Raw genomic sequence first — 71,227 nt, forward strand, 5'->3', positions numbered from 1 at the left:
ATCCCGCTTTTGTTTCTAGCTCAACCCCTCAGGAATTGCCTGAGGTGTCTAATTTATTCTGCCACCGATCAACAGGAGAGTGTCCACCAACCTCCTTGGACCACTCTCTTGCGATGATGTCTAAGAAATCCTCCCTCTCAAACCAACTAAGTTCGAAGGATAAGGTATTCTTATTGCCAACATGTGTTACTTCGCCTGAATCAACCAATAAAGGCGTGTGATCTGAGATAACGTGCAACGTCCGCACAGTGACAAGAGGGAACTTTGTTTTCCAATCGACACTGGTAAGGACACGATCTAACTTCTCATAGGTCAAATTTGGTAGCATGTTCACCCACGTGAACTGTCTACCCGTAAGTTCAATATCTCTCAAATTCAGACTCACAATAATTGCATTAAACATAAATGATCATCTTCCATCGAAGTTGTCATTATTTTTTTCTTCCCTTCTCCTGATAATATTGAAATCCCCTCCCACTAGGATCGGGGGCCTCTCATCCCCGCAGACCCTTACAAGTTCTGCTAGGAAATCGGGTTTAAGTTCTGGTTGCGCCGCTTTATAAACAGTCACTAAGGCCCATCGAAACCCATCAATTTTCGATTGGACTCAAAACTTGACTGTAAAATCTCCTTAAACGACGTTCAAGACCTCTAAAGTCTCGCATTCAAGTTTGTATTCAAGTGACGCTTCCGCAAGAAATCTTCTTTTAGCCAAGTCAGCCAGACCTCTACTATTCCAAAAGATTCCTTTCATTTGTCATCATGGAATTTTTTCTTGACTTTCACACTCGCGCTTCTACGCACTGCCGAAGTAGGATAAACCTTCCTCTTCCAGAAACGTTTTGGTTTGTCCGGCCCCTAACCAATGTTCAAAAAATCTGATGCAGTTTGAGAAGAGCTATTCGGCTGCAAGGGAGCCATATACTCCTTGTGCCCCGATTCAACAATCTCATCTTCTTGTCCCGAATCGGGCACAAGATCCTCGCAGAGACTCTCCCATATTCTCGTCCCTGGAACTTGATGATAGACACTAATGACCTTGGACAAAGAAGCACACGATACGGTAAAAAGCGGCGTTGGGACCAGAAGCACAGGGCCTCTAGCATAGACAACTCTTACATAGCCGGCACAAACATGCCTAGGATTGAGCTGCAAACATTTGTCTTGTGTCGCGCTAAAAGGAATCAAGGAAAGCAAGATGAGTCCGAGGTAGCCAGAAAACAAAAGAATACCCCTCGACCAGTATATGTTTGGCCTTGCCGCCGCCAGTGGTGTTGCCGCGGCCAGTGGTGCTGCCTTCGATCGTCTAGACCAGTTGGAGCTGCCATGGACTCCATACTTGTGGAAGAACGTTGGAGCTATTGATAAATCATATCAAACAGTTGAACAGGACAAGAGAAATCATTCGAGGTAAAGCATACAAGTTTTTTATAATGCGCAAACAGGACCAGAGAAACCATTCGAGGCAATGCATACAATTTTTTTTCATGCGTCCATGTATCAAGGAAAAATGCATGCGTTTATATAGCAAGGCATCAACCCATGTCGTAGTTAGTTTTTTTAAAACGTAGTGCATGATATATATAGCAAGGCTATTCTATGCAGTACATGCATACGCGTCTGACGTAGCATTTTTCTTTCTAGGGAATCCTATGTAGTTTTTTTATTTTTACCGCACTTTTTTTGGACGTAGAGCTTCATCTTATCATTATAAGGAAGTGCCGAAACGTGTTATTATTATAAGGGCAATTCTGGGTAATTTTTGCACTTCAAAAATTATCTAATGGCTATAGTTTTTTAGTCTATTAAATCAACAGTTAGATGTTTCTATTTTTTGTGAAATTTTCTGGTCTATTTTTTTTCTGGAGAGGTCGTCAGGTACTTCTAATATGTAATAGATATATGACAATATTATTGCTGGAGCTAGGGTAAGAATGTATCGGGGGTGCTCCCTCTCCCATGACCCCTTGTAGTCTTAATTAAGCTTTATTGAGAACACGCAGGAGATCCGTGTGCCCATATATTAAGACAGAGAGAAAAAGGTCACACACTTACAAGATTTGGTCCGGGTGGCGTGCACCTGTGTTTTGATTTTCGGCCGAGAAAAACAGATTTAGGCCGAATTTCGGCCATCTCGGCCTAGGGCGAAAAGTCTCTTTCAGCCGAAATTGGTCAAATTTGACAAATTTTGATCAAATTTTAGTCAAACATCAGTCAAATATTGGTCAAATTTCAACCAAAAATTTTGAAAACGGCCGAAATTCGGCCATCTCGGCCTGGGGCGAAAAAAATCTCAAACTGAAATCCAAAACGCAGACGTGCACAGGCAGCCCCTAGACCTAGGCACCACCGAAGGAAAACTAGCTATGGATTACTCGTTTCAGACTACCATTACCCACCTTTACCTTCTCACGACATATGCTACAGTTTTTTTTCAAATACAACAGAAGGTAGGGAAGATTTATCCTGGAAAACCCTCTGTTTTTTTTTGCGGGGTAACCCTCTAGTTCCTTTCAAGCCATATGCATTGGAGAGCACAAAGGATGACTGAGTTTACCCCTTTTCGCACCTTGGGGGCACAGCATGCTGCAACCCGGTCCACCAATTGAAGATTTGAGCGTCAGGTTCCGGGGAGAGCGGTTGGAAGCCAATCCATCGAAGGGTGCGAGTCCACACCTCTCGTGCAAAAATACATTGAAGGAGGAGGTGTTCAATGGTTTCGTCCACTTAGCAGCAAAGGGGGCAAGATGCCTGGTTGTGAAAAAAATAATAGCTATTGGTTATAATAGGCTGGCTACATAGCACATTTTAATTAGGGATGAATTTGGATTTGGAATTTTATGACAATGGAAGTCACGTGTTCTGTGTCTATTTTAGACCTGGGTTGGCTCAGGTCCAGTAGATACAGTGGAGCTAGCCATTGCTGACTGTTCAAACGTTTTGAGTTGAGTAATATATTATTTCACACGCAAAAAAATGCTGGCTCTTCGTTGTCCATTTTCTATGGCGAAGTTTAGTTAATTTCCTGGATCAATAATTCCATGCGTATCATTGCCACCTGCTGACAGAAGTAAGCGGGGTATTGATATCAACAAAGTTTCTCCCGATCAGTTTCCAAAGGATGATGATAAGAGCCTAATGAAACTTTTTCTTTGGACAGCAGGATAATGAAACTTGCTGATCTCTACTTCTCCCTAAGAATTAGTTACTAGCTGCAAGAGTCAACAACTTAAGAGGTCACACACTCAATGGATTAGACCGTTTCAATTGCTTTCATAATCTATTTCCCACACATTAGAACATATTTTGTGTCGCTCTCTGATTGAGCAGCTACAGTTTGCTACATATGAGCAGTATATGTATATTACATACTAATTTGATACATGCAACTGCAAGCAAGAAGAGTTGCGTTGGGATTTTGCTTCTTGATCATGTACACTTGTTTAGTAAACTTTAGTAGTTTAAGTTTTTTTAAGAGAACTTTAGAAGTTCAAGTTAGTAACTGTAGAACTGCTCCTTGTTGGAGATGACACAACATGACGGAATCATTCATATCTTAAGAAAAAAAATCGAAAACCAGGGATGCTAATTTGCACTTGTCAACAGATCGATGTGCTCATGTTATCCCCATAAAGCTTAATATAATCTTGTGGAGCAAGTCCTTAGTGTTGCTTCATACAGGGATGCAGGACATAATTACTACTATGTACTCTTGATAGTGTAGTTCACTTGTATGACATCCCAAGTTATAAAAATACGAGTAAGATGATCGTGTTGTTTTCGCTACCCTCCTAGGTTAATATGAAGGTGTTATTTTCTAGGAGGCGGTGATTTTTTGCTGTAAATATGGAGAAAACTCGCAATTTCAAGGTAAAAAAGAAATCCACATCCCACCATGTAAAGAGAAGCATGTTATTCTAGCTCATAGTGTCATCATTGCCCGATAGTGGATAGTGGAGTTAGTCTATGCCATCAGTGAGCAACAACTGCTTCCTGAATCTCATTGCATATAAAGATTTACAAGTTGGCCACTATGATACAGTAGTACACGGTCAAATTCAGCGTCACCGCATATTAATATTTCAAAATTACTACTACTAATTAATTGGAATAATTTGACAAAATTAGCCAATCCTTGATATGTTCTGACCATGTCTCAATTCTCGTATAGAGTACCTCACCTTTATTCTATCGTTGTTGACGAACTATAATCAACGCTAAATGGCAGAAGATGTCTAGTCCCCAGACGGTTTCAAAATAGATATCCTTTTAGAGGTTGGCACACAACTAAATTGAGAGAGAGAGAGAGAGAGAGAGAGAGAATCAATCAATTAACCTTCAATTCTTTTCATGTTGGTTTCCTTTTTCTCACAAATATATTAAATTGCCTCTTTTTCCTGCAACATATTTTAAGTTCCATAGCATAACAATGTTTTGTTCTATAGTGTTTCCTATGTGTATGCAATTTGGACTATTTTTGGAGACCTCAAAATGCAAAATAGTTTTAAAAACCATGTTGTAATTCATGGAAAATGGTTTCAAGAAACTTTATTGTTTGTTGTAACTAGTATCATACTTTACGACTCAAGTTGGGCCAAACATATTTCATGGTTAGAAGTTCGATAATTCAAGATTTAAATTGTCATAGAAAATAACCATATACTAAAATAGGCAACGTAACCTAGAGAACCAATTGAAAAAAAAACTACAAACTCCATATAGTTCGTACTTTTCCTAAATAATTTAGTTTAACCACTTGACCAAAGGTTGTTTTTGTAAATAATAACCAAAACTCTAGGTCAATTAGCTATGGTTAGCCCCCCCCCCCCCCCCAAAAAAAAAAGAGAAAATTAGTTATACTTATGTGTCTTGCAACTATATTCAAATGGGTTGGAACTATTAATACTTGGTTCACCTCATTATGACATTATAGTTGTATTAATGTTTGCATGGAATTGCTTTACTTGTTTACCATCTAATTACTACTTACTGGAATGTACTTAAGTATTATATGCTAAAGGACGCTAGTCAAATATCAATGGAATGCAATATACTTTGGATGTAAATTGGAAAGATTACTTGGGTATGTTGATAATTGAAAGGGACTAGGTCATGGATTAAGTTATAGTCCTTATAATGAAATGCATGATTAGCGGAGTTTAGACATGATCAGGACATATTGCTTAGAGGTGTGTGTGTGTCCCATGGACTGCACAATTTGGATCCTTTAAATGTATCATTGTTGTATAGTTTGATCTGGACTCTGCCTAAAAACTACTCTATGAGGCTAGGATATCTTAATTGTATAAGACGAATACTCTTTAAAATGTCAGTATAAGAAAATTCTTAATGTAGTCTCTTAGTGCGCAACACCACAGAAAACGTCGAAGAATAGATGGTAGACCACAAACCATTTTTTCCCTACACCCATGTTAAGCACAATATGTATTGTCGGGTGTTCAATATGTCGGAAGCAAAAGTACATGGGCAAGCATATGCATCTTTCTGCATATGTCACATGCATGAAGAAGCACCTGGGCAAAATACTACTAGAGATGTGGTATTTGGTTGAACTCCGCCATCAAATATCATGTTGCTACGCTTGCTTTTTCTTTCGTAGGTTATTCCCTGCTTAATTTCAAAGTGTTTTGTAGGGTCATGTATCTAATTTTTAATATATAAATCTCAAGATATCACGATAGAAGACCAATCCCACCAAGGGAGCAAACAGTTTCTCTAATTTACTTTAAAAGAATGTAAGGTTCCATTTTACGTCAATTGTTCTCCCTACGACCTCTTCGTCCGTCCTCCCATCCACCACCGATTTTTTTTGGTTTTCCATCCCCTTCTAGTTTTCATCAAATCAATCTTTGGTGACCCAATAAATAAAATCAATCTATGATATACAATAAATTCACGGTCCATAAACAAATTTATTTCTTATGCAGATACCGGTCAGACATCTTTTGTAGCTAATAAATAACAATAAAATCATAGTCCCTAAACAAATGAATAGCAGATCAATCACAGGCAGATACCTATTTTATCAGTTTAAGCAGTGGCATAAAATCTGTGCTTTTATAATGAAAGCATAATTTATTTGGTCTACCTGGTTTGCATCAAGATTTGTCTTGTATGGTCCTCTTATTGCGATAAAAAATATTTAGCCCCCCTCCCACCGGGTAACACAGGACCACATACCTAGTTCTACTAAAAAATAGGATACCAGCTAGATTTGATAAATATTTTGAATTTAAATTTATTTTGAAGAGCAAGAACATTCTAAAAGAGGCAACATAGCATGGCGCGCCAAGAGAAAAAACAGAAGCTCAATATATATTCTTGAATTGTGAACTATTATAGTTTAGATGGTTAGGTTCCTTGTGATGAAACTAGACCAACTAGGTTCCTAGACTTGGCACAGGTGGTCACATATTTCCTGGATTTATTACAATTTTCTCATCTCTTGGAGGTGCTCATAAAGGTAGGGAGTGTGTGTACATTCATAAGGATGAGTGTGTAGGTAAGCATCTTCATTTGTACTGTGTTTCTTAAAGAAAAAAAAAATCTTCAGTTGATTAGATTTAGTGTGTTGTGCAGAAGGGGTTTACATTTTGGATTTACATAAGCAGACCAGGCAAAAAGCCCACAGATTTGATCGACTAGGCTGGAAGACTGAAAACTTACGTCATGCCAAAGGTTATGCCTAACTTAGAGGCTGTTTGGTTTGTGACTAACTTAGCCAAAGATTGCCACAACTAAGGTTAGGCAAGTTTGACCAACTTAGATGAGTGTTTGATTCAAGCCACACCTTAGGCAAGCCACACTTGGGCCCCACATGGCATACACATAAAAAGTGTGGCAAGATTTCCTTATACTTGCCAACTTGTGGCTCTTATTTTGATGAACTAACCTTAAGCAAGCTTGACAAAAATATGTGGCAAAGTGTGGCAATGCTAGTCCTAGAACCAAACAGCCCCTTGCTTTCTTGTATGCCCTACGTTCCGTGCATGCATGGAATGCATCATATATGCGTTACATGTATATGCTCTTTCCATGTTGACTTCCTGTATGCCCAAGTTTGAATACTTTCTTTCGTTATTAATCAATTATTCTGCGAAATCATTGGTACCTGTTTTTTTTTTTTGCAAAAATCATTGGTGCCTGCTGACGCCAGTGACAAATTGATAAGAGCAAGATACTTCTCAATCAGCTATCCATCAAAGGATAATGATAACTGATAAGTGCATAATGCTATCTACTTCCCGCATATCCGTATGTTGCGTCCCCAGTTATTTAATTTTCACCTGTGGCAATTGCTCACAAGTTTCTTCTTGCGATGAATATAGCCAACAACTTAACACGTCATATGTCCAATTGATTTGTGATATGCTGCAGCTTTTTCTTTCTTTCTTTCCAACATATTAGAATATGTTTTGTGTCGACCTCTGCAACTCTGCTTGAGCAGCTGCAGTTTGTGTCGACCTCTGCAACGTATAGGTAGTCCGTTCGTGTATATATAATACTTCCTTCGTTTACAGTTATAATATGTTTCAGAAAAAATCTGATTCGGATGCATATAGGCGCATTTTAGTGTGTATGTTCACTCATTTCAGTCTGTATATTGTTCATATTAAAATATCCAAAACGCCTTATAATTGTGAACAGAGGGAGTACTAATTATACATGCACTTGCAAGCAAGAAGAGTTGCGTTGGAATTTTGCCTCTCAGTTATCAGCACTTGTTTAGTGTAAAGATTCGATCACTTTAGAAGCAACAGCCAGTAGTACTGCTCCTTCTTGAAGGTGACACACAGGATCACGCACGCGAGTAATGGTATAGCTACACGGAATCAATCATTGAGCAATATATTCGTGTGTTATTAGAAAAACTAGGGGTGCTAGTTTGCATTTGTCAGTAGTCAGTACATCGATGTGCTCATGTTAGACTCATCAAGGTCACGTGAGAAAATACCATTTTGTGTGTATTACAAAAAATTTATTCAGTGGCCGAGTTTTCATTGCGTATATATCCAATCTTACAAAACAGTAAAACAGATATCGTCATGTCAAGGGAAGCAGTGTTTTTTCATTATGTTTTACTAGGTATTAATGGTGGATACCAATATACCATTGGCCAGCAATAGTTGATTCCTGAATCTCAAAGCACATCAAGGTTTACAAGTTGCCAAGTTGGCCATTTTGAAACAGAAGTACACCGTCAAATACATCATCGTCACACATCAATATTTCAAAACTAGGCAGACTAATTTTCAGAAACCCTATACTACCTCTAAATATCCCATCACTTTACAGCGGTGAAACATCCCCCCCCCCCCACCCCGCCCACCCCCCAACGGCATGCATAGCGTCGTGAGGTTGGGGGAGGCTGACTATTTTCTGGTTATTCTTTTAGGTGTGTTTTTGTTGTTCGTCTCGGCTCTGACAGTGATAATATCAGCTTATCAGTTGTCCTTCTTTTCCTTAGATATGGTGACCTTGCTGCTAGGCGCCGATCGAGATGTGAAATTTATGTCGTGTCAATTTGAGGTTCTAGGTCGCGTGTTCAGGTAAACCATGGTAATACTTTTCTTCAGCTTATTTAGACTTGATGATCTATGGTGTGGATCCCAGTTTCCGAGAGCGGGGAGATGATCCTCAAGCTCGGATGATGCGCCCCCTTGAACATGTGCATAGGGTAGTTTCTGGTCCCGCCAGACTATTCTCGTTGTTGATTTAAACAGACCTTCTGTCATATTCCGGCTAGAGTGTGAATTCAAGAAGGTTTGTTACGTTGATAATTAAAGATTTCAACTAGTTTGATTGGACTTAGTTTCGTGTTTTTGCATGTTTTTTGTGGGTCTCCGTGTGGAAATTATTCCGTTTGTCTTATAGATAGATGATTTAGTAGCTCTTGTAATTATATTGTCAATCGGTGTTTTTCCTGGTTTATCAGTTTAATAGAACCATAAAAGCTTTGATAAAAACCAAACCAATATTCTAACCCAATTCCATCTCCTACTTGCATAGTCTTTCTGTTTTTGTCTCAATTCTCAACACACTACACAAGATTGTGTTGTTGTGATGAGCCTTAATCTGTAAACCATTGCAAATTTCTGGTTGCATGGTCTATCTATTTCAATATATAAGGCATTTTAGGATCGTGACAAAAACTAAGAGTGTGAGCAAGAATGTATATATAATATTGTCCGTCAATTACTTGTCATTGGCATCAACACCTGGTGACTCCCTACGTACGTAGTTACAATGAGTACTTGGCACCGGCGATGCGGAGCTAGTGCCACAAACTTACAGTCATGGTGTGCCATCAGCTTGTGCTAGTCAGAGATGGTAGTGAATTCCCCTCGAACTCATTTTGTACAAAAATCGTGAGGGTGTTCTTGTAAGGTTTGAATTTGGTTAAATATGTAGCATTTGGACTTCACAAAAAAAAGTTAATGGTCATGCTTTTTTTCTCTCATTAAGGCAATAAGTTAGCTTTTTTACCTCCTGAAAGCAAAGTGTAAAACATAACACATGTTAAGTACATATTTTTACATGGTGGCCACAATGACTTAAAATGCATGCAATATTGCATGGAAAGTAGTTTTAGAAGATTTGAGGAGGAATTCATCTTGTGATACAAGCAATGAGTAAGATTCCATCACGATAGTAGAAAGCATTCAGTGGATCCGGCTCATTGAGCTCCAAAATTAAAAACACTTGAAATCACCATAAAAGTTCCAAAGAAATTAACAAAACATTATATTTGTATGTGGATGTACATGTCTATGCAGAATACCATTTAGAAATGCCTTACTTTTTGGGCTTGATCTATAATAGCAAAAATGGTAGTTATATATATTATCCATCGTATTATTTTTCTTTCTTTCGTGGCCCACAATAAAAAAATATTAGTACACCTTTATTGGTGCATAGTTTGCGTATATAGTACTTAGATGTTAATTTATTTGTCAGATATTTCTTTCAAAAGGGTTCACAAGAGACAAAAATCCATTTGGGTTTTCCAGGTAATGTGTATTTACTACATCAAATTAAACAATATATTATTAAACGAAGGAAATATTAACGTATTTTTATCATTAAAAATAGTTAGAGAACGGTGAATTTCTTATATTATCTACAATCAAAAATAGTTCTAAACATGCAACATAATTTTGAACATTTCTTCAATTCACTAGTCGAAGTAAGGAAGACATGAATAACTTTGAAGCATTTTTTCCTTTAAGAACAGAGCACCAGCTAGATTTAATATGTATTTCAAACTAATATTTTTTTGGAAGAATAAAAATGGGGCACCAGCTATATTTAATATGTATTTCAAACTAAGATTTTTGGAAGAAAAAATAACTTTGAAGCTTTTTTATTTGAAAAATGGAGCACCAGCTAGATTTAATATATATTTAAAACTAATATTTCTCAGATTATCTGTAGAAAAATATTCTAAACATGCAATCTGCTTTTGCATATTTCTTCAGTTCACTAGTGGGAGTAAAGAAGACCCAAACAACTTTGAAGCATTTTTATTTCAATGGAGCACCAACTAGATTTAATATTTATTTCAAACTAATATTTTTGGAAGAATAAAAACATTATAGATTATGCAACATTACATGCACCAGGTTAAAAACCATAAGCCATATATAAACTGCACTCTAATTAAGTAATTACATTGGGTTTGTTGTGAAAAAAATGGAAAGCGGTATAAATTTATGAAATGCTATGGGATTACTATGTGGAAGACTAGTTGTCATATTAATGGATGAGTTTTTGTAGGTACCCAATCTGTAGCATCTGATGTATTCACATTTTTACTGTTCAATTTTCTGAAAACTTTAAGGCGTGAACCCACCCTAAATAACTAGGTTATGGTTTGCAGGGTCGTTTGTCTTCCTAAATACGGGGAATCTATATTCTCTTTAATATGTAAAGCATCTATTACACAAGAAGGGCGAAAAATCAAACAAGTATGATTATTTTTGTTCCATGCAAAAGTATTAGGGATAATGAATTTTTCTTGTCATTTTTCATAATAGTATATGGTAATATTTTTTATGGTTTCTTAACCAGTTCGTAGAATTTCCTTTATAAATGAAAATTTCCACCTAATTCGAAAGACCTCAAGTGCAAAGCAGTTTTAGACAAGGGTTGAGCTCGTGTTAACTGCTATCAGAAATTTCAATGCTTAATGTCAAGAGATCACTAGCTTAATGTTCATGTTCAAAAATAAAATAATTTAGGGTTAAAATTGATCTTTTTCTAAAATTAGCTGAGTATACTGGATACTCAACTTTTAGTGTTATTCCGGTAGTGATTGATGTGAGAGAATAAGAATATACTAGTAGACAAAACCATCAGCTTGTGTTATTAGGACGGACATGGTCTACTACTGTCGGTTCAACTCGGCTTTGGCTTCCTCTCTGCTGGAAGTGGTTCGACCCCTTCCCCGGGGCTCGGGGGTAGTTGGAGGGGCTTATGGCTCTAGGAGAAAGCCTTGGTTCGATGGAGATGGAAGGATACTGGCGACGATGCTCTTGGAGCTACCGCCGAAGGGTTCCTTCTCTCCGCTAGATCATGGCTTGTTGGTTTGACAGTTGTCGTGCTGGTGGTTGGTGTGGCCGAACTTTTCCCCAGGTTTGGTGTGGGTGGCTCTGGGCGAAAGTTTCGGTCTTAGATGGGGGGTCGATGCAGGTGGTGGCGACACCTTTGGGTGTAACTATCCTTGTTGAAGGCGTCTTCGAAGAGCTCGCCCACACATCTTCGGGTTGTGGTCATGTTAGTGGTCGAGTTCGAGTTGGCCGATGTCATCATGGTTGTGGGGGTTTTGCACGGTTGTCCCTTAATCATCATACGGTGTATGATTTTCAGCCTGGCTTCCCTTATAAACTAGGCCACTTTGTTTTTGGTTTTTCTATCTTAATGAAATTGGCAGTGATCCTGGCTTGCATGTCAAAGAAAAAGAAGAGAGAAAACATAACATCCTCACTTGCACCAAATGGAAAACCCACGAGCTCCATGTGTATTTTACAATGACAAAATAATTACATTGGGCCACTTGACCAAAGGTTTTTTCATCAATAATAATAACAGCAAAACCCAAGGTAATTAGTTTTGGTGGGCCTCCAAGCCACCAAATTGAGCAGACTGTCATCTCAAAAGGAAATGATCTATGTGCGTCATGACTTTCCATTAGGCACTCAACTAGGTACTACAAAATGTGGATTAATGTCTTCATCCAAGAAGAAAAAAAGAGAAAAGAGAACCTAAAGTGGTAAGTACACACACATGATATTAACTGTACTGTCTGGCAAAAACCGGCAATAGAGGGAGAGGGGCTAGTAGCCGACGCAGTCCACCGGCATGGTGCCGGCATCCAAGAACTGGTGGAACGTGTACCCAGCGGCTGCGGCGTCATGGCCGCACTCGCCGTGATCGACGTCGCTGCCACCCACATCGTCACACGGCGGTTGGTTCAGGTCGAGCCATAGCCCGGGCTTGATGCCGCCTCCGCTGCCAACAACCACAACGGCGTTGCTGCTGTCGTCAAGGTTGTTGACCGTTTTCGCCGGCGGCCCGGCCGTGACGCCATGGCCTCCTGCAACCATGGCACGGTGACGCCTCATGTGGCCGCCGAGCGCCTGACCGACAGCGAACTCAAGGCCGCAGATGGAGCAGCCGTGCATCTTGGGCTTGAAGTCGCCGTCGCCATCAAGCCGCGGCTTCTTGTGGCTAGCGCGGTGGCCGCCCAGCGCTTGGAACGACGGGAACACGCGGTCGCACGTCTTGCACATGAACGCCCGCTCCGGGGCGCGGTCACCACGCCCGGTCACACTCGCACCTACCGACGATGGCATCGGCATGGGCATCGCCTGCTCGCGCGACACGAGCAGCAGCACGCGCGCCATCTCCCTCTCCTCGAACGCAAATCTCTTCATCATTGCTTGCTAATCACTGAAGAAGAAGCTGAGATGGACAGATGGAAGAAGAAGAAGAAGCAGCTGGGATTGGCAATGGACAGGTGGATGAAGAAGAAGCGCATCGAACTTCGTCTGTATTTATAGACGAGGAATTAGGCCGTAAAGTAACCAGCAAGTAGCAACGCAGCATGAGATAGTGACTCTAACCATCTCTGCATGAGTTTCTGATTAAACAAACAGCACAAGCTACCCCTACAACAAGACCAAGAAGCAGCTGCCGCCTTCTGCAGGAGCACGTAACGCGGCGCCATGGAACCATGCATGATGCATCTCTTCTCTTCTCTTGGGCTAGCTAATGGATAAATATGCAGCAGCTAGCAGTAGCAGATCGTGCATGATGATGATGATGCATGATGCATGATGCAGGCGGCCAATTAGATTCTGGGTCAACTGTTCCCTCTTCTAGAAACATGTCCCGTTCCAGAGAAACCGAGAAAACAAATTCACTATCCAATATGAATTTGGATAGACACCACTTGCAGATTCTTGCCAAGATTCAGTGAAGCCTGGCACAACAACAATGGAACTTCATTTCACAAAATGGAAGATGATACTACTGGAAACTCATGCATTTTAACTGGAACTTGGTGGGCCCACCAAACTACCTAAGTATACGTTGCACGGTAATTGCTATCTGAGCCCAGGCTCATCTGCTCCCCATGAATAGATCCTGCAGAGCTTACTTGTGTGAGCTCCATGAGTTTGGCCGTGACTCATGAATGACTAGACCAACATCGCAATCTGGAAAGACAATTATGCTTGATGAATAATTAGTTGCTGCTTGATGAATGATGAGCTCATGAAACGCCTCATCGCTGTCCCAAGTAGCCACATGAAACAGTATCTTGAATCTGATACGTAGCTTGTGCACTCACTCAGTCGCCAACTGTGCTGGCTGGCAGTATCAAGAAAAGGCCTCTTCCAGCTTGTGGCTTCATCCAGCCGAAAAGCCACCTTAGTTAAAACTGGCGTTAAACAACCATCGGAGTAGTAGTAATACCTAGCCGGATATATATATATATATATATATATATATATATATATATATATATATATAGGTTTGCTAAACTGAGCCTGAGCGCATACTCTTTATTCTGCGCGCTGGTCAAGCAACGGGCATAACTCCCACGAAACTAGGCCCGGTGCCATCCGCCTAATCGTCTAATCGTAACCAACTCTTGAAACCATCGTAACAGACGCAAAAAATTACTACATGTGCCTTTGCTCTAGTAATTACCAGCCCAGGATCCTATGCTCGACTAAAAAGTCTTTGACTACGTAGTAATTAATGATGGTAACAAAAACACCACTCGTATGATCCTATCCACATGTCTCCTGGATTAGTAAAATCTACCAGTTGTAGTAAAAGCTACAAATAGGTTACTACATGCTGACTAGGAATTTACTACCGTCTCTAAGTTAGACAGACAGACAGTAAAAACACTCACATTGTGGTGATATCCATCTATACATGGCCATAGTAGTTCTAATTACCATATAGTAATACAATCATCACAAACTACCTACTTGCAATTGGCTCGTAACACCATTACCATTACTAGAAGCGGACACTCTTCATACAAGCAAAAAGTGGATTGGTTTGGTGGATCAGGAACTGCGACCATGCATATAGTAATTAATTTAATTCTGTTACTATATTCACCAAAGGTTTTACTATCAAGGTGGGAAAAAAGTGGCACGATTTGGCGGAGCGGGGACCGTGTCTGCACATAGTAACCGTTTTAATTCTATTACCATATATACCAAAAGAGTTTACGATCAGGTGGAATAAAAAATCGTTGATTAGGCCGAGTGACCCATGCGATCTGGCCGGAGCGTATAATTAGCATTCTGCGCTCAGGCTCACTTTAGCGCCACCGTGTGTGTGTGTGTCTATATATATATATATATATATATATATATATATATATATATATATATATATATATATAGGGTGGGTCTATTATGATAACACCCCTTAAGAGTCTTATTCTAATAACACCTAGCTTATTCTGATAACACTTGAGCACCGCTGGTCAATGATAACCGGACCGCACAGAAACCCCCCGAAAAACTGTAGTTGCTATAAACCCACCCCACCTTCTACCACGCACGAACCCCACCCCGGCTAACCACCTTCTTTCCCCACCTACCTTCCTTGCTCTCTCCTCTCCCGATCTGGATCAGGAGCTGGTCGGCGCCGCCCAACCTGCCCTCCCCAGCTAGCCGGCCGCCTTCTCTCCCTCCTACTGTCGCTTCCTCTCCTAGCCTCCCTCCCTACTCCCAACCTCCACCGGCCACCACACGATTCACACCCCCTGATCCCGCGGGCCGCGGCACCCATTCTATTGCCTCTAGGCCCCTAGCCTCCTTCCTCCCAACGCCGGAGCGCCCCTGTCTTCTTCCTCCTGGCGCAAGAGGTGCCGCGCGCGACCGTGCTCCATGTGTCCCCCGCAGCTCCTCCATCCCCTGTCCCGACCCCAGATCCGGCGAGGAACCACCGCGCGGTGCCTCAGCCATCGCCGTCGAGCTGCTCTGGATCGGGCAACAGGCGAGCCCCCGCGTGGCCATGCTCTGGATCCCCTGTCTTCCTCACCGGATCCGGCCTTCGCCAGCAACATCGACACTCAGGAGGTCCCGCCACCGCATCCTCGACCCGCCACTTTGCCTCCGCGACACGACCCGCTGCCGCGCTCCTCACCTTTGCTTCCTCTCGTCTGTGGTGGAGCGAAGAACCCCTGGATCCGTCAAGCTCGGCTCCCTCTTCCAGCCACGCGACCCCGCACCTCCCAGCGTGGACGCGTCCCATGGCGCTCACCCATGCGGGATCCCCCTCCCTGGACTCCGGCAGTCCCCTTCCCTGTTCTTCGTTGACGGCAAGCAGTGCAGGTTGCTCTTCATTGCAGGTCGGTTGGATCGTTGCTGCAGTACCCAAATCGCTGGGTTTTTTCGCTGCTGCTTGCACACATCACCGGAGGTTCACCAGAGCACCCCCTCGCAGCTCTCTCCTTCCCCAACATGCAGTTCACCGGCGACGGCCTTCAGTTTGTTTTGGTTGCTGTCGATGCCATCGTCATAGTAGTACAGTGTGCTCATGATGGTCTTGTGTGTATGTGTGTGTTTTGCATGGTACCCAGCCAGAGGCCTATGTTCCTATACAAATGCAAAAATAGCATAAAAATGAAGTGCACTGCTGTTGTATCCAAGTTTCAGTTCCCCTCGATATACATTGGACATACAAAATAATTGTGTCGAGAGATTCACTTTTGTCCACAGAGGTTCAGTTTCTATTGCGTGAGAGGTTCACTTCATGCCTTTTTGTTTTCTTGAGGTTTGCTCAACTGTACTATGCGTTCCTTTTCGTTTTGAAAAAATAACAAAAAGAATCGCGCGCAGTCCTCTATCATGACATTGCAGTGCGCTTTCCCGTCTGATGCAGCACACTAATAGGGTCCACTTAACCCTATGAATCAAGTTAGAAAAGGACAAGAAAAATCATGCTAGAGAAAGACAAGAAAAATCATGCGATGCACTTAGACTTGTGTCTAGGTTCATTTTTCGCTTGATGTGGTTCACTTAACCTCTTCTCTACCGTACACTCTTATTCATAAAAAAATAGAAAGAAAAAGACAACAAAAAACTCATGCGGTTCACTTACGCCCAATGTGGAGTAGAGAAAAAATGTTACCGAAACGATAAAAAAAGTAATGAGGTTCACTTCTCCATACTTTTGCGTTTTACTTACGCCCAACGTGAAGTGCGGTCCACTTGCTCGCCTGAGAAAATTTACGTCTTAATAAAAGAAATGATGAAGTTCGCTTGCCCGTTTGATGCAGTGCGGTTTTCAGTTTAAAAGCAGTGCAGTTTTCTTCCTTGTCTTCAAAAATTTACGTCCCACAAAATAGAAATCATGCAGTCCGCTAGTCCATCTAATGCAGTGCGGTTTTCACTCTAAAGGCAGTGCGGTTTCTTCCTCGTCTTCAAAAATTGACGTCCCACAAAACAGAAACCATGCAGTTCTCTTACCCGTCTCATGCAGTGCAGCTTTTCGTCGGTTGCAGTACGGTTTTCAGTCAGATGAAGTACACACGTCGATTTGGGTGTCGCAAAAAACAGAATGTCCGCATTTCGGTAATTCGAAATTCCTCTTAAACCGTAAAGAATTAGAGAGAGTGTTCTACATGAAAAAGTTGCGCCTCGTTGATATCTTTCCAAGGGCGTACCGTTTGAATCATTTCGACTAGCGGTTTGTAAAAAATTCACGAAAAACGGCCGCTGCCACTCGTCGTCCGCCGCACGATTTTCAAAATTAACTTAAAACTGTAAGGAATCTCAAAAACAATTCAACATATGAAAGTTGCGCCTCGTCCATAGCTTTTTAACGGTATATTACACGCCTCATTTTAACAAACGGTTAAAAAATTGGAGCGAAAACAGTACCAAAAATTTGATTTTTTTTGAAAAATAGAATTCCGCGATTTAGTAAATTTGAAATTGCTCTTAAACCATAACGAATTAGAGAAAACAATAGTTATGAAAAAGATGCGCCTCGACGATATCTATCCAACGGTGTATCATTTGCCTCATTCCGACGAGCGGTTTAGAAAAAAAGCGAAAAAAATGCTTGCTGCCACTCTTTGTGGGCCGCACCGTTTTCGAAACTGCTCTTAAACCGCGGGGAATCTCAAAAAGTGTTCAACATGGCGAAGTTGCGCCTAATCCGTAGATTTCCAGCGGTATATTACGCGCCTCGTTTCGATAAACGGTTAAAAAATTAGAGCGAAAACAGTACCGAAAAAATACTACGCGCAGTTTTTTGCGACACGAAGTTCACTAGTCTCTGTAATGCAGTGCTTTTGCTAAAGAAAGTGCAGTGCCCTCGCGTTGAGCATGCAGTGCGGAAGTGTTATCAGAATAACTATTCTGATAATATTATCAGAATAGACGGGCTATATATATATATATATATATATATATATATATATATATATATATATATATATATATATATATTATCTGGCCCGTACCAAGAAGCACATCTTAACCTAATTTTATGTGCTTTCAACAAGTTGTCTGTGCTCAAAATTAACTTCTGCAAGAGCATTTCCGTAAAATAAATTCTACGTGAGTTTTTTTTTCTTGGTGAAGACTCTTTCCCTGCAAATTCAGAACTTGTCCCTTCAAGTATCCGAGTTTTCCTATCCACTTCAAGAAACTCAGGGATGCTGACGAAAAAGAGACTGGATAGCTTTGAGAAGCGCCTAAGTGTATGTACTTCCTAAGAAAAACATCTCTTAGTTGGAGACGCTTGGTGTTAATAAATCCCATACTCATCAGCCTTCCTATGTAGTATTGTACATTATATATCTTTTTTCGAGATGCCAAGTGGTACATAAAAAGCTCGATCACTCCTTAATGAATGGCATGCATAAATGATATACTCCTTATTTCAAAATATAAGGTGTATTTTTTTAGTATTACATCTTGTCAAACATACAAAGGTTTGACTTCTGAAGAAATGCATACACCTTATATTTGGAAAGGTGGAGACTATATATAAACTCGCAGATTGGAGCATATTATGTAGGCACCGATATCATGTTGGCTTGAGAAGGCTGCTTTGCGAGTGATTTCTAGGCTTTCTCAACCTGGTGAGAAAAAAATACACGTAACTATGGCACACGCCATAAGCACTGCTCCCTGAGTAGTTCCATCAAACCTTTGCTCCATTTATACAATCTGGTCACAGGATTGCTCTAGTGCATTTAACCGTGAACAACACCAATGTAATCTTCGTCAAAACGGGGCTTTCTACACGAAATTACTCTGGCATGCCGAGAAAGTTTCCAGAGTTCTATTTCCCATGAACAACGTTTTTTTTAAGGTACAGGTAGGGCATTAGCCACCATCTTTGCATGGCATCGACGTCACTTAGTCTGTTAGACAGTTCATGCATCATGCAGCTTTGCATTGGTTTGGTAATTGGTAGCATGTGTGATGTGTGAGCCTCTGGACCATATCCGGCTAAATTTCGTGTTTGACCCTTTTCTAAAAGTTGATCGAGATCTGACCCTACTTTGTAAAAATTTCGGGATCTGACGCTTTTGCTACCGCCAAGGTCCATATGGCGGTAGGGTTGCATGCCCTATTGTAATTTTTTTTTCTAAGTATGAAACACAGTGTGTGCTCGCACCTACCGCCGGACACCTTGACCGTAAAGTTGTACAGCCTACCGGCAGTCTGTTTGGCGGTAGGGGTGTTTCCTACCATCAGGGTCCCTGGCGGTAGGCTGTTACACCCTAACGCCATGGACCTTGGCGGTAGCAAAAAGGCCAGATCTCGAAATGTTTATAAACTAGGATCAGATCTCGATCAACTTTGAGAAAAGGGTCAAAACACGAAATTTTGCTACCATATCCATCTCAATCCAAACCTGCAGCTGAGTTGAGCCTGATCTAGCTCCTTTCCACGTTAGCAGCCAGCAGTTTATTAATCACCTGGAGCATGCTTGAACAGCTTCAGTTTTCTGCATACGTATGTACACCACCATTATTAATCATATGTGTAAAGCTGCAAGGAGAGTTGCAATGCAAATTTGCTTCTTGATTAACACTTGTTTAACCTTGAGCAAGGAGGGATACTTATTTGCATGCACACATGAGAAGCACTACGTACTATGGGCTAAACTAAACTAGCTAGGGAAATTCAGGCCTCAAGATTCGATCGCTTTAGTATAGTAAGTAACAGTTCTACGCGCTTCTCCTTGATGATGGAATCACCGAGGCATCAATTCTTGCGTTAGAAATATTAATTAGGGATGCTTTGCATTTGTCAACATTTGTGTGCTCATGACAACCTCATCAAGCATTACATGATTAAGGGAATACCAGCTTTCTTTACTAGTACATGCAACTACCTAGCGACAGGAGAAGGCTAGGATAACTACTACACTTGTAAAGCACCCGGTATCGAATTATTTTTAGGAATCTGTCAAAACCCTCCTTATGGAATATCAATTCTTCATATCCCACAATGTGTCCATTCCTGGCTAACATGGAGAGAAAATGTGGGTTATCTTGCAAAATAAAATAGAATAAAGTCAGAAAGTATTTTTTTAAGAGACTATGTCTCCACTATATATGTATATGAAATCAAACAAAAAATTAAGGTTAAAAACCTTAATCCCGTGATACCAGACACGTTTAAAAAAATGATCTACTAATATCCACGATAAAGAAACTAGTGAATCATTTATTTCTTTAAACTGGTGTTGTCACTGAATAGCATCTCCGTAAAATGGTGTAAAGAGATGGCCTAAGGTCAAATATATATCCTCCCATGATATATACTAATCCTACATAACTAATAATTGTAATTAATTCATGAAGCTTTAGCGAATTATCTAACCATTAATATGTTTTGAACTATGTATTAACTCTCATTCACATTATTCAACACAATTTTATTCTTGAGACAAGCCATGCATAAGCCATGCGTCATTGTAGAACTATCCATAGAATGCAAATTGTAGTCATATGTACAGGAATATCTAGGTGTATAATTATGTGAAGAATTCGGCTTGTAACAACAGTTGGCAAGTCAAGATATCCTTGCTACTACAAAAAGCATTTAATATAGAATAATAGCTAATGGGCGCTACATCAAAGTAACTTGTTAAAATAAGGAGAAGAACACCAATGCAAAGTTCTCATCATCAAAAACAGTTTAATATGTATATTCTTTAAGTAATATAGTACCAGCTAGCCAGCCCTGATAGTGTACTAAATTTCCATTTTGATACGCATTTCAAAGTTCAACAAGTTTATCCTAAAACTCAAACTATGGTGCTAGGTCCAACTTGAACCTAAACTATGAAACAATACAGATTACCCTAAACTTTCTAAAACTGTTCCATTCCAACCTAACTTTGTTTGGGTAGTATTTTGGAATTTTGGGGTATCAAATAATGTGAAAACAATTCATAAATTTAACGAATTCGATGAGATCTAGGAATTGCGAGTAGTAGTTTATCTAAAAAATATGACCTTTTATGTCATGTGCAAAAACGACGAGAGATATAGGTTCCTCTTATTTTATGTAGAATATGACTTTTAATTTTTTTGAATGATTTTTCACATGCTCCCAATTCCTAGATTTGCCTTGTTTCATGTTTTTAATTCATTTTCTTGGAAATCCTAATGTGTAGCTTCGTCCAAAAATAGTCCTAAAATCCAAAGATATTTAGGACATACAGAATTAATGATAAATATGGAAACCTGGAAGCCCGAACAACTAACATGATTATTTGTTTTCCATACAAATTCACGAGATAATAAGTTTTTCTTGATTTTTTTAGATGGCACAATATCCATATATTTTTTATCAAGTTCTGCAAATGATCATGTCATAACATTTCTTTAACATACAGAACCTGTCACCCTTTTTAGAAGACCATAAATACAAGCAACTCTTCAAAATGGGGTCCAAGTGTTCCTGTTAAATTGTTTTAGTATCATAGGGTTTATTTTAGATAGTGTTATAGTTCACGAATATGGACCACACGATAGTTTATGGTTCATAGTGGAAACTATTCAGATCTTTTTGGTAATCATGAACGCCATACTAAAAGAGGCAACTGATAAACCACAAGCTTCATATTTACTTTACTCCAATTATATACTTACATTGAACCACTTGACCAAAGGATTTTTTCAATACCCAGAAAATCTGCGGTAAGTAGCTCTAGCGAGCAACCAAAGCCACCAAATTAATGAAGCACAAAATTAATCACCCCAAAGAAACTATTTATGTTCCATGGCATGCCCTCAATTCGGCACGCATCTACCGCCCTTTCATGTCCTTTTAATTATTTCTCATGAAATTCCTAACGTGCACAATCTTTCCAAACTATTTCCAAAGAAATTTATGACATTGAGAATTAATACTAAAATTGAAACCATGGGGAGAAACAACCAACTAGTATGATCATTTGTGTCTCATGCAAATAAACGTGATAAATGAACTTCCCTTAATTAATTTCTTCACATGACTTAAATAGTTATATTTTAGGTTGGATTTTTGTAGCTTATCATGCCATAGAGTTTCCTAAATATGTGAATTAGTTTACCCTTTTTTGGAAGGCCAAAAATACAAGGCACTCTTCATAACCATGTTTTAGTTCATTTTAATCGGCTTTTGAATTTTCAGGGTTTTACTGTGGATAGTTTCAGAGCTCGTGGTTCAATTTGAAGTGTTGGACCACATGAAAATTTATGTTTCAAAGTGGGCATTTATAAAAAAATAGTTTGGTAATATTGAGCACATACTAAGAGAGTCAAGACAACATTGAGCTACTTGGCCAAAGAATATTTTTTGTCAATTTAACCGGACAAATAATAACCGAAAAACCTGAGGTAAATAGCTCTGGTGAGCCTCCAAAACTACCAAATTAAGCACAAAATTAATTATCTCAAAGAGATGATTTATGTGCTATGGCATGCCTCCCATTAGGCACCCATCTAGTGCTACAAAATATGGATTTATCCTTCATGAAAAAAGATTAAAACAATTTACTACCAAAGTACACAAAATCAACATGAAAAAATCAACTAACTAAAAGAGATCCTAAAAGTGGAAAGTAATTTAGGGCATAGAGAATTAATTCTAAAAAGGAAAACATGAAAAAACAACCAACTAATATGATCATTTGTGTTCCATGTAAACACACAACTAAACACAATAGGTAATTGAAAATTTCTTGATTGCTTCACATGACATAAATAGTCATATTTTTGGACGAATTTGTGCTGACTGTCAAGTCAGAGTGTTTCCTGAATATATGGAACCTTTCGCCTTTTTTTAAATGCCTCAAATGCAAGACACTCTTCAATACTAGGTCTGAGTTCATGTTAAATGGTTTTAGAGTTTTCTGGGTTTAATGTGGTGGACAGTTGCATAGGTCACGGTCCAATTTGGAACGCACGATAATTTATGGTTCAAAGCGGACAATTTAAAAATATCAAAAAAAAAGGTAATAATGAACACCTACTAAAAGAGGGAAGATGACATGGGGCATGAATTGATAAATCACGAGATCCATATATACTTTACTACAATTGGATAATTACATGTTGAGCCACTTGACCAAAGGTTTTTTTGTCAATAATAACCGGGCAAATAATAACCGGAAAACCTGAGGGAAATAGCTCTGGTGAGCCTCCAAGCCACCAAATTAAGCACAAAATTAATCATCTCAAAGAAATGATTTATGTGCCATGGCATGCCTTTCACTGGGCACTCGTCTACTGCTACAAAATATGGATTTATCCATGCATGAAAAAGGAATAGAAAAGGGGTAAAAAAGAAGTTACTGCCAAAGTACACACAGGAAAATATTGTACTATCCGGCAAAAACCCGGCAACGGAGTGGGAGATGGGGTAGCTAGACGCAGTCCACCTCCATGGTGCCGGTATCCAGGAACTGGTGGAACGTGTACCCGCCGGCAGCTGCGTCGTGGCCGCACTCGTCGTCGCTCTCGCTGCTGGTGCCGTACTCATCGCAAGGTGGATGGTTCAAGTCGAGCCACAGCCCACGCTTCATGCCGACAACGGCGTCGTCGCTGCTGTCGCCGTGCTTCTTGATCGCTGCTGTCGGCGGCGTAATAGCCATGACGCCACCACCTCCGCCTACGGCCATGGCACGGTGGCGCCGCATGTGGCCACCGAGCGCCTGTCCGATGGCGAACTCCAGCCCGCAGACAGAGCATCCGTGCAACTTGGGCTTGAGGTTGCCCCCGTCGTCCAGCCGTGGCTTCTTGTGGCTGGCCCGGTGCCCGCCCAGCGCCTGGAACGACGGGAACACGCGGTCGCACGTCTTGCACACGAACACCCGCTCCGGGGCGCGGTCACCGCGCACCGCCATCGGCATCGGCATGGGCATCGCCTGCTCCCGCGACACGAGCAGCAGCATGCGCGCCATCTCCTTCTCCTCAAAAGCATACCTCTTTGTCATTGCTCTGGACCAATTGATCAATCTCTGAAACTCTAAAGATGATGATGATGAAGATGAAGAAGCTGATGAAGAAGAAGTGCATCAAGCCGCAGCTGTATTTATAGGCCATTTGCACCATAAAACAAATAAGCCAGTAGTAGCTAGGCAGTAGTGACACTTAATCTAGTATATGTTTCTCCAGTTAAAGAAATGCACAACTTGGCCCTAGAGATAGATGAAGAGGGAAGCAACGGCGTCGAGTATCTCCTCGAAGCCGCTGCTCACCTCAGATGCAATGCAAGTGGTTCGAAATCAAGCCACTCTAGAGCCTCATGCAACGCGTCGTGAGCTCAGTGCATCCCTTGGATTAACAGAAAATATATGTAGCATGATGATGCACATACCTGTGCACGGCCGCTTCAGTAGTTCAGTTCAGATCAACCAAAGGGGCTTATTCAGGTTTGACCTGTGCACATGACTCATGAGGGCCTTTATATATTCTCAAGGTCAACTGTTTCCTCCTCTAGTGTCCTGTCTTGTTTTGGAGAGACTGAAAATTTCAATAGCAGAATCTTTGAAATGTGGCAGGATAGCATATCAACAAGTGCACTTCATATCAGAAAGGAAAAAAAGGATCAGTTGAGAACTGAGATGAGATTATGACATGCTACTTTGTGTCAAAACTTTTTATTCCTTTTTTTGTAGATTATGACGACACGGTACTTTGTGTCAACGAAGATCCCATTTTCCTTTTCCTGGGATAAATTGTGGTCCACTGAATCCTGCAGAGTTTACTTCTGTCAGTCCCATCAGTTTTGGTCGTGACTACCTAGGCTGATTGGTATGGCAACCTAGAATTGCAATTAAATTAGTATCACACCGAAGATCGCTGAAGATCGCCTGCTTAATGATGCTCTTATCAAACGTCTCATGCCTGCTCCAAATGGCACATGAAACAGTATCTCTAGATCTCTTCTTATTTTCCTTATTTTTTCGTTAGGGGCATCTAATACCTTTTGCACTTGCAATGCTGGTACAGTGTCATAGATGGCTCTTCCAGTCAAAAGTAGCCAGGCTAAACTACCATCAAGTAGTGGCATCTGAGACTGGACATTAAACAAATCCAACTCTTCATGTTAAAATTAGCGGTTATCACCGATGATTGGTTCTCGGGGTTGCTTCCGTCCACACCGCACTAGCTGATTGGACTGAACTGATCAATAATTGTTGCTTGATGTCAGCAAGAAAGTAGCTTGGCTTAGTTGTGCATCCTTTACTTTCTAGTTTTCTAATTGCAACTTGTGTTAAATAGTGTCTTCTGTTGCTACTTCAGGACTTGAGAGTTTGTGGCGTCTCGGTTTGTTCCACACAGTGGAAGTGTTTGATGGGCATCAAATGGAATCTTGCCCCTGTTCACATTTCAGAGATAAGAAATGAAATTACTAAATGAAGATTCTATGTCATGGATCTCATCAGACTCTTGGTTATGTGATGTTTAAACCTTTTTTGAGAGTAATTAGTACTTAAGACTAAATTAAGAGTCTAGGAAATCCATCATGTACCTGCTTCTCAGTACTTGAGATTCTCCAGATAAGTAGTGGCACTGCTAGTAGTACACAGATGACAACGCACATTTTTTCGAATCCGTTCGCTGCGTCTCATAATGCTGGATGCAATGCAAAAGAATTCGCAAAGGCCAGTAGGCAAGATGGCCCTTTGTGCACCCTCAAGTAACATGATCCTTCGGTGCCGACGGTACGCTCAAGCCAGTATTATAAAAGGAGCAATTATTCTCTGCTCGCCAACTGTCCAGTTGATATAGAAGATTCAGATAACTTGCTGAGCACACATTTGCCTGAGGAACAGAAATGGCCAATTTGCAGTTTGCTGAGCACACATCTAGATGCTGCCGATGATTGGCGTTTCGAGGCTGGAGTTCTATTCGCCCCAGCAACTTACGCTCATTGGTTTAGTAATAATAATCACCCTGACAGCACATAACATGTTAACATAAGTTACTTCTTTGTCCCTCTCAAGTCAGAATCTGAACTTGGAGCTTGCGCTGCATCTGCCGTTCCCCGCATAATTGAGCAAAGATACAAGTTTGCTTCCCTCTCAGCATAAACAACAAGAACAAGCCCCGCTATTTGCCGCATAAAATGCTCAAAAGTAGAAGTTTGCTTCTTGGTTTGCCTCAAGATTCAGCAACATCTGAGATTCTCAAACCCCTGTATCATCATGTCAAACCTACGCAGATTGCTAACTGGCACACGGCTTTGGTGCCCAATGCTCAGAATTGCTTGTGTTGACTTGCTTCCTATGCTAGTTATACTTATCTGATGTCTTGGTACCAAAGAATCAAAGCAAATGTTTGGTACCTTTGTGGTAATTGTTTTCTCACTTTGTCTAGCATGCCGGGCACAACATACATCACTAAAATATAAATTGAAGAAGCAATGTCAGCCATCATTTCTGAAGGAAAAAAAACTAGAAAGGCCGGTAAGAGCGATCGAGGCGTCGAGCGGTTCCAGTTTTCTGCATCTACTTTCTGAGTAAGCAATGTGCTGACCACCGATGCATAAGAATCTTCAAGGGAAGGGGCACTACTTTAGATGCTGCTGACTGATTCCAAAGGTTAGCTAGTACACAATATGATATTAGGCGTGCGTCACCGCTTGAGATTGCAGTTTGGGGTCGCGAAGGGGCAGAATATTCCTTGATGATTCAGGGGGCAGAATTAGCACCACTAATTGCAACCCCTTGCTACATAAGAGCCAGCATCCTAATTTTATGAAGAAATGAGAGAAGAGGAATCGGGACAGCTATACTTCTCATTGATTTTCTCCAAATCTTGAAAACTTGAATTGGACTGGCAAATCAGAAAACAATGACCTGCTATAGGCTAGGCAGTAGTGCCCTGTTTAGAACCCTAAGATACTGTTTTGTTGATTCAGTTAGCTTGCCACGTTCTATCCACTTCAATTATGTGGTGCAGCTCTAATCTGCACCAACTACAATTAGAAAAAAAAAACAAGGTGGAGTTCAAAAGCAACTATGAATTGTATAGTTGGAGCTAGTAGTGCTGTGATGCAACTAAGCATCAGTGCAATTGTTTTTATCCATTGAAAGAGAAATATCTGATTAGCACAGCACACGGGATAACAAAGATGCGTGACTTTTTTAGTACAATCAGTCGTAAGCAAGGATTCCAAAACCGGATACCAGAAAATACCGGTTAAATATGGGCGGTAACTAGTTTTTCTTTTACGGACAGTTCCATCCAGCAATCAAATTTAAACTCAAATATATGGATTTTTTTTTTTTTGCCGTACTGCTCAGAATTCAATTCCAAATATCTTTTTTGGGGTGTGTTTGTTGCAACTGGTGCATCTGATCTCGGTTTCCCTATCAAGTAGTGTTCGGGATTTCCAAAATAAATTCAAGTCATACACACATCCAGTGCTAACAAGGAAAACATGCCACATTCATTGCCCGATTTGGATTAGCTATTCACACGAGGTTTGCCTTTTTGTTTTGTTTCTCGAGCTATATTTGGAGTTGAGATTTGGAATCTTGTAACACAGTAGAAATATTCCTTTTCTACATCCACAAAATTTTAAGAATTTTTGAACAATTCTAAATAGGGCAACCAAGGTCGGGTGCACCACGGGGCGCCCGATGCACCAAATATGATCCTTATAAGGAAAGGATGATGATCCTTTCTTTCGATAGGATTAGGATCCATCTCACCTCATTGCAACATAGTGGGGTTATGTGCGCCATTTGCGAGGCGCCAAAATCCTCATAGGTTAACCGAAACCACCTACCAAAGAAATAATGGAAAGTGATATTTTTTTTCTTTGTTCTGCCAATGGATAAAGAAGGCAATTGAAAGTTGACAAGCACAAATCATCGTCATGAACAACCCGTTGCTCTCATGAGTGACAAACTGGGTGAAGAAAAACTTGCTTTTTGAGAAAGAGTTAAGTCATTGTCAGAGAAAAGAGCAGCAGCGGGTTGCTGCGTTCGGGGCTGGAACTCACACTGTTAGAACCTCCCTGCCTGGGAGAAGGAGAGAGAGCACTTTGCTTCTGCCTGGATTTTCTAGGGTTCTTGTCGCCATCTCCACGTAGGTCGCCACCGGTGTGATGCAGACGGCACTGCATGTTGGAGTATCAGGCATAGTTAGTGCAATGCACCTAGATATCCATACATGTCATCACACACATACAAAAGCAAGTGGTCAGTAGTGATTGATTCAGTCAGCATCCAGTAGTAGTAAGCACATTTATGTTGACATCCTAATGCTTTGTAAGATCTCACGGTCTTATATTTTTTGTTTGGTTTCTCCATTTGAGTTCACAAGCCAATACTATCTCTAGTAATTTTTTCAGATGTATCTTCAAAACCGAATGCTAGTTAGCACAGGAACGAAATAATGGTTGGAACAACATATTTCGGATACTGCAATTTGTTCCTGGTATTAATAAGCTGTAATAGCAAATACAGTGCACATAGATTGAGTACTGGACTGCCTAATTCATCACGCAGCCAAACTTTTCCACGCAAAAAAGAATATGACGCAGTCAAAAAATGATAAGGGTAAATGGAAGATACAACATGTGTCTACTGACATACAAGATTGCTCTGTAAAATGTCTCGTGATCATCCTATTGAGGAATCATTTCCTCTCCTTTAGAGGAGAAAATTCTTGGTGCGGCTCGAACGAAGGGGCACTACCAATCAAAAAGTAACTGGTCCACCGTGATCATTTGGCCTTGTTGGGGCATTCTGATGAGAGATGACCAGCTATGCCGCATTCATAGCACGTCCGTCTCTTCTTTTTCTTTGGAGGCGCCGAGCTTGTGTCGTCACTAGGTTTATTTTCACCAGAAACAGCTGAAGGTTCCGTACTTGAGCCACCAACAGGTTTAACTGCTTCCTCGGGATTAATCTCAGTGGCCTTTTTGTTGGGGCAAGCTGACGAGAGATGACCGGAGACGCCACATTCATAGCATGTCCGTCTCTTCTTCGACGCTGTCGAGGCAGATTCAGTATTGGCCTTATTTTCATCAGCTATGACTTCAGGAGCACTTTTATTTGGGCAAGCAGATGATAGATGACCAGGAATGCCACATTCATAGCATGTCCGTCTCTTCTTCGACGCTGTTGTGGCAGATTCGGTATTGGCCTTAGTTTCATCAGCTATGACTTCAGGAGCACTTTTATTTGGGCAAGCAGATGATAGATGACCAGGAATGCCACATTCATAGCATGTCCGTCTCTTCTTCGATGATGTTGTGGCTGAGTCAATATTGGCCTTAGTTTCATCAGCTATGACTTCAGAAGCCTTTTTGTTGGGGCAAGCTGACGATATATGGCCAGGAACGCCACATTCATAACACGTGCGTCTCTTCTTCGACAATGCTTCAGCTGAATCAGTATTATCCTTATTTTCACTGGATATGACTTCAGAAACCTTCTTATTAGGGCAAGCAAAAGAGAGATGGCCAGGAGTGCCACATTCATAACATGTACGGATGTTGTTCTTTGATGAGTCTGAAGTTGCTTTGTCATCTGGTTTCTGGTTCTCTTTCTTTGGAACAGCACATCTGATTCTGGCTGGTCTCCCCTTAATCACGTTCTGGTCAAGCTTCAGACCAATAGCAAGAGATGTGCTATCAGAAAAATCAACATGTGCAAAGCCTTTGAATTCACCTGTCTCCTTGTCTGTTCCAAAACGGATGGATGAGATCTTGCAATCAGAAAAGAACTTCCTCAGATCATCCTCTGTTACGTCCCAAGCTAGGTTTCCAACATATGTCCTATTGTATCCCTCTATCATCTTTGGGGCAAAATCTTCCTTCTCATGGTTAGATTTGACCTTTTCGCGGTTAGCCTTGTAAGGCTGGACTTTCAAAAGGAATCCTCCCCTGTGATTGTTTAACAAAAATGACGTCACTTATGAATCACAACTGAAACAAACAAGGGGTAACATTAAGGAGATGTGCTTACATATCTGCACCATCAAGGGCCAATGCCCTTTTTGCGGCGGCATCAGTCTGCACAAGAAAACTCTGTCAGGTTTCAACTTCCAAACAACTCTAAAAGCATGCTGCTGATGAGTCATGTGAATTAATCTACTCGTGATAACAGATTAAGAGCATCTTGTGGTGGTACAAGCTGACTCCGATGGACTAAAATGAAACTAAAAAAATGTAGATAAGAGCACTGTTCAAAAGTTGTACCACAAGATTCAAGCTACAGGCAGATCCTCCAAACGACGACAATGACTGAAACACACTGCTGATAAGTCATGTGCTCTACCAAGCAGATTAAGAGCATCTTATGTTGGTATCGAGCCAACTCCAATTTATTACAAAAAATTAAATGGTCGATGAGAGTTCTGCTCAAACATTGTAGTAACATAAGACGCAAGGGTACACCACCGCTTACCACCAAAAGACCTTAAAGATGAATGCACTAGAGGTTTGGAAATAAAACCAACAATTTCTACACAAGTCAGACTGCCATACATACACAGTTAATTGAATCAAAACGCCAATGTCATCAAACCTTAAACATTCAGTACACTAAGAAGATGTCTTAGATTGTTCAATATACTTGTAAATTGAACATGCCTGCATGAACATGAACACAACACTAGAACAAAGGGTACTACGTTTCGAAGCTGACCTTGAATGTGAGAATGGCAATACCCCTGAACTTCCCGGTGTCAGGAAAAGTCATGCAGTCCAGCGCAGTGATACTACCACATCCTTCAAAGAAACTTCTAATGTCATCCTCAGATGAATAGTACGGGATGCCACCAACATACACCTTCTTTATACTTTGCTCACTGAAACAAGGAAGCAAATTATTAAACAGCTGCCAACATCCTATAAGAACCTTATCTCCACCCTGTGTACTGCACTCCTTAACAAATCAATAAACATACGACCAGAAAGCAATAAAATTGCCATATCATTTCACAAAGAAACTTCCAGACCAAACAGTTTTTTCGTGGAAGAACAAAGCTCACAACAAAGTCTGATGAGCAAACAATTTCTGATGTACTGTACAGTTACAGCACTATTTGAGTCAACATACATCACTATTTGAGTCAACAGCAAAGCTAGACAGTCCAAGTCCGAGCAACTTCTAACTATGCAATAAGTCCCATCCTGCTATGCTATTCTTAGTCACTAACTCACTGTGTTATTTTAATCCCTCTAATTATTTGCAGAAACAGTGTCTTGTCTTACATGCCTCTGTTATGTGATATCGTCTGTCCTCATACCTATCTAATGAGAAAGAAGGTACTCAAGAACTCTGCCCTTTACAGTTTTAACTCACCTATCTTGCGACACAATTGGATTGTCAGATACACCTGCCTGGCCAGGCTCTTCTGACTTGATTTTCTTCACCTCTTCTGACTTAATTTCCTTCGCCTCTCCTTCCATCTTTGTGGCGTCTAGATTGTGTTCACTGAAACAAGTACAAAAAACATTACATAACAAATGTTAATGCAAGGACCAGACAGGTAAACACCACCGTCTTACACCTCATCGAGATTCAGCATGCCAAAAACAACCCTAGAAAGCAATTAAAGTGCCACTTCACAAAATGAAGTGTTATCTTCCAGCATGGAAGGCAAGCAAAAGGTGTTTTTCTCAGATCAAACCCAAACTAGATAACCAGATAGTTGCTTACGTACTACAGCTCTTCCAACATGATGAAGTTACCAAACTAGATGGATGAAGGCATTTACAATGTTATGACTACTTTTCTGAATGATAAAACTAAGCAATGGCATCTTAACATCAAGAGTTCAACACAGTTCCTATCTACATGGCATGAACCTAACAGCAAAAGAGGTACTCGAGCACAAATGCACCAATTTGTCGAAGCGCCAACTCACCTATCATCTGACACAGCTGCATCAGCGCCGGCCACCTCCACGTCCTGCTTCTCCGCCTCATCATCAGACTTCTTGTTAGCCGCGGCCTCCGCCTCCATCAGCCTCCTGACCCTCCTCTTCTCCTTCTTCTCCTTCCTCCTCTCCTCCCTCCGCCGCATCACCTCCGCCCTCTGCGCCAGGGCGGCCTCGTCCACCACCGCCGGCTCCTCAAGGTCGTCACCACCATCCACTTCCGGGCCCTGCTTCCCCGGCTCTCCGTCAGACTTCTTGCTCGCCGCCGCCTCGGCCTCCGCCAACTTCCTGGCCCGCATCTTCTCCTTCTTCTTCTTCCTCTTCTCCTTCTCCTCCTTCCTCCTCTCCTTCCTCCGCCGCTCCAGCTCCGCCTTCGACGCAGGGTCCGCCTCGTCCACGGCCGGCTCCTCCAGGCCCTCCGCCTTCTCCTCCGGGCCCTCCGCCTCCACCGCCGGAGCGGGTGATTTCTCCGGAGACGCCTTCTTGTTCTTGGCGCTCTTGGTCCGGGGAGGGCGGGGCCCCGGGCGCTTGGGCCGGGGCCGCTTGGAGGCCACCAGCCGCACCTTTATCTTCTTCTCCTCCGCGGCAGCCTCCCCCTCGGCGCCCCCGCCGGGGAGGAGCGCGTGGAGCTTCTGCTTCAGCTTCTTGCGCGCGAGCACCATGGCGGCGGCGGCGGCGGAGTGGAGAGAAAGACAGAGAGAGGGGAGAGGAAGAGACTTGACGAGACGGCGAGGTTTATAGTGGGCCGGGCTGATGTGGGCCTTACATTGATCGAACGTGCGGTTCGGCCCATCAAGGGACGACCCGGCCCGGCCCGATCTCTGCTCTTCTCTTACCCTAGGCCGCCGCCGCAACCCTAGCGAGCGAGCGAGCGAGAGAGCGCGATGGCCGGGGGCAAGATGGCGGCGGCGACGGCGGCGAAGTGGGCGGAGGGGTACCCGTGGAAGGAGAAGCTGGCCAAGTACAAGGGGGAGCTGAGCAAGGGGGTGTGGGGGTACTGGGAGCTCGGGGCGTGGAAGCCGCTGGGGATCAGCGGCCGGCAGCGCGCGCGGCTCCGCAAGGAGGTGCTCCTCGCCGGCGAGGACTGGACCTACGACCCGCCCCGCGGCGAGATGCGCACCAAGCGCAAGGGCCACAAGGTCGACCGCATCGCCGCCGAGAAGTAATGAGCCTCCCCCATTTCCCTCCACCCCTCCCAATCTGCGCCATTTCTCTTCTCGATGCCTGGTTAACTTGGTTTGGTTTGGTTTGGTTTGTTTCCGCAGGCGTGCCAACACCGTTGAGCTGATGAAGAAGATGCCCCAGATGCTCCTCGACTACAAGGTTCGCCTGCTCGCCTCGCCCTTCTGTGCTTCATGTTGTCTCAGTTTGCCATCCGGTGTGCCTGCGCATTGCAATTGTGTAGCAATCCTTGCCGTGTATAATCAATGCCGTGCTGAGCAATCCTTGTATAGTTGTATGTAACCATGTGTTTCCTGGCTGGTATCAGTAGCTTGAGTGTGCTGTTTCAATCATCAGGGTTTATTTGCTCGACGCAAGTCACATTATCAGTGTTTTAGTTATCACTGCTTAATCTGTTGTAAGCATAGCCATAACTGGAGTCATGCGCACTGCAGACTTTGCTTAGATATAAGCCACGAGACATTAAGGCCCTGTTCGGCAACCCTCCGCTCCTTCAGCGCGGAGCGGAGCGCACGGAGTGGCCCTTGAGCGACTCTGAAAATTTGAACTGGATGCTGCTCCGCTCCAGAGCGGAGTTGGAGCGGGGAGAGAGTCCGAACAGGCTCTAAGTAAGTACAAGGGATTTCAAGCCAACTAGTGTTATGATCTTTCTCGGCACTTGCTCGTGGATCTTCCTTGAAAATTTACACTTAAGCCCCATTTCTCCCAAATGCAGCAGCATGAGATACTTAGGCTGCAGCTGGGCTTTCAGTTGCTGGCATACCATTCAAATCAGCTTGATTCATCATTGGAGGCTTAGCTAAACTTCTAAAGAGTTTGCTCCCTGGTCTTATGAGTTCACAAGTGTTTGCACTATACATTTTGTGCAACAATGTGTAAAGCCCAGTAAGCGCTTGCCTGCAAGATGAGACAACCTATTCTGGTCAGCTGCTAGAATGGCTATGGAGCACTGGAATTAAATATCTGTGCTGGTAATTAAATTTCTTGATAATTGCTAGTTATAGTTCATCTTATCATTGAACATGGATCAATTATTAAGGGCTCGATTTGGGAGAAATATATTTTCTTGTGAAAACTATGCTGCCAGTTTAGTTGAGTTCTTACTGAAGACAGCATACCTTGTACTTTAAGGCTACATGTTGTGCACTTGTGATCATTGTGTTCACCATGGCAATGATTAATGTGATTGCGTACAACTTCTCTGTGCCTTGAAAGGAAGCATCTAACTGGTTCTTCTTTTGTCTGTGTTTGCACAAATTGTTATTTCTGCAGAAACGCAGATGGGATAAAAAGATGAAAGAGGAGGAGGCAGCAGCAGCAAAGGCTACTTAGGGACTGGCCTGCTGGTGATTCTACCGTTTGTTGTGGCAATCGGGAAGGAACTCTTAATATAAACATATTCTGCGCACAATGAAACTAGTCTCCCTTTTTTGTTTGATGAGGCCAAGCTGTTGATTAAGTATGCTGCTCTTCCTGAATAAGGTCGAAGGGAGTGTAATGTAGGAATTTCATAGGCTTATTGGCTTTTGCAGTCTTTTTCGCCTTGCTGCTTTCCAACTCTAGTGCCACCTGCCACACTTTGTAATGCATTTTTTTTATAACATCGGTCATATAATCAGGATTCTAGCCTGGTCCCAACCTGCATTGAACCCAACTTGTTTGCTGAAACAGATCAAAATTATGAGTGTGTGTTAGTTATTCTCATGTATCATTGGCACTGCAGGGTTTTTTTTTGTGTGGCAGAAAGGGTCATTCAAGTAAATATATGCCATAGTATAATATGAGAACTGGATTATAGACACCATATAGAATTTTTCCTTTTTTCTTTTGAGATCTGGGAGGAAATGTGCCAGTATATCTAGGCACCATAGAATAGAGTGATGTATAGGGCATATTTAAAACTATTATTGCACACAAGAATGACTCCTCGGTTCTTTATGTTGCTGCACTGGGAGTTGTTGCAGCTGCTAATAATAGACATAGCCTGGGTATGTGTCATATACACACACATTTGGGTTGTGTGGCAGGAAAATCATCAGGCGTCCACAGTGGTCGCACCCGGTTGCATGCATCAAGTCATGAGCCAGGAGGCCCCTCTCAGCTAGGCCCGCTTGAGATTTAACACCCACGATTGCGTTGCATTGCATCTAGTGCTCAAGATTCTATTGCACCATGTTTGATTGCATGCATCATATTGTTTGTGGTCATCTTTTCTCAAGAGTGGTGAGCTTACCAACAAATAACAGCACAACACTTCGATCAAATAGCAAGGCGTTACTCGCCATCTTGTCCAAGCTAACCGTTTGCATAAAAAACACTTGCTTGAAAAAATAGAATTGTCTCGATGGATCTGTTGGGGATGCTGTGAATCACTTTATGACCTGCAAGAGGAAGGAACATTGCAAACTTGCTCTTCCACATCTGTGACATTGCTCAGGTTGACGTTACCGAACCTCGCCAAATAGAGCGAAACCACACATCTAGTTGGAGTGGCAGATCTAGCAAAAAAGTGTTTGCATATCCAACCTCTGATTCAAGTACGAAGTCCCATTATGTATGGGCGTCGAGCATGCAAAAACATCCATATTTAAACAATTATAAAGATTGCTTACAAGCATACAAAAAAGGAGGAAACATTATGCAACATTGCTATGCAAGCGGCGCAATAGCACATGTGGATGCCACGGGCCCTCAACATCACATGTTTTCTGCATGACCCTAACGGCGTTTTGCTTTGCATCCAACAACAAAGAAAATTCTGAAAGATATACAGTATAGAGAAAAGAGAACCTTTCATCCTCGGTATTCCCAGAGTGCTTTCCGCTTTTGGTGTCACAAGTCGATATATTTATTTCATTATATCGTGATAGTTTACTTGTCTTTCTCCAAGCTGAAGCAAGAGGAACTTCAAAATTACAGTACAACCAGACTGGTTGTAACAAGTCGCAAGAAAGAAGGAAGAAAACTTGTTATGCCACAAGCTCAACCTAGCTTGTCGATTATCAGTCTCAACCTCAGGTTACACTTCTTTGTAGGACTACTAAACCTCCCTCAGCTTACACTTTTGGAAGCACTGTCGTGTCATATGGGGTTGATGGTTTAACCTACAAAAACAAAGATAATAACTCCGGTGTAAGAACAATCAATTCACAGAGTGATCGAAGAGTATTTCATAGTCTTAACAGGATTTGCCTAGATACGAATGTATCTAGACACATTTTAGTGTTAGGTACATCCGTATCTAGACAAATCTAAGACAACTAATTTGGGACGGAGGTAATAGATGACATAACATGGCAGAACAAGCAAAAGGGCATACCGCAAGAAACCGTGTGAGCAAACTTGCGCTGCTGGGGTTGAAGCCCTCGACGGGCTTTCCTTCCATGCGTGATGCATGCAACTGTTTCCTCACTGTAGAAGCCAGTGACTGAAACAACAAGTTCCATAGATAGATCACAGCTTTAGATGAAGTTAAGCAACGAGCCAAATGGAGCACAAAGACTATGCTTTTGAATGAAAAATGGAAAATATTGGATGAAGTAAATATATCATGCACAGACCTTGCCCAGCTCCACTCCCCACTGGTCAAACGAGTTGATTCCCCATATGAAACCCTGAACTGCGATCCGGTGCTCATAGATGGATAAAAGCTGAAAGGTACAAACTGTATTAGTACATTTACAAAAACAGTGAAAAGGGGATTTTGACAGCACCGTGCAATCTTGGAAAGGGCAAACAGTGACAAGAGTGCATAGTGACAGGATTGCTGATCCAAATCTCATGAAATAATTCATGATATAGGCTTCATGAAGGCGGAACAAAAACTGCCACTTCAATCACCTTGCACAGCAAGATCATAAGCAAGAAAAAATGAGGAGGCAGCGCAAAGTTTGTGGTGGAAAACATGTGCAGCTTCCACCAGCATAATCTGCCCAACAGATACCAGGACATCTCAAATTTGCTTTCTTAAGTTCTAATATTTAATCAGGGAAAGAAACCAATCAACACAACCATGATACCCATTGTGAACAGCAAAATCCTAATCTTATGTTATTATTTTTAAATGATGCATGATTCATACAACATAATCAGAATCTTGCCACTGAAAAAGAAGAGGATGTACTATACTGAATTCAGGGCTGAACAGCCTGCAACTTCAGATGAGTAGAGAGAATATTATCTGCATACCTGTCCAATCTCATAGGCAGATAATGAAGACAGCAAGAAACTCAGTGATGGCCGGTTGCCCTGAAAAGTCTGAAGACACCAAAACAACAAGAATGCTCAATCAGAAAGGCAACATTTATGGTGACAAGCTTGATGCAGTGGAATAACCATGTTCGAAATAAGTGAATAATCATCACCTTATGAGAGATAAGATTTTCGGGAACTTTCTCGCTCTGTAATTGTTCAGGAGTCTGAAAAGATGAAGTCAACTCTAATAAGAAACCAAAATAGTTCATGAAAAGCATGTTCTCCAAAATGTTGTTGAGCTATTTACCTTTCCATAAGCAAGTGCGTCAGGCTGAGCAAAGAAATTGGACATCAACTCATCATGATTGCTGACAGTTTCCCCTGATAAAAATGCACCATAGAAGTCTTTGAAAGGGCATTTGAAGAACCACAAGCCTAAGAGGCTGCATCTTAAGTTTTCAACTCCAAAAGAGATATTTCAATGACATACCTTTCAAGTAAACAGGCTGCTGGCTTTTTATGACGCCAATGAAATCACAAGGAATAACTCTTCCCTGGAAGTTTAGGTACAACCATTATCAACAAAGGTGCATATCCATTGAAATATATGGTTGCCAGAACTTATAACACATGAAAGTAATCAAGTAGACAAGAGACAGATGTAAGAGGTGCCAAAATGTAACACACATAAATCATTAAGGTAACTGTGAGCATATGAAATCCTAATCCATATGGCATTACCAAATTTGATACTTTAACAGATGAAGTAATTAAGGTCATGACTTCCTGGAAATACTAATTGTGCTATGCAATATCTCCTTGTACAGTTTAGTTGATACAAATCTTCCTGGAAATACTAACTATGATATGCAATATCTCCCTATATAGTTTAGTTGATACAAATTGCAAACCGCTACAGCACTTGGCAACATTACTAGCGAATGTGAAGCTAGTATTTACCTGATGGATTAATTGATAGAAGCTGTGTTGCCCATTTGTTCCAGGTTCACCAAAATCAATTTCACCAGCCTCATATGGAAGTCGAACACCATCAATGGAGACACCCTTTCCATTACTCTCCATGCTAAGCTATACAACATAAATATGCATATGTTATTATGATAAAAAAAGAACAAAAGACAATCTCCATGATGGCAGCTGTTAAAAAGCAAAGCTAGTAATGTACCTGCTGAATATGTGGTGCTAGTTTCTCAAGTGCTTGAGAGTACGGCAATATTGCCTAGAAACAATAATTAGAGAAAATTGAAGTACTCAGATGGAGAATTAGATATAAATTGTAATAGGAAATAACAAGACAATGGGACTGAGTAGCTCACCCTAGCCGGATATCCGAGAAATGAAACATTCCACACACTCAACAAACCAAGGAGTACCTAAACAAAAAGAAAGACCCTGTTACAAGAATGGTTAATGGTGCATCACTGATCGCCATATACAACTCACTTACAGGTATATTTTTCTCAAATGAAGATGTGTGGAAGTGGTTGTCAATGCTGGAAGCACCCTCCAGAAATCTTCAGAAAGAAAAGAAACCAGAGCAGGATCAATTATCATCTCTGTTTACAATGCGAATGAACATTTCCAGACTTCGGCATTGGCATTGGCATTGTCATCCACATTTTGACGGTAAAAATGTTAAACACGGATTATTTACTTATAAACCCTCTTTGGAGCTTTGAGGGGCTTGATGTATCCTAAAACCCACCAAATCTAACCTTGAAAGGACGAGGACAGGAGTTTGACCTTTCTAATTAAGTGTGGGTTTATGGCTTTATGTTACCTGGATAAGTTGTCCCGGAGTTCAAATCATCTAACATGTGTTTACTTTGCATGGTTGTGCACTAAACTATTCAAGATCCTCCAAGCAGTAGATGCTCATAGTGTTCCAGCAGAATTTAACTTATCCTATCTTTCCATTTCTACTTGTGATTAACACAAAAATATCACGTCTTACACAAATTTCCATAATACTATGAAAGAATAGTGCAGCTATCTTGATAAGTTTTGCTGGGAAAGGTATCAGGCCCAGTTATTTTTTTTCTCGTCAGAAATGTCGTATCTTTTTTATACCCACAAGTATTGGTCAATGGTGATGAACACAGATGTGTAGTATCCTTTTTGTAAAGCACCCGTAATACTGTGACAGCTGTCGTGAATGATTATGCATATATGAAGTACTTGCTCTAGTCTGAAACAGCAAAAGTTCATCCTGATTTAAGCAGAGATAATTCTTAAGGGAAATGTTTTATTTTCTAATGAGAAAAAGTGTTACAATCATGCATTGGAGATTTGGAATTTATCTCAAGTAAGAACGGCTTGATAGTATTTAGGCAATGACACCAGGCCAATGGGTCATGATACTCACTTGTTGACCAGACAAGTGAGATGGGCATCTCTGAGGTTACTTTTCTTAGAATTGTTTACTGCCATGATTCCCCATCCACTAAAGCACAATCTCGTTTGGCAGTCATGAAATTGAACCGATGTTCTAAAATTGAAACAACTATTGTCCTTTATATTTCTATTGCCTATTGCCAAAACATGAATTTCACTTCAGGGTGTAATTATAGGTTAAGATGGAGTAACATACTTCTGAACAATTGGAAATCCATACTGAAGAGACAAGGGCAGAACACCGACAGCACTGCAAACTGCAATATTTGACTAGAGTTATGATGCAGAACATAAGATATATTAGTATTAGTAACTTTAATGAAAAGAGCAGTTCTCACCACTATAGCGGCCGCCAACCCAGTCCCAAAATGCAAAAGCATTGTTAGGGTCAATTCCGAACTCCTTGACAAGCTTTTTCAAAAGAAAAAGGTACAGTTAGAAAATTATCACATTAGGATCAGGGTTCTTGACGAAGAATATGGCATGGGGAATGCTCTAACAACTTAGCCAAACATGGAAAACGCAGCAGCAGAACTGCAGATATGTGAAAACAGAATATGATCATGTGAAAATTGGCTGGAAAACTTAAAGGTCGAAAAGTACCTTAAGATTAGTACTGACAGCAATCATGTGTTTGGAAACAGCCTGAGGTCTGAATTAACAAATTTCACATCAATCACTGAGCAATAAGGGTTCACAGCAGGGCTAAAGATGTTTAAGGTATTAAACAGACTTACCCAAGAGCAGAGACAATCCACTCCTTGATAGTTCGAGCATTCAACATTGTTTCAGCTGTCGTGAAGGTCTTTGAGACAACCACAACTGCACATTTGTTCGACAAGAACGATCAGAACTTCTGATGATATTTGTAGAAGCAGAGAGAGTATCTGTGCTGAGAGTTAATACTAGTGAAACATGATGATTACCAAGAGTAGTTGCAGGGTCTAAATCTTTGATGCTCCGTGCAACATCAACTGGATCAACATTTGCAAGACTGCAGTATAACCACAATTGAGCACATATTACTAGATGAAGAGCATATCGATTGCATGAACGGTACGAGAAGTGAAAAATATAGCCACTCAATCACAATATTCAAGATCATGAATGGTACAGAAAGTCAAAAACATAGCCGCTCGATCACATTTTATTTTACTTTTAGCATCTATAGGAAGTGCCAGCACAAAAGGTATGACAGGTGCCGGCAAAAGAAAAACAGAGAGATGCCCCAGTTACACACTTACAATCTCAGTTGTCGGCCTTTGGCACATTCTGCTGCTTCTGGGTCTGAAAAGTAGTAACATTTTCATGGCATATCAGATCAGAATCTGGCAGTAAATAATCTTCAGTTTAGAAGACATAGAGAAGGAGTGGATGACATATTCCTTTACCAGTCTGGAGAGCCGTATGCACAAACAGAGGTCCAAGGAAGCTACCACCAATCCCAACTGAGACAACATTTGTCAACGGTTTCCCAGTTGCCCCAACCTGCATTCCAAGAAGTAGCAGTGATCAATTTTTACCGTTTCTGCTAAATTTGACAGGTTAAGAAGTTTGTCTGAAGAAAATTTACCCATGAGCCACTTCTGAAAGTCTCAGAGAACTGCTTGATTTTATCCTTAACAGCCCAAACTTCGGGGACCACGTTCACCCCGTCACTGTTTATGACTGCGTCTCTTGGAGCCCTGAGAGCCACATGGAGCACTGATCTGTTCTCCGTGGTATTTATCTGACAGACAGATCAATCAAGTCAACTGAGACATGTATACGGTAATACCATCCACCCCAAATTGTTTGTTACTATGAAGTGGATACATTAAAGTAGAGAAGTTGCCATGGCTCATAACTACTTTTCCCAATATTAATATTCGTCTGAATGACATGTACAGATAACAAGTAGTATATGCCGAATAGGCACATGCGATGTGATGGAATAACTGAAGAACGGTTGCAGGGCACGACACTGACCTTCTCGCCTTTAAACATCTTGTCAATCTTCTCCTTGAGCTTTGCGGTCTGCAATAATAAATCCAGTACATCCCAAATTACTCTCCCCACTTACAAAGACAGAAAAAGAAAAAGAGTCTCACCTCTGCCAGCTTGAAGAGCTTGTCGACGGTCTCCGTGGTGGCCTGCTGCCTCGAGTAGTCCAGGAAGACGCCTTCGAACTCCCTGGCAAAATCCAATCCAACGAACGGACCATCAATATCTCAGACACGCGGGAAAGAAGATCGGAAAACAAAGAGGGGCGGGTGCTTACGCCGTCATTGCCTTGCATCGGTCGGCGTCCGTCATGAGATCGCGCAGGTGCGTCTTGTGGATCGCGCCGACGTGCGCCTGCGGTCACGAAACACACACACACACACACACACACACACACACACACACACACGGTGAGATCCTGCCAATCCAATCGGAAGCACACACAAGAGCCGGGAAGAGTGGGGAGAAATCCGCGGGTGACGGGCGGAGGCAACCCGCACCTGGAGGGTCTTCCACTGGTCGGTGTCGGAGATGAGCGCCGGCGACGCCATGGCCGGGCGGACCTGGCGGAATTGAGGCGGAGGATAAGCTGCCTTTAATCCCAGCAAAAAATAGTAATAAAGGCGGACGGATGGATTGGGGAGGAAGAGATAGAAGAGGAGCAATTGATTCGGATCGCGGTAGGTGCGTACCCCTGGAGGATGTCGACGGACGGCGGGCTGCCGGAGAACGGAGCGCGGTCGCGGAGGAGATGACGGATCGGTGGTGGAAGAGAATAGAAGCGGGGAGGAGGAGGGGGAGGAGGAGGCCGTGTCCGTGCCGTATTTGCGGGGCCCGCCTGCCAGAGAACGGCTGGCCAACAGTCCTTCAATAAATAAAAAGGGTTAAAAATCGATGCGGACACCGAGAGGGGCTACTTTCTTTGTCTTGTCTTGGGACATCCAATCTATACATCTTCAATCATGAGATGAGACTGCAACGAAAAGCATCTGATGAGGACATGACTACCTTGAATACGACCAAAAATATTGCATACATACATATTTGTCAGGTAATTTCTAATGCAAACTATTCAATGATCTATTTATGTTATCCAGAACAAAAATACTTCACACACTTTTGTGTTTTGTCTAATTATTACAGGTGTATGGGACATTTGTACAATCCACATATGAAAATAAGGGAAAAGGAGAAGTTTAGGTTGTGTTCAAAAAGTCCTCTCACGTCACTTTTGGACCAAAAGAAGATAGAGTCCAAGTCTCTCACGTTCTGGATTCAGATTCGGACTGCACAGACATACCTGACTCAAAACGCCAACAACCTTTTCATACGGACTCCGAATTGGGTGATTCTTTTTTTGTTGGAAACTAGATTTCGTGCTCTTTCCAACCCAATTGGATTCACCTTCAAATTCGTCCGGAGCGTTGAGTTACGGACGAAACAATCTGACGTTGCAGCAGAATCCGAGTCAAACTACAAGCCCAAAGGTGTTGCATCACCTCCACTTGGGCCCATGAGCCTTGTACGACCTAGGGTTAGTTTTAAGCTGCCTTGGGACGTTCTCCCACCTCCTTGGCCGCCACCCATTGCTCCTATATAAGTAGATCCATCTACTAGCTTTTTTCTGGGGATTTGTTTAGTTAAAAGTTAGCCATTGCAATTTCGTGTACTTCGTTTGTGTCCAACGACCAGACCAAGACCGCTTTCGGATCCCCACCATTATCAATACTTCATATATATTTGCAATATTCAGATTGCTTTATCATATTCTTACTCGTTCTTCGATTGCTTGCAGGAATAGACCTTCGTGGTCAGGCTGACCGTGCTTCCAGCATCGTCAGTAACCTCAGAAGATTGGTTTAGCGATTGCTAAGGCGCAACTCGTGCACGTTTGTAGTCGGATCGTCAAAGTCGTCTCCACCAAATCGATAGTTATTATCTCATCGAAAGATCGGGACCCTCGCCTCTATTAAGTGGTATCGGTTTTCAGGTTGCTCGGTGAGAATTTCCAGTTTTCCTAGATTAGATTTATTTTCTTACCTATTGCCCAAGAAAAAGCCACAAAAAAGAGTTAGGTCTATTCATCCTTGGTCCAAGCCAGTCTGAGCCTTTGCAATTTTCTTTTTATTGCTTGCATAGTTGAATTATCGGTTGCATCGTCGTGTCGAGTTGTTGGTCTTAGTGTCTAGTTCGTTTAGAGTTTCCAGTTCTGTTCACATTAGTCACGCCACCACTGCATCATTATCTCTTCCGCTGTCCACCACCCATCCATCAATTTCCACCACGTGCTACCCACCATCCATTGTCATAATAATAGTTGAGATCGTTGACATCTTCACTTAATCCAATCTGCATCTTATCTAGTTTGTTTTGGAAAGAGGGAGAAAAAAAGAGAGAGAGAAAAACGAGAGAAAAAAAGGAGAGAAAGAAAAAAATGTGTGAGGAAAAAAAGAGAGAAGAAAAAAAAAACAAAATTCGGATCTTTTTAGATTCAATCTCGTAGTTGAATTCGGATTGGAATCTGTTTTGTGCACTGTTCAGTAAAACAGGCATAACTTCCTCATACGAAGTCCGTTTTGCCTCCACGAGTACTCAAACGAAATCTAGCGACGAACCGCATCTAAATAGTTGAAGAAGCTAGTTCAATATTTGGCACCTCAAAATCGGCTTGTAAATAGGTCTTTTTGCCCTCCGAAGTTCATGAACACAGCTTATTCCAGTTTTTCAGGACGGTTGTCGAAATTTTTGACTCCTCATATCAACTCGGAATTGAGGGATTCCTTTTGTGTTTGAAAGCTTGAGTCAATACCATTCTTGAAAAAAAAATCAAAAAAATCGGCACAAAATTTTTCAGAGGAAAGTTGAAGACAAAGTTGTTGATATATCCTGCTTGGTTGTTGTTTCACATCATTATCTTTATTGCCAGTGTGATCTTCGCTTATATCTTGCTGCCCAGAGCTACTTAGTATCCTTCATTGATGCTAGTGTTCTAGGCTCGCGTCTCTAGTTCGGTCTAGCCTAGGACCAGCACAGTACCGTTGTTGAGCGTTTATTCAACATTGCATCTCTGAATTGATTATTGCTAATCTTTTGCTACCATATATAGCCAACCCATCTCCACATATTTCTACACCGTGTATATGCACGTTCCCCTGACAATCGCTTTACACAATCTTCGAAGTTATTTGACACCGCTGGTTGCCTCTTACCACCTGCCGCATGGTAAGAACTTGTAAGATATTGATATTTGCTTTACTGTGGGCACTTTACAACCACATCCTAGTAGTTCATAGGAACATTATTCTCGAATTTTGGTTCTTGTTTCTACTAATCATGACAGGTTCCAGAGATAGAAGTTTTTGAACGACGGACACATCTTCACCATCACGAGAGTTGGAACAACACACACAAGCATATGGTCAGGTTATCTCTTTACCATCATTTGAGGGTAGATTTAATCCTGCTATTTATCTAGCTTGGGAGCTTGAAGTAGAACAAGTTTTTAGTCACCATGATTTTTCTGAACTTGAGAGAGTACGAGCTACCATTGAGAGAATACAAAATGCACAAGGTGGGATCACCACTTTCACTATATCTAGAAAACACTAGACAAGATCAAGAAATACACAAGATCCACAAGTGGTATGGAAGACAAAGGGAGTTGATACAAACCTTGGCAAGAGAAAGGGCAAATAAAAAGCAAAAGCCAATGTAAAGATGATCAATAAAATCTACCACAAAAGTGAGTACCAATTGTCAAAAGACAAGAAGTAAACGGAGATAATTCCCGGTGGTAGATAGCAAGGATATCCGACATCATCTGCACACCAACAAAAAGCAAATTGCAACTTGTAGAGTTAGCATGCCACCTAGGAACAAGATAATTTGCAATATCAACTCTAGATGACAATATCTCAAATGTACACATTTTCTAGGCTAGTAATATACACGTAGCATATTACTCCCACATAATGTGATACCAATTAAAGACTTTAACAAGAGGCAATAAGAGGAACCAATAAGAGATAATTAATGGACTATTTAGAATTTGAATTTCTCATGAGGAGACATACCACATAGCAACTAGATATTCTTGTAATATCAATACTAAATGGTATTCCTCATGTACACACATTTATAGGATTGTGAGGTGCACAAAGCACATTACTCCCTCATAATGGAATATTCCATTAATCTCTCACAAGAGCCAACTAAGATACAAGAAGAAGCATAAAGGCTCTACGCACGACACACACGTACATGATGTCCAAACCAACACACAAGTTGGAAGCACAACATATACAAACACATGCAAGGAACAAAGCCAAACATGCAAAGGGGCAAGTAACTTTCAATGTAAACAATTTAAGCACGAGTTACCGCAAGGAGAAACATTGGATATAAGATAGAAACTTGATAATCCGAATGACTTGGCTTGAGACAATAAGTATGATGAAGTCCCCTTAATTCTTCATAATATAGCCAAGTCTCCAATGACCTCCAACATCACCTATTGATCAAGTTTGAGCTTGTTGGTCCCCAACCAAGTTGGGTCCTAAGAGGTTAGTCACAATAGGCTTGGCTACCCAAATGGTTCTTTGCTTCAAACCACTTTTAGTACCAACAAACTTGGCAACCACATTGCCAACCTTATCCTTCCCAAGAGAATAGACATCATCAATAATAATTGGGTTGGATAAGTTACCACTAGTGCATGAAGAAGCGAGGTGACCTTTCTCGCGACATAGGTAGCAACGTCTACTCTTCACTTTCTTCTCACTTGATTTCTCAACTTGAGAAGCATTAGCTTGAGTCCTTTTGGGAAGAGGCCTTTCTTCAACTTGAGGTTGAGAATGAGAGTGAACTTGTGGCCGCTTCCCTTGTTGCTTGTCACTAATGGGCTTCTTCTTCAATGGGCAAGATCTAACATGATGCCCTTCTACTTTGCACTTGAAGCAAATAATCTTGGCCGAGTTCTTGACTTGTTATTGGCCCTTCTTCTTGATCATCTTGGACTTCTTCTTCTTATTGGAGTTGAATCCAAGTCCACCTTTGTCATTGGGGGATTTTTGCACACTCAAGATATTGTTGAGTGTGGATTTCCCTTCATGACTCTTTTCCAAGTCTTTCTTCAAAGAAGTGACTTGGGCCTTGAGCTCTTTGATTTCCTCTACATGGTTAGTCTCAACACAAGTACTAGAGGAAGTATAAGCTTCATCGTTAGAGCAACAAGGCAAGAAAAGCAATTCATCACAAGATGTACCAACATTGTGAGTAGATGAATTACAAGGACTAGCACATGGCAATATAGCATTTTGACTAGAAGTAGTGCTAGTATCCGCATGAGGCTCACTAGATGTTACCTTAGCAAGCATGGCCTCATGAGCTAATTTTAGCACATTATGGGATACTAGGAGATCATCATGAGAGCTTGTGAGCTTTACATAATTTTCTTCCAACATTCCATAATTGCTAGATAGCAACTCAAGTTGAGCCCTTAGCTCAACATTCTCCTTCAATATGGATGCTTCACAAGAGATAGAGTTAGTAGCACAAGCATCATCATTAGCAACAAGAGGAGAAGACAACTTGGCAAGCTTTTTAGAATATGAAGCTTTAAGTTGAGCATGAGACTCGGTGAGTTTGATGAGCTCACTCTTAATGACCTTTGAGCCATTTTCGAGGTGCTCAAAGTCCTCAAGGAGTTTAGCATGCGCAACTTCAAGCTCCTCATTTTTAGTTTCAAAATCATTGGCCACCTCAAGAGCTCTATCACGAGATTCCCTCACTCTAGATAATTCTAGAGCAAAGTCTCCTCAAGAGATTCCTTGGTGGTTTGTTCAAGTTCAAGAGCTTGAGAGAGGTCCGCAATTTCATTAGCGTAATCACGCTCATAACCTTCCATTTTATCAATGGTGACCTCATGCTCCTCAAGACGAGATTCCAACTCATCAATATACTTCTTGCCCTCAATGGCAATGGACATGATTTCCATGAAGTTGGAACGAGCAATTTTATTTTTATGAAGAGCTTTAAAAACTATTTCCCCCTTAATTTTTAAGGAGGCAACATTATCATTCTCTTCATCATTATCCTCATCATCATTAGCATCAACATCATCATCAAGAGACATATTGGGTTTCAAAGTAGGAGATACCTTTGAAGCCTTAGCCATAAGGCAAAAAGCAATAGATGATGATGTAAGATCCCTTGAAGCACCATTTAAAACCACATCTTGTTCCATGGAGTGTTGGGTTTCCTCTACATTGTTAGCACAACAACTCGAGAAAATAGATACATTTTTTATCATGGCAACAAGGCATAGCAAGCATATCATCATGAGATTTAGTCAAGCAATTTCTACATGATATGCAAGAACTATCAACACAAGCATGTGAGACATTTGGAGTGCTCGAAGTGTTAAAGCCCAAAGAAGGAGCATTGCAATAAGATGGTGATGAAGGATCATCCATAATAAACATACTATCATCATTGCAATGACCAACACTACTCACCATATCATTACCTTGTGGCAAACCACATGTGGGTGAACTAGAAGAAGTTGAGAAGACTATACGACCGGAGGTGGAGGGAGAACAATCATCCCCACAAATCTTGGACACTCCATATTTATCTTGAAGCTTCGTCCACAACTCATGAGCATCCCAGAATGGCATGAGTTGAAATATAACTATATTGCTCAAAGCATTGAAAAGCACATTAGAAGCTTGAGCATTGAGATAAGAGTTTTTCTCATCCTCTAAAGATAATCTTTGGGGATCCTTCGGAGGAGAAAAACCCATATCTACAATTCGCTCTAAATTTGGGTCCATGACCCTAAAGAGATTAAGCATGCGAATTACCCAAACATCAAAATTTGTGCCATCGAAACTAAGAGTGTCAAAGAATCCTAATCCCCTAGTTGACATCCTTACTCTATAGGCGGTTAAGCCCTATAAAGAGAAACCTGGCTCTGATACCAATTGAAAGATCGTGGATGTCGCCTAGAGGGGGGGTGAATAGGCGTTTTAAAATAATTACGGTTTAGGCTTGAACAAATGCGGAATAAACCTAGCGGTTAATTTGCCAAGCACAAAGCCTAAAACAACTAGGCTCACCTATGTGCACCAACAACTTATGCTAAGAAAGATAAGCAACTATGTGATAGCAAGATATATGACAAGAAACAATATGGCTATCACAAAGTAAAGTGCATAAGTAAAGGGCTCGGGTAAGAGATAACCGAAGCACGAGGAGACGACGATGTATCCCGAAGTTCACACCCTTGCGGATGCTAATCTCCGTTTGGAGCGGTGTGGAGGCACAATGCTCCCCAAGAAGCCACTAGGGCCACCGTAATCTCCTCACGCTCTCGCACAATGCAAGATGCCGTGATTCCACTAAGGGACACTTGAGGGTGGTCACCGAACCCGTACAAATGGCGACCTTTGGGGGCGGTCACTGAACCCGTACACTTTGGCAACCCTTGGGGGCGGTCACCGGTACCCGTCAAATTGCTCGGGGCGATCTCCACAACCTAATTGGAGACCCCGACGCTTGCCCGGAGCTTTGCACCACAATGATTGAGCTCCGAACACCAACAACCGTCTAGGGCGCCCAAGCACCCAAGAGGAACAAGCTCAAGGGTACCAAGCACCCAAGAGTAATAAGCTTCTCAACTTGTAACTTCCACGTATCATGTGGAGAACTCAAACCGATGCACCAAATGCAATGGCAAGGGCACACGGAGTGCCCAAGTCCTTCTCTCTCAAATCTCACCAAAGCAACTAATGCTAGGGAGGAAGGTGAGAGGAAGAACAAGAAAGAGAACACCAAGAACTCCAAGATCTAGATCCAAGGGGTTCCCCTCACATAGAGGAGAAAGTGATTGGTGGAAATGTGGATCTAGATCTCCTTTCTCTTTTCCCTCAAAAACTAGCAAGAATCCATGGAGGGATTGAGAGTTAGCAAGCTCGAAGAAGGTCAACAATGGGGGAAGAACACGAGCTTAAACGATCGGGGGAAAATCCTTTTATAGGAGGGGGAAAATCCAATCGTTATCCCCCACTCAGCCCTGCAGAGAGCGGTACTACCGCGGAGGCAGGGCGGTACTACCGCTCATAAGCGGTACTACCGCTCCCCTTCAGCGGTACTGCCGCGCCAGAAGAAAAAGGGGCTGGGGCTGGGACCCAGAGCGGTACTACCGCTAATAAGCGGTACTACCGCCACTACTACCGCAGCTAGTGCCACAAAACCCGACACGAGAAAATGCGCACTCGAGTCGAGGCGGTAGGAGCACGGAGCCGCAGCGGTACTACTGCTGATACCATCAAGCGGTACTACCGCTTCGAGGAGCGGTACTACCGCTTAGTGAGCTTAAGCGGTACTACCGTTGTGGCCCGCGGTACTACTGCTGCGGAGCGGTACTGCCGCTTGTGACTCCTCAGCGGTACTACCGCTGGGTACCATGGTACTATCGCTGGGACCCTGACAAAAACCACACTCAAGAAAATCAGAACTGCCATAACTTCTGCATATGAGCTCCGAATTGAGCAAACTCAAGCTTGTTAAAAACAAGACGATGAGTAGCATCAAAACAACGAGAAGTGAAACCTCCAACCGAGAAGAGGCAGGGGAGGAATGCCAACAAATAGAGGAGTGAAACCTCCAACCGAGAAGAATCGGCAGAACCTCCAACATCGAAAACATCATAGAAGAAGCATGCGAACTCCGTTTTCGATGAACTCAAGCTTGTCATCAAGATGACCATAAGCTCTAAGACTCACAAAGAGAACCAAACAAGAACCAAGAAAGATGATGCAAGGATGCAATGGTTTGAGCTCTCTACGAACGATACGATCAAGCTACTCATCGAGAGCCCCCCTTGATAGTACGGCAATCGATCCTATAACCCGGTCTCCCAACTACCATCATGAGACCGGTAAAATAGAAAACCTATCAAGGACAAACCTTTGCCTTGCACATGGTCCACTTGAGCTAGATGATGACGATCTTGACTTCCTCAAGTTGGACCACCTTTCTTGATTGTGTTGGCACGATGAAGACTAGATGATTGCTCCCCCATAGACCACTATGGGTGAGCCACTCTTCGACACATCTTCACAAGTCCATTGTCACCACAATGGCCGGCAAGCTTCAAGCACTTGATCTCTTCGCGATGATCCACTTGAACTTGCACACGGCAATCTTGATGACGATCACCACTTGATGTCATCCTCTCCATGGGTTGAGAGATATCTTCCTCTTGACACAAGCCCATGAACATGTACCTAACCCCATGTAGAACTCTCACATAGACCATGGGTTAGTACACAAAGCACAATGGACAATGCTTACCAAACCATGGGATCACTTGATCCCTCTCGGTACATCTTCTATACTTTGTGAGTTGATCAACTTGATTCACTCTTGACTTAGTCTTGATCAACCTTGAATCTTTCCAACTGTCTTCGTTTGGATGATGTCTTGAAGGTAAACATGAATGATCACACAATCTTCTTCTTCAAGACATGCTTGCAATAAGCTCAAGTCTCAAATGACCAATCTTTGGATAATTCCTTGAATAGCACCTTGGTCGACACAAACTTTTCTTGAAACCAACACATGTACTCGAAGAAAAGCCTATGGACAAAACCTTCAAATATAACTCAAGGCAACCATTAGTCCATACAGATTGTCATCAATTTCCAAAACCAAACATGGGGGCACCGCATGTTCTTTCACTAGTTAACTTGAATGCATCATGTGTTGAGTTACCTGTTGATTTGAGCACACCACCTATTTTAGAGACTCTTGTTACTATCATGAATGCGTCATGTGATCAAACAACTGAAATATCAATAATTTTGAGTGCACCCATTGAATTAACTGTTGATGCAAAAGAACCAATGTTTAATCATTTTGATATGACCTCTAATCTTGATGATGATTCTGTGTCCAATGACTTATTGCATGTTTGCATATTTAAGCATGTTGTATCATGTAAATTTGATGCAAGTAAGGTTTATTCATCGAAGTTAGGATGGTTTAATGATGAACATTGTCAATCTTTTGAAGTGAATAAGAGCTCCACTTATATGTGCAAACTGAGTTCCAACATTTTCATGCCTTCTACTTCTTGTGATAATTTTTTGGCTTTAGATTTTATGAATAATGAAAGTTACTCATGTATACATGTGACATATGTGCAAAAATCAAGGGAAGTTAAAATGGATGATATATACATATACAACATGTACACCTTGTCTGTTTTGTTAGCCACATTTCAGATTAAGCAATGTTGAGGACGGCTTTGTTTTCAAAAAGGGGAGGATGATGAGGACATGACTACCTTGGATACGACCAAAAATATTGCATACATGCATATTTGTCAGGTAATTTCTAATGCAAACTATTCAATAATCTATTTATGTTATCCAGAATAAAAATACTTCACACACTTTTGTGTTTTGTCTAATTACAGGTGTATGGGATATTTGTACAATCCACATATGAAGATAAGGGAAAAGGAGAAGTTTAGGTTGTGTTCAAAAAGTCCTCTCACGTCACTTTTGGACCAAAAGAAGATAGAGTCCAAGTCTCTCACGTTCTGAATTCAGATTCGGACTGCACAGACATACCTGACTCAAAACGCCAACAACTTTTTCATACGGACTTCGAATTGGGTGATTCTTTTTTTGTTGGAAACTAGATTTCGTGCTCTTTCCAACCCAATTGGATTCACCTTCAAATTCGTCCGGAGCGTTGAGTTACGGACGAAACAATCTGACGTTGCAGCAGAATCCGAGTCAAACTACAAGCCCAAAGGTGTTGCATCACCTCCACTTGGGCCCATGAGCCTTGTACGACCTAGGGTTAGTTTTAGGCTGCCTTGGGACGTCCTCCCACCTCCTTGGCCGCCACCCCTTGCTCCTATATAAGTAGATCCATTTAGTAGCTTTTTCCTTGGGATTTGTTTAGTTAAAAGTTAGCCATTGCAACTTCGTGTACTTCGTTTGTGTCCAACGACCAGACCAAGACCACTTCCGAATCCCCACCATTATCAATACTTCATATATATTTGCGATATTCAGATTGCTTTATCATATTCTTGCTCGTTCTTCGATTGCTTGCAGGAATAGACCTTCGTGGTCAGGCTGACCGTGCTTCCAGCATCGTCAGTAACCTCAGGAGATTGGTTTAGCGGTTGCTAAGGCGCAACATCGTGCATGTTTGTAGTCGGATCGTCAAAGTCGTCTCCACCAAATCGATAGTTATCATCTCATCGAAAGATTGGGACCCTCGCCTCTATCAGCATCAGAAATAATACAAACTACATCCAGATCCGTAGACCACCTAGCGACGACTACGAGCACCGAAGCGAGCCGAAGGCGCGCCGCCGTCATCTCCCCTATCTCATCGGAGCCGGGGCAAAACTTGTTGTAGTAGACGGTCGGGAATTCGTCGTGCTAAGGCCTTGAAGGATCAGCGCACCAGAACAACAACTGCCGCCGGTAAAGTGTAGCGTAGAACGGAAGGATCCAACATGAAGACACACGAACATACAAGAACGACAAGCAGATCCGAGCAAATCCGTCAAGGAGAGATCTGCCGGAGACACACCTTCGCACGCCCACCAATGATGCTAGACGTACCACCAAAACGGGGGCTAGGCGGGGAGAACCGTATTCCGTCTTCAGGTAGCTGATGTCGTCTCGCCTTCCTGAGCAGGACACAAACCCTTGTTGGAAATATGCCCTATAGGCAATAATAAAAGTATTATTATATTTCTATGTTTATGATAATTGTCTTTTATTCATGCTATAACTGTATTATCCAGAAATCGTAATACACGTGTGAATACAAAGACCACAATATGTCCCTAGTAAGCCTCTAGTTGACTAGCTCGTTGTGATCAACAGATAGTCATGGTTTCCTGGCTATGGACATTGGATGTCGTTGATGACGGGATCACATCATTAGAAGAATGATGTGATGGACAAGACCCAATCCTAAGCATAGCACAAAGATCGTGTAGTTCGTTTGCTAGAGCTTTGCCAATGTCAAGTATCTCTTCCTTCGACCATGAGAGCGTGTAACTCCTGGATACCGTAGGGGTGCTTTGGGTGTATCAAACGTCACAACGTAACTGGGTGACTATAAAGGTGCACTACAGGTATCTCCGAAAGTATCTATTGTTTTATGAGGATCGAGACTGGGATTTGTCACTCCGTATGACGGAGAGGTATCTCTGGGCCCACTCGGTAATGCATCATCATAATGAGCTCAAGGTGACCAATGTGTTGGCCACAGGATCATGCATTACGGTACGAGTAAAGTGACTTGCCGGTAACGAGACTGAACAAGGTATTGGGATACCGACGATCGAGTCTCGGGCAAGTAACGTACCGATTGACAAAGGGAATTGTATACAGGGTTTGATCGAATCCTCGACATCGTGGTTCAACCGATGAAATCATCGAGGAGCGTGTGGGAGCCATCATGGGTATCCAGACCCCGCTGTTGGTTATTGCCCGAGAGTGGTCTCGGTCATGTCTGCATGTCTCCCGAGCCCGTAGGGTCTACACACTTAAGGTTCGGTGATGCTAGGGTTGTTAGGAAGACTAGTATGTGACTACCGAATGTTGTTCGGAGTCCCGGATGAGATCCCGGACGTCACGAGGAGTTCCGGAATGGTCCGGAGATAAAGTTTTATATATGGGAAGTTGTTAAACGGGTACCGGAAAGTTTCGGGGTTATACCGGTATTGTACCGGGACCACCGGAAGGGTTCCGGGGGTCCACCGGGAGGGGCCACCCCTCCCGGGGGGCCACTTGGGCTGCGTGGGGATAGCAGCCAGCCCCTAGTGGGCTTGGCGTGCCCCCCTCCTTGGGCCCATGCGCCTAAGGGTGGGGGGGAAACCCTAAAGGGGGTGCACCCCCTTTGCTTGGGGGGCAAGCCCCCCACCCCTTGGCCGCCGCCCCCCCTAGGGTTTTCCCTAGAGGGCCGGCCCCCCTTGCCCTTTCCCCTATATATAGAGGGGTGAGGGGAGGGCTGCAATACACCATAACTCAAGGCGCAGCCCCTCCCCTCCCCAACACATCTCCTCCTCCGTACGTGCTTGGCGAAGCCCTGTCGGAATACTGCCGCGTCAACTGCACCACGCCGTCGTGCTGCCGTTGGAGCTGCCTTCCTCAACCTCTCCTTCCTCCTTGATGGATCAAGACGGAGGAGACGTCTCCCGTCCCGTACGTGTGTTGAACGCGGAGGTGCTGTCCGTTCAGCACTAGGACATCGGTGATCCGAATCACGTTCGAGTACGATTCCATCATCACCATCTCCTTGGCAAGCTTCCGCTCGTGATCTACAAGTGGTATGTAGATGCAAACTCTCTCCCTTGACTCGTTTCTTAGATGAACTCATAGATGGATCTTGGTGAAACCGTAGGAATTTTTTTAATTTTCTGCAACGTTCCCCAACAGTGGCATCATGAGCTAGGTCTATGCGTAGTTCTCTTTGCACGAGTAGAACACAATTTTGTTGTGGGCGTGGATCTTGTCATCTTAATTGCCTCTACTAGTCTTTTCTTGCTTCGGCGGTATTGTGGGATGAAGCGGCCCAGACCAACCTTACACGTACGCTTACGTGAGACCGGTTCCACCGACTAACATGCACTAGTTGCATAGGGTGGCTGGCGGGTGTCTGTCTCTCCCACTTTAGTTGGAGCGGATTCGATGAAAAGGGCCCTTATGAAGGGTAAATAGAAGTTGACAAAATCACGTTGTGGTTATTCGTAGGTAAGAAAACGTTCTTGCTAGAACCCAATTGCAGCCACGTAAAAGATGCAACAACAATTAGAGGACGTCTAACTTGTTTTTGCAGCGATTGATCAAGTGATGTGATATGGCCAGAAGTTGTGATGAATGATGAATTGTGATGTATGAGATCATGTTCTTTGTAATAGGATTCACGACTTGCATGTCGATGAGTATGACAACCGGCAGGAGCCATAGGAGTTGTCTTTATTTTTTGTATGACCTGCGTGTCATTGAAGAACGCCATGTAACTTACTTTACTTCATTGCTAAACGCGTTAGTCATAGAAGTAGAAGTAGTCGTTGGCGTGACAACTTCATGAAGACACGATGATGGAGATCATGATGATGGAGATCATGGTGTCAAGCCGGTGACAAGATGATCATGGAGCCCCGAAGATGGAGATCAATGGAGCTATATGATATTGGCCATATCATGTCACAACTATATAATTGCATGTGATGTTTATTATGTTTATGCATCTTGTTTACTTAGGACGACGGTAGTAAATAAGGTGATCCCTTACAAAATTTCAAGAAGTGTTCTCCCCTAACTGTGCACCGTTGCTACAGTTCGTCGCTTCTAAGCACCACGTGATGATCGGGTGTGATGGATTCTTACGTTCACATACAACGGGTGTAAGACAGTTTTACACAGGGAAAACACTTAGGGTTAACTTGACGAGCCTAGCATGTGCAGACATGGCCTCGGAACACGGAGACCGAAAGGTCGAACACGAGTCGTATGAAAGATACGATCAACATGAGAATGTTCACCGATGATGACTAGTCCGTCTCACGTGATGATCGGACACGGGCTAGTCGACTCGGATCGTGTAACACTTAGATGACTAGAGGGATGTCTAATCTAAGTGGGAGTTCATAATTTGATTAGAACTTAATTATCATGAACTTAGTCTAAAACCTTTGCAAATATGTCTTGCAGATCAAATGGCCAACACTCATGTCAACATGAACTTCAACGCGTTCCTAGAGAAAACCAAGCTGAAAGATGATGGCAGCAACTATACGGACTGGGTCCGGAACCTGAGGATCATCCTCATAGCTGCCAGGAAACAATATGTCCTAGAAGGACCGCTAGGTGACGCTCCCGTCCCAGAGAACCAAGACATTATGAATGATTGGCAGTCTCGTGCTGATGATTACTCCCTCGTTCAGTGCGGCATGCTTTACAGCTTAGAACCGGGGCTCCAAAAGCGTTTTGAGCATCACGGAGCATATGAGATGTTCGAAGAGCTGAAACTAGTTTTCCAAGCTCACGCCCGGGTCGAGAGATATGATGTCTCCGACAAGTTCTACAGTTGTAAGATGGAGGAAAACAGTTCTGTCAATGAACACATCCTGAAGATGTCTGGGTTACACAACCGTATGACCCAGCTAAATATTAACCTCCCAGATGAGGCGGTCATTGACAGAATCCTCCAGTCGCTCCCACCAAGCTACAAGAGCTTTGTGATGAACTACAATATGCAGGGGATGGTAAAGACCATTCCTGAAGTATTTTCTATGCTGAAGTCAGCAGAGGTTGAAATCAAGAAAGAACATCAAGTGTTGATGGTCAATAAGACCACTAAGTTCAAGAAGGGCAAGGGTAAGAAGAACTTCAAGAAGGACGGCAAGGAGGTTGCCGCGCCTGGTAACCAAGTTACCGGGAAGAAGTCAAAGAATGGACCCAAGCCTGAGACTGAGTGCTTTTATTGCAAGGGGAAGGGTCACTGGAAGCGGAACTGCCCCAAATACTTAGCGGATAAGAAGGCCGGCAACACCAAAGGTATATTTGATATACATATAATTGATGTGTACCTTACCAGTACTCGTAGTAACTCCTGGGTATTTGATACCGGTGCCGTTGCTCAGATTTGTAACTCACAGCAGGAGCTGCGGAATAAACGGAGACTGGCGAAGGACGAGGTGACGATGCGCGTCGGGAATGGTTCCAGAGTCGATGTGATCGCCGTCGGCACGCTGCCTCTACATTTACCTACGGGATTAGTTTTGAACCTTAATAATTGTTATTTAGTGCCAAGTTTGAGCATGAACATTGTATCTGGATCTCGTTTAATTCGAGATGGCTACTCATTTAAGTCTGAGAATAATGGTTGTTCGATTTATATGAGAGATATGTTTTATGGTCATGCTCCGATGGTCAATGGTTTATTCTTAATGAATCTCGAGCGTAATATTACACATGTTCATAGTGTAGATGCCAAAAGATGTAAAGTTGATAACGATAGTCCCACATACTTGTGGCACTGCCGCCTTGGTCACATTGGTGTCAAACGCATGAGAAGCTCCATGTTGATGGACTTTTGGAGTCTCTTGATTATGAATCATTTGACACATGCGAACCATGCCTCATGGGCAAAATGACCAAGACTCCGTTCTCCGGTACAATGGAGCGAGCAACCAACTTGTTGGAAATCATACATACCGATGTGTGCGGTCCAATGAGCGTTGAGGCTCGCGGAGGATATCGTTATGTTCTCACTCTCACTGACGACTTAAGTAGATATGGGTATATCTACTTAATGAAACACAAGTCTGAGACCTTTGAAAAGTTCAAGGAATTTCAGAATGAGGTGGAGAATCAACATGACCGAAAGATAAAGTTCCTACGATCAGATCGTGGAGGAGAATATTTAAGTCACGAATTTGGCACGCACTTAAGGAAATGTGGAATCGTTTCACAACTCACGCCGCCTGGAACACCTCAGCGAAACGGTGTGTCCGAACGTCGTAATCGCACTCTATTGGATATGGTGCGGTCTATGATGTCTCTTACCGATTTACCGCTATCATTTTGGGGATACGCTCTAGAGACAGCTACATTCACTTTAAATAGGGCACCGTCTAAATCCGTTGAGACGACACCGTATGAATTATGGTTTGGGAAGAAACCTAAGTTGTCGTTTCTAAAAGTTTGGGGATGCGATGCTTATGTCAAGAAACTTCAACCTGAAAAGCTCGAACCCAAGTCAGAAAAATGCGTCTTCATAGGATACCCTAAGGAAACGGTAGGGTATACCTTCTACTTAAGATCCGAAGGCAAGATCTTTGTTGCCAAAAACAGATGCTTTCTGGAAAAAGAGTTTCTCTCGAAAGAAGTAAGTGGGAGGAAAGTAGAACTCGATGAAGTACTACCTCTCGAACGGGAAAGTGGTGCAGCTCAGGAAAATGTTCCTGTGATGCCCACACCAACTGAAGAGGAAACCAATGATGATGATCAAGGTACTTCGGATCAATTTGCTACTGAACTTCGTAGGTCCACAAGGACACGTTCCGCACCAGAGTGGTACGGCAACCCTGTCCTGGAAATCATGTTGTTAGACAACGGTGAACCTTCGAACTATGAAGAAGCGATGGCGGGCCCAGATTCCAACAAATGGCTAGAAGCCATGAAATCCGAGATAGAATCCATGTATGAAAACAAAGTATGGACTTTGACTGACTTGCCCGATGATCGGCGAGCGATAGAAAACAAATGGATCTTTAAGAAGAAGACAGACGCGGATGGAAATGTTACCATCTATAAAGCTCGACTTGTCGCTAAGGGTTATCGACAAGTTCAAGGGATTGACTACGACGAGACATTCTCTCCCGTAGCGAAGCTTAAGTCCGTCCGAATCATGTTAGCAATTGCCGCATACTATGATTATGAGATATGGCAGATGGACGTCAAAACGGCATTCCTTAACGGGCATCTTAAGGAAGAGCTGTATATGATGCAGCCAGAAGGTTTTGTCGATCCTAAGAACGCTAACAAAGTATGCAAGCTCCAGCGATCCATTTATGGGCTGGTGCAAGCATCTCGGAGTTGGAATATTCGCTTTGATGAGATGATCAAAGCGTTTGGGTTTATGCAGACTTATGGAGAAGCCTGCGTTTACAAGAAAGTGAGTGGGAGCTCTGTAGCATTTCTTATATTATATGTGGATGACATACTCTTGATGGGAAATGATATAGAATTTCTGGACAGCATTAAGGCCTACTTGAACAAATGTTTTTCAATGAAGGACCTTGGAGAAGCTGCTTATATATTAGGCATCAAGATCTATAGAGATAGATCGAGACGCCTCATAGGTCTTTCACAAAGCACATACCTTGATAAGATTTTGAAAAAGTTCAAAATGGATGAGTCCAAGAAAGGGTTCTTGCCTATGTTACAAGGTGTGAGATTGAGCTCAGCTCAGTCACCGACCACGGCAAAAGATAAAGAAGAGATGAGTGTCATCCCCTATGCTTCAGCCATAGGATCTATTATGTATGCCATGCTGTGTACCAGACCTGATGTAAACCTTGCCGTGAGTTTGGTAGCAAGATACCAGAGTAATCCCGGCAAGGAACACTGGACAGCGGTCAAGAATATCCTGAAGTACCTGAAAAGGACAAAGGACATGTTTCTCATTTATGGAGGTGACGAAGAGCTCGTCGTAAAGGGTTACGTCGACGCTAGCTTCGACACAGATCTGGATGACTCTAAGTCACAAACCGGATACGTGTATATGTTGAATGGTGGAGCAGTGAGCTGGTGCAGCTGCAAGCAGAGCGTCGTGGCGGGATCTACATGTGAAGCGGAGTAAATGGCAGCCTCGGAGGCAGCGCATGAAGCTATTTGGGTGAAGGATTTCATCACCGACCTAGGAGTCATACCCAATGCGTCGGGGCCAATCAAACTCTTCTGTGACAACACTGGAGCTATTGCCCTTCCTAAGGAGCCCAGGTTTCACAAGAAGACCAGGCACATCAAGCGTCGTTTCAACTCCATCCGTGAAAATGTTCAAGATGGAGACATAGAAATTTGCAAAGTACATACGGATCTGAATGTCGCTGATCCGTTGACTAAACCTCTCTCACGAGCTAAACATGATCAACACCAAAACTCTATGGGTGTTCGATTCATCACAATGTAACTAGATTGGTGACTCTAGTGCAAGTGGGAGACTGTTGGAAATATGCCCTAGAGGCAATAATAAAAGTATTATTATATTTCTATGTTTATGATAATTGTCTTTTATTCATGCTATAACTGTATTATCCGGAAATCGTAATACACGTGTGAATACAAAGACCACAATATGTCCCTAGTAAGCCTCTAGTTGACTAGCTCGTTGTGATCAACAGATAGTCATGGTTTCCTGGCTATGGACATTGGATGTCGTTGATGACGGGATCACATCATTAGAAGAATGATGTGATGGACAAGACCCAATCCTAAGCATAGCACAAAGATCGTGTAGTTCGTTTGCTAGAGCTTTGCCAATGTCAAGTATCTCTTCCTTCGACCATGAGAGCGTGTAACTCCTGGATACCGTAGGGGTGCTTTGGGTGTATCAAACATCACAACGTAACTGGGTGACTATAAAGGTGCACTACAGGTATCTCCAAAAGTATCTATTGTTTTATGCGGATCGAGACTGGGATTTGTCACTCCGTATGACGGAGAGGTATCTCTGGGCCCACTCGGTAATGCATCATCATAATGAGCTCAAGGTGACCAATGTGTTGGCCACGGGATCATGCATTACGGTACGAGTAAAGTGACTTGCCGGTAACGAGACTGAACAAGGTATTGGGATACCGACGATCGAGTCTCGGGCAAGTAACGTACCGATTGACAAAGGGAATTGTATACAGGGTTTGATCGAATCCTCGACATCGTGGTTCAACTGATGAAATCATCGAGGAGCGTGTGGGAGCCATCATGGGTATCCAGACCCCGCTGTTGGTTATTGCCCGAGAGTGGTCTCGGTCATGTCTGCACGTCTCCCGAGCCCGTAGGGTCTACACACTTAAGGTTCGGTGACGCTAGGGTTGTTAGGAAGACTAGTATGTGACTACCGAATGTTGTTCGGAGTCCCGGATGAGATCCCGGACGTCACGAGGAGTTCCGGAATGGTCCGGAGATAAAGTTTTATATATGGGAAGTTGTTAAACGGGCACCGAAAAGTTTCGGGGTTATACCGGTATTGTACCGGGACCACCGGAAGGGTTTCGGGGGTCCACCGGGAGGGGCCACCCCTCCCGGGGGGCCACTTGTGCTGCGTGGGGATAGCAGCCAGCCCCTAGTGGGCTTGGCGCGCCCCCCTCCTTGGGCCCATGCGCCTAAGGGTGGGGGGGAAACCCTAAAGGGGGCGCACCCCCTTTGCTTGGGGGGCAAGCCCCCCACCCCTTGGCCGCCGCCCCCCCTAGGGTTTTCCCTAGAGGGCCGGCCCCCCTTGCCCTTTCCCCTATATATAGAGGGGTGAGGGGAGGGCTGCAATACACCATAACTCAAGGCGCAGCCCCTCCCCTCCCCAACACATCTCCTACTCCGTACGTGCTTGGCGAAGCCCTGTCGGAATACTGCCGCGTCAACTGCACCACGCCGTCGTGCTGCCGTTGGAGCTGCCTTCCTCAACCTCTCCTTCCTCCTTGATGGATCAAGACGGAGGAGACGTCTCCCGTCCCGTACGTGTGTTGAACGCGGAGGTGCTGTCCGTTCAGCACTAGGACATCGGTGATCCGAATCACGTTCGAGTACGATTCCATCATCACCATCTCCTTGGCAAGCTTCCGCTCGTGATCTACAAGTGGTATGTAGATGCAAACTCTCTCCCTTGACTCGTTGCTTAGATGAACTCATAGATGGATCTTGGTGAAACCGTAGGAAAAATTTTAATTTTCTGCAACGTTCCCCAACAACCCTAACAAATCTCGAAGGCATATGTAAAAACGGGGCCCTCCCACCGATAAGGGCCGGGATCCACCATGCCTCCATGAGCCATCGGAGAGGAGGCAGGCTGATACGTCTCCAAGCCAAAAGAGCCACGAGGCGGCGGCAAGGGTGGAGGGCGCGCCCTATTGGGGGGGGGCTACCTTGTGGCCCCCTCGGGACTCCTCTGACCTACCTCTTCGTCCTATATATTCGCATATATTTCAAAACCCTCAGAGGGAGCCACGAAAATACTTTTCCGCTGCTGCAGCCTTCTGTTCCTGTGAGATCCCATCTTGGGGCCTTTTCCGGCATCCTACCGGAGGGGGATTCGATCACGAAGGGCATCTACATCAACCCTATTTGCCCTTTCGATGAAGCATGAGTAGTTTACCTCAGACCTACGGGTCCATAGCTATTAGCTAGATGGCTTCTTCTCTCTCTTTGATTCTCAATACCATGTTCTCCTTGATGTTCTTGGAGATCTATCCGATGTAATATTTTTTTGCGGTGTGTTTGTCGAGATCCGATGAATTGTGGATTTATGATCAAATTATCTATGAATATTATTTGAATTCTTATATGCATGATTTGATATCTTTGTATTTCTCTTCAAATTATCGGTTTGGTTTGGCCAACTAGATTGGTATTTCTTGCAATGAGAGAGATGCTTAGTTTTAGGTTCAATCTTGCGGTGTCCTCACCCAGTGACAAGGTAGGGGTAACGAGGCATGTATTTGTATTGTTGCCATCAAGGATAAAAAGATGAGGTTTTCATCATATTGCTTGAGTTTATCCTTCTACATCATGTCATCTTTCTTAAGGTGTTACTCCGTTTTTTATGAACTTAATACTCTAAATGCATGCTGGATAGCGGTTGATATGTGGAGTAATAGTAGTAGATGCAGGCAGGAGTCAGTCTACTTGACACGGATGTGATGCCTATACACATAATCATTGTCTTGGATATCGTCATAACTTTGCGCTTTTCTATCAATTGCTCGACAGTAAATTGTTCACCCACCGTATTATTTGCCTTCATGAGAGAAGCCTCTAGTGAAACCTATGGCCCCCGGGTCTATTTTTCATCATATTTGTTTCCGATCTACTATTTTGCAATCTTTTATTTTCAGATCTATAAACCAAAAAACCCAAAATATTTTATTTTTCGTTTAGTTTTATCTATCTCTATCAGATCTCACCTTTGCAATTGACCATGAAGAGATTGACAACCCCTTTATTGCGTTGGGTGCAAGTGTTTGATTGTTTGTGCAGGTGCATAGATTGGGGACTTGCTTGTGAAGGAAATATGCCCTAGAGGAAATAATAAAGTTGTTATTTGTATTTCCTTATATCATGATAAATGTTTACTATTTATGCTAGAATTGTATTAACTAGAAACTTAGTACATGTGTGAATACATAGACAAACAGAGTGTCCCTAGTATGCCTCTACTCGACTAGCTCGTTAATCAAAGATGGTTAAGTTTTCTAACCATGGATATGTGTTGTCATTTGATGAACGGGATCACATCATTAGAGAATGATGTGATGGACAAGACCCATCCTTAGCTTAGCATAATGATCGTTCAGTTTTATTGCTACTGCGCTTTCTTCATGACTATACATGTTCCTTTGACTATGAGATTATACAACTCCCGAATACCGGAGGAACACCTTGTGTGCTATCAAACGTCACAACATAACTGGGTGATTATAAAGATGCTCTACACGTGTCTCTGATGGTGTTTTTTGAGTTGGCATAGATCGAGATTAGGATTTGTCACTCCGTGTATCGGAGAGGTATCTCTGGGCCCTCTCGATAATGCACATCCTTCTAAGCCTTGCAAGCATTGTGACTAATGAGTTAGTTGCGAGATGATGCATTACGGAACGAGTAAAGAGACTTGCCGTTAACGAGATTGAACTTGGTATGAGGATACCGACGATCGAATCTCGGGCAAGTAACATACCGATGACAAAGGGAACAACGTATGTTGTTATGCGGTTTGACTGATAACGATCTTCGTAAAACATGTATGGGCCAATATGAGCATCCAGGTTCCGCTATTGGTTATTGACCGGAGATGTGTCTCGGTCATGTCTACATAGTTCTCGAATCCATAGGGTCCGCACGCTTAATGTTCTGTGACGATTTGTATTATGAGTTATGTGATTTGATGACCGAAGTTTGTTCGGAGTCCCGGATGAGATCGAGGACATGACGAGGAGTCTCGAAATGGTCGAGATGTAAAGATCGATATATTGGAAGGCTATATTCGGACATCGGAAAGATTCCAAGTGATTCGGGTATTTTTTGGAGTACCGGAGAGTTACGGGAATTCGTATTGGGCCTTAATGGGCTATGCGGAAAAGGAGAGAATGACCTAAAGGGTGGCCGCGCCCCTTCCCCATGGACTGGTCCGAATTGGACTAGGGAAAGGGGGCACCTCCTCCCTTCCCTTTTTCCTATTCCATGTAGGAGGTGGAATCCTACTAGGACTAGGGAGTCCTAATAGGATTCCACACTTTGGGCGCGCCTTATGAGGGCCGGCCTCCTCCTCCCTCCATCCTTTATATACGTGGCCAAGGAGCACCCCATAGACACACAAGTTGATCATTGATCTCTTAGCCTTATGCGGTGCCCCCCTCCACCATAATCCATCTCGATCATATCATAGCGGTGCTTAGGCGAAGCCCTGTTCCGGTAGCATCATCATCACCGTCATCACGCTGTCGTGCCGACGAAGCTCTCCCTCAACACTCTGCTGGATCGTGAGTTCATGGGACGTCACCGAGCCGAACGTGTGCAGATCACGGAGGTGTCGTACTTTCGGTACTAGGATCGGTCGATCGTGAAGACGTACGACTACATCAACCGCATTATCATAACGCTTCTGCTTATGGTCTACGAGGGTACGTAGATAATACTCTCACCTCTCGTTGCTATGCATCACCATGATCTTGCGTGTGCGTAGGATTTTTTTTGAAATTACTGCGTTCCCCAACAGCTCGTACCTCCTATTGGATTGATACCCTGGTTCTCTAATTGAGGGAAATATTTATCTCTACTTTGCTGCACCACCCTTTCATCTTCAAAAGGAAAAACCAATGCAAGCTCAAGAAATAGCACGGGCCGATGCTGGCAAAGAAACCCTAATTGGGGAGGAGGTGGCTGGGTTATGAGCGTAAGAGTCAGACTGAAAATCGCGTTAAGGGCTTGTTCAAGCTTCATGAGAGCACCTTCAATATGACCGGGAAAATTTGACCCCTAAATGTCTTCGAACGCGACGAAACAAACCCACAAAACAACGTCAACCAGCTTTTCATTTGCCCTTTCGGACAATCACACTTATATTCGTACAAATACATGCACGCCCACCGTATATAAAAAAATCATCCTCAATTTGACAAAAACAAAATAAACCATAATTTAACAATTCATTGCGTGCCAACAGAAATAGATAGGCGATACAAGAATGAATCAAACACCTCCATTGTTGCACTCGCCGATCCTCTTCTTCAGGTTGATCAATCAACCACTTGTTGCCTTCATCATCCAAGAGGCTATACTCCTCCATTTCTCTCGCAAGCCTTTCTTTCCCTTAAGCTCAATCCTTGCAATGTCGCCTCCTTTTCGAGCTCCCATTTTGCATATGTCTCTTGTTTCTTCAAGTCTATGTTCTTCCTCTCAATGTTCAACTTCTCTTTTACCCTTTCCCCATCAAACTCCATCATCTCTCCTTGCACATCTATGAAGAACTTGTGCCTCTCCTCCTTCTTCACCTTGGCAGAAAAATGCCGATCCATGCGATGAATATTTTGCTCGCCGCACCATCACGTGCAACCCTCTTCTTCTCCCTCACGTTTCCCATCACTGTTGATTCCATCTTTGGCATGGTGGATTGTACATTTGCCCCTGGCATCCAATGCAATAGATTGATTGGAGCTAGTGCCATCATTTTTCTTTAACTTTTTGGTGCTATTTTGGAGCTCCTCAATGATGGTTTGCCACTTTGTTTTCTCATTCAATTTCAACCAACAATATGACAAAGTGAATGGCTTCTTCTTGGTTTGTTGGTATAAACTCGCCGCCAAAATTGCATGGCTTTGTACTCCAATGCACTTTGGTTCTGGTCAATTACTTACCGTAACTGATACATCCCAAACGTATCTACTTTTTCGAAACACGTTTGCTCTTGATTTGGACTCTAATTTGCATGATTTGAATGAAACTAACCCGTACTGACGCTGTTTTCAGCAGAATTGCGATGGTGTTATTTTTGTACAAAAATAAAAGTTCTCGAATTGAGCTGAAAATTTATGAAGATTATTTCCAGAACATATAAAAAATAACGGGGAAGAGAACTACTGGAGGGGGGCCACCCAGGAGCCACGAGCTTAGGGGGCGCCCACCCCCCAGGGCGCGCTCTATGAGCTCGTGGGCCCCTCGAGCCTCCGTTTGCCTTAATTCCAACACTATAAGTACCGTCTCGTGGAGAGAAAAATTAGAGAGAAAGTTACATCGCGTTTTATGATATGGAGAGGGGTTGTTAAACTTTCTCCTTTCTAAAAACTGGAGGCGGCTACTTTCTTGTCTTGGGAGAAAAGAAAAAAGGAACAAAGGAAACCAAACTAAATCGGGGCTGCTGCCTGGTGGACGATGGGCATGCGACTGCCAGCAGGAAAAGCATATACGCTTAGAGTATCTCTAGCACTGCCTGGTGAAGTGCATTTTTCCGACCCTTTTATGGGATAGTTCAAAAAGACGGCCCGATCAGGTCCGCTAAAAAGGGCCTGGCCCGTAAATTGTTTAGGGGAGGCCCATAAACCGCTCGCGATTCCAGTATGTATGTCGGCTGCAGGTCGATTTAGGGTTCGCTTCCCGTTTCTCCCCCATCCACCTCCGCCATGAAACCTCTCCTCCAACGAGAAATCCCTAGAACTCCAGCTACGATTTGCGGACCTTAAGACATGTGGTGGGCAGGCACTCCCGTTAAGGGGAAGCTCGATGATTGCTTTGAACAAAGGAGATTTGGGTTCACATAAAGACCATCCAGGAGAGGAGAACTTGCCCGTCAAGCCAAAGACTCCAAACCGAAGACATTAGTCTGAGGAAGACCCCGACTTTGAAGACAAGTTCAGGGGCTACTGATGATGTCCTAGACTAAGGGGTAACAACCTAGTTGGCCCACAGTCCCATCTCATAAGGTCCGAGCTAGCTTATGGTTCGCCCATCTCATAAGGAAAGACTCCGAAAGCCCCGAACCCAGACGTGATCAAGACGGTCTCTGTCAAAGATTTGACATGTACTTCAAGGACTACTTCACCTGTCAGCATGTTTATTCCTAGTTGGCGACCGACCATGTGTATGCCTAGATACCTCCGGTTCCTATATAAACCATGGGGTTCAGTCCATGGAGACAGAATGACTACCTACCTTAGGGTTTAGACACAATATACAATCTCAAGGGAGATCATCATGTACTCGATACTCCCTCATCAATACAATCAAAGCGGATGTAGGGTTTTACTTCTTTGAGAGAGCCTGAAGCTGGGTAAATACTGTGTCCCTTGTCTCTTGTTCACCATCGATCCTAAATGCATAGTTCGAGACCCCCTACCCGAGATCCGCCGGTTTTAGTACCGACAATAATCACCCCCTAATAAAAACCAAAGAAAGTAGTACAAAGCGTTGTACTGTGTTCATCCTAAAAAATCTAGTAGTACAAAGCGTAGTACAACACGTGTCAGCTATACTGACACCAAAGTACTTCAAATGCATGGGAGCAGGCATAGCTTAGTACTCCCTCCGTCCGGGTTTATTAGCCCCCCTCTCATTTTGGGCTAAAATTTGACCATAAATTTAAGTAATAAAATATAAACTATATGTTAAAAAATTACACCGTTGGAAAGCTCTTTCAAATACAAATCTAACCTTGTACCTTTTGTAGCATATATTTTATATTTTATTTGGAATGTGGATGGTCAAATTTTGGCTCAAAATACTAAGGGGCCTAATAAACCCGGACAGAGGTAGTAGTTTTAATTCTTTTATTTATATACGAGGCCAACAGGGTCTCTTTTCTGCCTGCTATATCAACCCAAACCCGCCACTGAAGAAATCAGCTTTGACACCATGCTCAAAAAATCAGCTTTGACACCAGATGCCGTGTCCAGGGTTCTGGAAAACAACGACCTCCTCATCGACATCCTGCTTCCCCACCGCTGTCGTCCGCGCAGCCGTCGTGTGCAGGCGCAGGCTTGGCTTTGTCTCCGACCGTGAGTTTCTGCGCCATTTTCGCGAGCTCCATCCACCCTGTCTCCTTGGCTTCTACCTTCAATCCTTTATGATGAAGGGTTGGTACCCGCCGGTCCAAGCTTCGTCCCGATGCCACCGCCTCAGCCTCCAGAACTCGTCGATGTCATCCATCGCTCAAGTTTTAGCTTGGAGACCTGCCCGAGCGACATGTCATGGACTGCCGAAACGGCAAAGTCCTAACCTTGCTTTAAAGGCAACATAGGGTGGTGGTTCAAATTTACTTATTTGGTAAGAAGCACTTGCCTGATGTTTCTGTTGCTGGATAGACATGAATTTTCTGAACCACAATTGTCTGTTGTGATACCAATAAAACTTCAGTGGACATATATGTTGTGTTCATGGGACTCTATCTAATGTAAACACCTGGACTGGACGCTACCGCTGAACCTGATGGCTGCTGCAACATTAACCATTCCATCACATGATGTTCTGAATAATTCAATCATCTAATGCCCTGAATAAATCGTTGCTTATTCTGACATCCGTAATGCTGAATAACTCCATCATCCAATGCAACATGAACCATTTGTAATACTGAACCCGATCCAGTTGTTCTGAACTTGAACCAATCCCATTGCTGTTAAAACCTGGATTAAATTATTTAGCAATGCATTGTCCAGTCCTTTGTGTATTACTTGCGCGTTATGTGTAGCTCCTGTAATGCAATAATTTACACGCCACTCTGCCTTCAAATATAGGTGTGGTGGTTCAGTAAGGTTTGGGTACCAGCCTGGGCCTGGCTGGTTGTTCATTTCATCCGTTGTTGCAACCGATCTAATCGCCGTCGATCAGTTTGTTACCATGGGAAAAAAAACAGACCAGAAAATCCTGCTATACTGGAGTAGAGTTGTGCACTCCACATGGATAACTGCTTTGGGCAATTATGGTTAACCACAAACAGATAAGAAGAAAATGGAGAATTTTTTAGGAGTATAACTGAAAGAAGCGTTTTGAGAATGCTGAAACGCTGTACTGGGTCGAGGGAATGATGAACTTTGTTGATAAGAGAAGAACTGCAGTTGGAATAGTGATTTTTCATATAACAAGAAACATGCTCATATATGCATCCAGCAGCTGGATGAACCGACACTGCTGGTAGAATTCAATCTTATATGACGGATCCGTCTGACAGGTATTAAACTTCAAATTAAACAATGCTAGGGAGAAAGAGGAAAATTAAGAACACGAGGCAACAGAAAGTCTCGAACAACAAAACAAATATGAAATTATAATTGTTCTTTACCTAATATAATGTCAAATATGTAAGAACAAAAATAGACACCAAAGATGTGGCTCATGCATTTCGTGGGCTGCTGTGCTAGTTTAGGACAAATAAGCATACACCCACGCTCATGAGTCATGACACATTATCGTTACATTCAGACACCCCTATTGGCTGTATAGAAATGAACTCGCGTTTTTTTAACACAAACAGATATACGAGCATAATCAAGTTCACACACAAAGCAGAATCATAGTAGAGCTTGAATGAATGGATGAAGCAATCCTTGCTGACCACATTGTAAGGTTGAAATCAAGGAACCATAGATTCACTCCTGATTAGCATAATTCCCATATTCCATTGGTATCAATGAAGTTTGGATGTGCTTCTATGGCTTGTATCACTTGATCTGGTAGCCTGACACCATCATTGAACACCATTTCCTTCAACTTGGGAAGGTTGTTGATTCCCGACAGAGACACTATCCCGTCGATGAGCCAGGTGATGTTTTCAAGCTTAGGAGCTTCTCCAAGTTCAAAGTTGATGTCGGTGATGCCGCCCCCCTCAACGACAAGATACTTGAGATTTTGGAACCCATTAGTCTGGATTATAAGCTTTCCCTCAGTGTGTAAATTAACATGCTGGAGCCTGAGGCCGCGTAGGTTGGGCAAATCTGCGAGGGATTCCATATCATTGTGGTCTAACGAGGTGTTATGAAGAGTTACCTCAGCAAGTTTGTGGCAGCCTCTTGCGAACAATGGGAGAAGATGCCCATACATCGTGACTCCACTGATGCTCAGGATTTCGAGAAGCTTGGGTGTGTTTTTACAGTGTGCACTGATAGCATCGGCTGCAGGTACGTCAGGAGGAGTAGCAGCCTGCCTGGTAGGCGGAGGCTTGATCTCGATCGACAAAGACCGAAGGCACTCATTCAGATCGCTAATCCCTTGGAGTAAGTTCTCAAGTTGAGCTTTCCAATCATAAATGGTCACACCAAGAACCCTTAGTTGCCATAGCTGGCCAATCTCTCTCAGCTCTGTAGCATGATGTTTCGAAGCCTGTACATGGGACAGCACTTCCAGGTCCATCATTTTTCTGACCTTGTGAGGCATCTGGACAGTGGAAAGTGTGCTAGCATCACCACCACCAGTGCCGGTGTGACCAGCCAGCAGACGCTTTAGCTTCAGTAGCATGAGCAGTTTTGTGGCGCAGGCATTCATAGGAGTGTGCCGGATGTCCAACACCTCCAGCTGCTGGAGCATGTTGATCTCCTTCGGCAGCTGAGTGACATCTGTGTTCCTTAGGCTCAGATACTTGAGCAGTATTAATGAGGTGCACACATTCCTGAGCCATCGTTGGTTATCCCTAAGGGATGGACAACCTTCCAGATCCAGGACCTTGACGAGATTTAACTGAGATGATGCTCGGGATGGTTGCTTCAAGAAGTTGAGGATGCTATCCGAG

The 71,227-nt window shown here is 42.8% G+C and overlaps 5 protein-coding genes across 7 annotated transcripts; 1 reads left to right on the plus strand and 4 right to left on the minus strand.

Annotated features, from left to right (window-relative positions):
• Positions 1–12,019: 12,019 nt before the first annotated feature.
• LOC123077335 (zinc finger protein ZAT12) lies at positions 12,020–13,025 on the minus strand. The gene has a single exon (XM_044499636.1). The coding sequence runs from the start codon at positions 12,957–12,959 to the stop codon at positions 12,357–12,359; it is 603 nt and encodes a 200-aa protein (XP_044355571.1). The 5' UTR covers positions 12,960–13,025; the 3' UTR covers positions 12,020–12,356.
• Positions 13,026–23,300: 10,275 nt separating this feature from the next.
• Positions 23,301–25,162, minus strand: LOC123077412 (zinc finger protein ZAT12). Of its 3 annotated transcripts, none has more exons than XM_044499841.1 (2): positions 24,393–25,162; positions 23,301–24,033 (listed from the first exon to the last, which is right to left on the minus strand). In XM_044499841.1, the coding sequence occupies exon 2, from the start codon at positions 24,007–24,009 to the stop codon at positions 23,440–23,442; it is 570 nt and encodes a 189-aa protein (XP_044355776.1). In that variant the 5' UTR covers positions 24,010–24,033; positions 24,393–25,162; the 3' UTR covers positions 23,301–23,439. The 3 variants fall into 3 exon arrangements, with proteins under 3 accessions (XP_044355776.1, XP_044355658.1, XP_044355713.1); XM_044499723.1 differs by having other exon boundaries at positions 23,301–24,041; positions 24,393–25,158; XM_044499778.1 differs by having other exon boundaries at positions 23,301–24,101; positions 24,393–25,157.
• A 3,281-nt stretch (positions 25,163–28,443) lies between these two features.
• LOC123187491 (phragmoplastin interacting protein 1) lies at positions 28,444–32,631 on the minus strand. Its single transcript, XM_044599363.1, has 5 exons — positions 31,910–32,631; positions 31,345–31,476; positions 30,685–30,847; positions 30,004–30,050; positions 28,444–29,921 (listed from the first exon to the last, which is right to left on the minus strand). The coding sequence occupies exons 1-5, from the start codon at positions 32,581–32,583 to the stop codon at positions 28,757–28,759; spliced, it is 2,181 nt and encodes a 726-aa protein (XP_044455298.1). The 5' UTR covers positions 32,584–32,631; the 3' UTR covers positions 28,444–28,756.
• A 141-nt stretch (positions 32,632–32,772) lies between these two features.
• Positions 32,773–34,757, plus strand: LOC123187510 (uncharacterized). The gene is made up of 3 exons (XM_044599384.1): positions 32,773–33,083; positions 33,187–33,244; positions 34,376–34,757. The coding sequence occupies exons 1-3, from the start codon at positions 32,806–32,808 to the stop codon at positions 34,433–34,435; spliced, it is 396 nt and encodes a 131-aa protein (XP_044455319.1). The 5' UTR covers positions 32,773–32,805; the 3' UTR covers positions 34,436–34,757.
• A 1,170-nt stretch (positions 34,758–35,927) lies between these two features.
• Positions 35,928–42,552, minus strand: LOC123187500 (glucose-6-phosphate isomerase, cytosolic). The gene is made up of 24 exons (XM_044599372.1): positions 42,388–42,552; positions 42,196–42,258; positions 41,973–42,049; positions 41,803–41,884; positions 41,681–41,728; positions 41,286–41,441; positions 41,104–41,200; positions 40,957–40,999; positions 40,639–40,706; positions 40,450–40,534; positions 40,316–40,364; positions 40,051–40,123; positions 39,909–39,969; positions 38,766–38,832; positions 38,635–38,691; positions 38,484–38,537; positions 38,258–38,386; positions 37,788–37,851; positions 37,605–37,678; positions 37,468–37,521; positions 37,292–37,360; positions 36,664–36,753; positions 36,423–36,530; positions 35,928–36,207 (listed from the first exon to the last, which is right to left on the minus strand). The coding sequence occupies exons 2-24, from the start codon at positions 42,244–42,246 to the stop codon at positions 36,160–36,162; spliced, it is 1,704 nt and encodes a 567-aa protein (XP_044455307.1). The 5' UTR covers positions 42,247–42,258; positions 42,388–42,552; the 3' UTR covers positions 35,928–36,159.
• Positions 42,553–71,227: the final 28,675 nt, after the last annotated feature.

Source organism: Triticum aestivum, chromosome 1A (assembly GCF_018294505.1).
Source record: "Triticum aestivum cultivar Chinese Spring chromosome 1A, IWGSC CS RefSeq v2.1, whole genome shotgun sequence".
Lineage (NCBI taxonomy): Eukaryota > Viridiplantae > Streptophyta > Magnoliopsida > Poales > Poaceae > Triticum > Triticum aestivum.

Excerpts from the sequence above, each read along its gene's own strand:
- LOC123187510 (XM_044599384.1), top strand. The coding sequence starts at position 32,806 with ATGGCCGGGGGCAAGATGGCGGCGGCGACGGCGGCGAAGTGGGCGGAG. Across the intron at positions 33,084-33,186 it reads GACCGCATCGCCGCCGAGAA|GCGTGCCAACACCGTTGAGC; the intron begins GTAATGAGCCTC and ends TTGTTTCCGCAG. Across the intron at positions 33,245-34,375 it reads AGATGCTCCTCGACTACAAG|AAACGCAGATGGGATAAAAA; the intron begins GTTCGCCTGCTC and ends TTATTTCTGCAG.
- LOC123187500 (XM_044599372.1), bottom strand. The coding sequence starts at position 42,246 with ATGGCGTCGCCGGCGCTCATCTCCGACACCGACCAGTGGAAGACCCTC. Across the intron at positions 40,124-40,315 it reads CTGTCAGTACTAATCTTAAG|CTTGTCAAGGAGTTCGGAAT; the intron begins GTACTTTTCGAC and ends CTTTTGAAAAAG. Across the intron at positions 36,208-36,422 it reads TGCTCACACGGTTTCTTGCG|GTTAAACCATCAACCCCATA; the intron begins GTATGCCCTTTT and ends TTGTTTTTGTAG.
- LOC123187491 (XM_044599363.1), bottom strand. The coding sequence starts at position 32,583 with ATGGTGCTCGCGCGCAAGAAGCTGAAGCAGAAGCTCCACGCGCTCCTC. Across the intron at positions 30,051-30,684 it reads TTGCCATTCTCACATTCAAG|ACTGATGCCGCCGCAAAAAG; the intron begins GTCAGCTTCGAA and ends TTTCTTGTGCAG. Across the intron at positions 29,922-30,003 it reads GCCCTTGATGGTGCAGATAT|GGGAGGATTCCTTTTGAAAG; the intron begins GTAAGCACATCT and ends AAACAATCACAG.
- LOC123077335 (XM_044499636.1), bottom strand. The coding sequence starts at position 12,959 with ATGATGAAGAGATTTGCGTTCGAGGAGAGGGAGATGGCGCGCGTGCTG.
- LOC123077412 (XM_044499841.1), bottom strand. The coding sequence starts at position 24,009 with ATGACAAAGAGGTATGCTTTTGAGGAGAAGGAGATGGCGCGCATGCTG.